Below are 67944 nucleotides of genomic sequence, written 5' to 3'. Positions count from 1 at the left end.
AGATTTCAAAATAGATGTAGTGCCTGGGACAGGAGCTATTTCCAAGGCACCATATAGGATGGCACCCGCAGAGATGAAGGAGTTGAAAGTGCAGTTAGAGGAGTTGCTTGAGAAAGGGTACATTAGACCGAGTGTCTCACCTTGGGGAGCACCTGTTCTGTTTGTGAGAAAGAAGGATGGGAGCATGAGATTGTGCATTGACTATCGAGAGTTAAATAATGTCACAGTAAAGAATAGGTATCCGTTACCTAGGATTGAGGATTTATTTGATCAACTTAAGGGTGCTGGGATCTTTTCGAAAATTGATTTGAGGTCGGGATACCACCAGTTGAGGATAGCAGTAGAAGATATACCTAAGACAGCCTTTCGCACAAGATATGGCCATTATGAGTTCACTGTCATGCCTTTTGGACTCACAAATGCGCCAGCAGCTTTTATGGACCTTATGAATAGAACTTTTCAGCCGTATTTGGATAGGTTTGTTGTGGTGTTTATAGATGATATTTTGGTGTACTCGAGGGATAAGGAAGAGCATGAGGAGCATCTAAGAAGAGTGTTGGAGATACTCCGTGAAAAGCAGTTGTATGCTAAATATTCTAAGTGTGAGTTTTGGCTAGAGAAAGTAGCATTCTTAGGCCATGTGATATCGAAAGAGGGAGTTGCAGTTGACCCATCTAAGATTCGAGCAGTGACTGATTGGCCTCGTCCTACTAGTGTGACAGAAGTAAGGAGTTTCTTAGGCCTTGCTGGTTATTATAGGAGATTTGTGGAAGACTTTGCTAGAGTAGCTCAACCAATGACAAATTTAATGAAAAAGACAACGAGATTTCAGTGGGATGAGAAATGTGAGCAAGCTTTTCAAGAGTTGAAACGAAAACTTACCTCTGCACCAGTTTTGACATTACCCTCGGGAGTTGATGGATTTGAGGTGTATAGTGATGCATCAAAAAACGGTTTAGGGTGTGTACTTATGCAACATGGGAAGGTTGTAGCTTATGCATCAAGGCAACTTAAGCAGTATGAGAAGAATTACCCCACACATGATTTGGAGCTAGGGGCAGTGGTGTTTGCTCTTAAGATTTGGAGACACTACTTGTATGGTGTGAGGTGTAAGGTTTATACAGACCACAAAAGCTTGAAGTACATATTCACTCAAAAGGAGTTGAACATGAGACAAAGAAGATGGCTAGAACTGATAAAAGACTACGAATTGGACATCTTGTATCATGAAGGAAAGGCAAACAAGGTAGCTGACGCATTAAGCAGAAAGACAAGCCACACGATGAACACAATGGTGTTGGCAAAGGAGTTATGTAAGGAGTTTCAAAAGCTGAATCTGGAGGTGATGGAAGCTGGTCAAGTGGATGCTCAGTTGAATGCAATGTCAGTAGAACCTACCATATACGATGAGATTCGAGAGAAGCAAGCAACAGATGAATGGTTGGGAAAGGTGAGAAAAATGAAGGAAGAAGGAGCAGCTATTGACTTTGAAATCGACGATACCGGAGCAGTGAAATATAATGGAAGATGGTGCATTCCAAAAGATGAAGATCTAAAGAGGAAAATCCTAGAGGAGGCTCACAATACTCCATACTCAGTGCATCCGGGCGGAGATAAACTTTATAAAGATCTTAAACAACATTTTTGGTGGTCTAACATGAAGCGTGAGGTAGCGGAGTTTGTAGCAAGATGTTTGACATGTCAGAAGGTAAAGATTCAGCATATGAGACCTGGAGGGAAGTTGCAATCTTTGGAGGTACCGGGATGGAAGTGGGAGTCGATTTCAATGGATTTCGTGATGGCATTACCACTTACCAAGACAGCAAAGAATGCAATTTGGGTCATAGTTGATCGCTTGACAAAGACAGCAAGATTCATTGCCATGAAGGATACTTGGAATGTGAACCAACTAGCAGATGCATACGTTCGTGAAATAGTGAGACTGCATGGAGTTACTAAGGACATCATTTCAGATAGGGACCCGAGATTCTTGTCAAACTTTTGGGGTACTTTTCAGAAAGCATTTGGTACTATACTAAAGTTTAGCACAGCATTTCATCCTGCTACCGATGGGCAGACAGAGAGGACGATTCAGACTCTAGAGGATATGTTAAGGGCTTGTGTAATGGATTTTGGTGGGTCGTGGGATGAGCGATTGCCTATGATTGAGTTCTCATATAATAATAGCTACCATGCAAGCATAGGAATGGCACCTTATGAAGCGTTATATGGGAGGAAATGCAGGAGTCCTTTGTGTTGGAGTGATATTAGTGAGTCGTTGACATTGGGGCCAGAAATGATAGAAGAAACAATAAGGAAAGTTAGGTTGATACAAGAGAATATGAAGGCAGCCCAGGATCGGCAGAAGTCATATGCAGACCAGAATATAAGGGTGGTGGAGTTTGAAGTTGGAGAAAAAGCATTACTTAAGGTGTCACCGACCAAAGGTGTCATGCGATTTGGAAGGAAAGGAAAGTTGAGCCCGAGGTACATTGGCCCGTATGAGGTATTGAAGCGAATTGGAGAGGTGGCATATCAGTTAGCTTTACCAATGGAGTTAGCCAATGTCCACAATGTTTTCCATGTCTCCCAACTCAGAAAATATATCCATGACCCTAACCATGTAATCCAACCAGAGTCTATAGAGTTAGACGAGTCATTAACCTCCAAAGAACGCCCTATTAAGATTCTTGATACCAAAACCAGAAGTACGCGGAACAAGGTCGTTAAGTTAGTTAAAGTGCTATGGTCGAATCAAAATTCCGAAGAGGCAACGTGGGAAGCTGAGGATGATATGAAAAAGCGTTATCCAGAACTATTTGAGCAGGTATGCTAAGTTTCGAGGACGAAACTCTTTTTAGGGGGGGTGAAATAGGATGCTAACAGGTCAGTATCGTTCTTTTAGCACATTGGGTCAACCTTAAGTTCGAGGAAGAACTTTATTTTTAGGGGGAGTAGATGTAATATCCCGAATTTTCGGATATTTTCTAATAAACTATTTTTGTAATTTAAAAAGATTTTACAATTTAAAATAAAGTTTTAAATGAGTTTTAACTACAAGTATATTTTCAAATTTATTTTTTTAAATTTTCTGAAATTATTCTCCTAGTTAAACCCTAATACCCTAAGCTATAAATACCCTGTTATTATCAAAAGTTCTCGTACGTTATTTCTTAACCCTCTCAAAACCCTTCTTCCTCCATCAGTTATTCTCTGCCGTCATTAGTTTCCACCATCATCGCATCATCCTTTGGGTAGGTAATGGATTATATCTCCTCTAACTTTAATTTTTTTTAGCATGATCTCCATAGTAAGACCATATGATTCGGGTGTTGAGTTTTTCTATATTTTTTCCATGATTTAATTGGTCATTACAACGGCATCAATTGTTTACAACAAAGTATTTCAAGGATTTTAAATTGGTTTGACATGATTTCCTATACACTTCTCCCTTCCGCTAGTTTTACAGTATTTCACCCCTTCGTCTTTTATAAAATTTGGGCTAATAATTTAGCAAGGTCGGTCTTTTGTTTAATTCATAGGTACGTGGTAGTGTAGACTAATTTATGTTATTTATTTTGTGTAACCGTAGACGGAGACTACTTAGGAACCACGCAAGGAGACTACTAGTTTGAGTACGTGCGTGTTCAAGGTAACTTTCAATGTCCATCATCTTTAGGTCCCGCTAGCAAAAATATTTTTGTACATATCTATATGTTATTATGAAATAGAAAGATTAAGTGTTTTGTATGTGAACTATGTGATTTGAGTTTATGGGCATGTATGAAGTTAGTAATATTATGTAAATCTTATTTGTACTACTACCATTATTTTATGAACCAACTACTTTTGTTTATATTGAAGTGGAGTATGTATTGGATAGTGTGGAAACTAGTATTGGATTGTTATTATTAAGTGTTAATGACTACGTGAACACAATGCATTAAACTATGAAATTTCGAGCTGCATCAGTGGAGTAACCTGATGTCATATGTGATAATAATGAACTAAGGTTGCGTAATTTGATATTTTGGGGTTTGTATGACTACTGTATGCGCTTCAACCTTATGAAATTACTAATTACGTAAAGTGTAATATTAGAGGGAAAAGCCCGTAAGGGTTAGGAACAGGTTGCCCTTCTAGATGTTGTTATATCGGTGCACTTTAGTGGAGACCCGGTAGGCTTCTAGTAGGTTTTTATTATTCTGTATTAAACTTTCTGCTTAGTCTTCCTCCTAATTCTATTGGTGCGCGGTCGCGGAGACCCATAGTTAATTAGTGAGGGGTGTGCACACTAGGGACATTCTGTACTCATCTTACTTTGGCCATTCTCAAGGGTTACGCGCGACCCTTAGCGTTCTTTTTCCCTCACTTAATTAATATTGATCTTTATGTGATAAGTTTAATAACGGAGTTGTTAAATTGGTACTGGTTGTTTAATTGTCTATTTTATGTACTCAAAATGTTTTCAAACTAAAATTATTTATTTTACGGGATGGAGTTGGAATTACTCAGTTTATCTGATTTTTGGGAGTTCGTCTCTCTTGTCTCTTTTCTATTTATTTTTGCAGGTTGGTAAAGGTACTTGGCTACGAGTGAGGAGACGCTTAGAATAACCACCTAGTCAAGAGACAATTTCTATTTCAGTTTAAGTTTAATTTGGTTTTTGTTATTCATTTTATGGGAATTGGTTGTAGTTTTTATGGGGCACCTTTTAGACCACTTAGTTAATTTTGACTTTAATGATTTTAAATTGTTTTGTTGCTTTGCATTTATTTTCTATGGAGAATAAATGTAGCAGTGACACTCCCAAGGTTTGGACGATTGTTTTATGATATAAAAACAGGGTTTTTGATTATATAAAAGGTCCAAATTTTGGGGGTGTTACATTGCATCATTGGGATCGGGAATAGAGAGCTTGTATTTAGTTTTGATTTGCTAAGTTAACTTGGGTTTGTTAATTGGGACTTTAAACTTGTCGTACTATTTATATTTCCTTATTTTCGTTGGATGATTTTGGGATTAAACCTGTAATCGATTATTTATAAACCTAGAGTTAGTCTTATGTTTTCCGCTGCAAAATTCTGAATAAGCTGTTACGTTTTCACACGGGCGATAATGCCTTGATAATTCTCTACGTTTTATATTAAAATGTTGTTTTAGAAAAGAGAGAATTGTCGGGGTGTTACAGAAATCGTAATCTTTCTTTAATGAAATGATACTCTTTTATAAAGAAATGGTACATGTTTTTATCGAAATTGCGCTGTGATTTGTTTGCTCACACATCACAACATGCAAGCTCGCCGAAATCTCAAAGAGGTCAAAAAACCTTTAATATGTAGTCCGATCATTTTACTATGAGTCTATAACAGCCATATCCAATAACCACTAAGGTTAAAACCGTGAGATCGAATCTCATCCAAATCTAATATATATATATAAAGGGGAGTTTTTTAAAGAGATTTCGGAGCGCCACGTAAGAAAGTCCAGTCATAAAATCGAATATCAATTATTTTTTCAAAAAATAGTAAATAGATAAATATGGTAAAAAGATAAAATTTATTTCATAATATTTTAAGATAAAAAAATCGATAGATAGAGTTTTGAGAGAAGTATAGTACTGGTTTATCACGTATTGCTTAAAAGCAGTGGTGTGTATCAACCTACACCTCCAAAGCTCCAACATAATTTTACAAAAGGCTATTTAACGGGATTGTACTTTGTATCAAATTAACAAGATGATATATAAATGTATAGTTGATTAACAACATCATCTCTTTTGTTTGTTTATATAATTTAATTATGTATGTTGGTTTATATAGTCCTTTGAGACTTCCATCTAATCCTTCATTTCTTTTATATTACTAACTATAATATGTTCACTAACTATACTCGGTCGATTATATATTGTATTGATTTTTGCAGGTTTTATTTGTAGGAATGAGATACGTACTCCAATACTCCATAGCTAGGTGTGTTCTTTAATTTTCTTTTTAACATGATACCAAAACACATAGTTTTAATTGTTTATTTTTTTTCACTTTTGTGTGCATGTATATCCATAAGGTTTAACCAATTACAAAAAGTTCAAATTACGTAAGAGTACAAGTTACAATAGCGAGTATTCTAAAGGTTCAAATTACAATAAAAATAGATACGATTAACATATGGAGTGGATAGAATAGTCAAAGAAGAAAAATAGAATAAACACAGAAAAAAATACAATTATCCCCTTTTGTAAGAGTACAAGTTACAATAGCGAGTATTCTAAAGGTTCAAATTACAATAAAAATAGATACGATTAACATATGGAGTGGATAGAATAGTCAAAGAAGAAAAATAGAATAAACACAAAAAAAAAATACAATTATCCCCTTTTAAAAAATAAGATAGGATTACAAGATTGAGTTTTCTCAAATGCAAAATACCATAAATGGAGTGGATAGAATAATCAAAAAAGATAAATAGATAAATACCATATGGAGTGGATATAATAGTCAAAGAAGAAAATTAGATAGAACAAGGAAAAAGATACAATTATCCCCTTTTAAATAATAAATAAATAAGATAGAATTACAATAGTGAGTTTTCTCAAATGCAAAATATCATAGGGAGTGAATAGAATAATCAATGAAGAAGAATAGATAGAACAACATACGCATATTCGTAATCATTCTATACAATTACATAGATATGCATATTCGTGATAGAATAAACTTAAACCCCAAAACCAAAACCCAAAGACACCAAGCATTGGGCCACGTGGGTGTGGGTTTGTTGACTTTGGGTAGCATTAGGTTTCTCACGTGGGCCAAGTATATAGGCCAAGTCCATAAGTAGTTAAGGACCATAACTTCCCAATTTCTATCTTAGGGCGTAAAGGAATTGAAAAGTGATTACGAGTCTAATTAGTTTACGAATAGGATTTATATAATTAGCTTGAATTTGCAACCACGAAAGAAATTTGTAATAGAATTTTATTTACATTAGAATTCTACTTGCATTAAACAGAATACATGAATAACTAACTCGAGTTTTACCATTATTGAACTAACAATTTCATAACTCGGTTTTCCTATGAATGGCTAAGAGCAACATCAATGGAATGTTATCTTAAGACTTTTCTCATATGCCATGTCAGCTTTCCACTAATATTTAATTAATTAAATTTTGTAAAGACTTCTCCAAACTCATCCAAATTTAGATCTTCACCCCTCAAACTCATTTAAAACATCTAAAATAAACAATATCTTAAGTTTTTAATTATTTAACTCACACATTGAGTCTTAAGTTGAGTCTTAGCTTTTCAAGATTTTAAGTCTTAACTTGGTGCTGATGTTGCTCTACATAAACATTTTAAATATTAAGAACACATTGAAAAACTCGTGCATCGCACGAGCTTCAACACTAGTAATTACCTAATTTACGGTGGGCAGTGTGCTTCATTTGTTAGCAAATTGTCGAAACCCCCATCGTCGTCTTCACTGATGCGCTCCCTTGCTCGGCTTCCCACATCCCCCAACTCCTCTCTCTGTCCTTTTTAATCGAAATTCCTCCCAAAACCCTAACTTATTAATCTCTCTCCATTTGCACTAATTCTGCGAATTAAGGCGAATTCAACACTGCCATCGCCAATTTAGGTGAGTTCATCCTTGTAATTCTTCCGCAAATTTTTAAGGAATTTGTTTTAGTGATTATATTTGCGTAATTTTTCTTTGGAGAAGCAATTATTGTTATTTCATTCTTTCTGCATTTTTGATGACTTGAATCACGTGCTAAACATTGTTTATGATTTTACTCCGTAGGATTTAGTTTGAATTCTCGATTCAAGAATATAACTTTCCGTTGCTACTGAATTTGCAAATTCGTGATTGAAGTTTTTTTTTTCCAGCTTTATTATTGTTAATGGGGTATTCGGAAGTGGTCAACAACTCTTTACCTCCTGGGGCGATTCCTCAGCAGCCCGTGCGTCCTCCAGTGGCGCAGTTCGTTCCTGGAAATGCCGCTTCACAGATGATGCCACCACCAGTGCCAATCCCACAAAGAGAATCATCAGCTGCTACTAACTTTACTTATAGTGCAAATTATCAGTCGGGGTCCAAGCAGGAGGTTTCCACACCCGTACGAAGTTTTTCTACCTTTTGCTTTTTCTATTTTGTTGAATTGGCTGTGAATAGGTTTTCTCTAGTAGTCCTTAGTTTGTTAAGTTGAATTTTAGAGTGGTATCTTAGCTATCTTGATTTAGTGGGAATAAGAAGATATAGGCGTGTGCCTGATTACGAATTACCATATAGCAAGGTGAACTGTATTAGAATAAATGTCCTGCATAAGTTCATGTTTGTCTACATAAGGTACTTATGAACTGAGTAGCTGCCATGAATTTGGTTGGTGAATGATAGATTGTTAGCGTGGAAGGATTTGTGTTTTATTTAGTACTCGATATTCCTTTAAAACATTTTCCCTACTGGCCTTGGAAATCATGCCGGTCTTCCTTAGGCGTATACATCACTTATCTTTTTGGCTTTATTTAATACCTTGGGCTCTGTTATAGTTTTTCCTTGTTTGATGGGGGATGACTGGAGTGTAGTGGCCCATCTGCTGTGTTTGCGTATAATACTTTGATCCCTTCCATACTCATTTTTTCAGATACCAGACTAATCACTATGTTTTTTGAGAAATTCACTTATCCCCTTGACAAGAGAAAAAGGGTGTTGCCTCAGAAAAGCCCTTGGTATATGACCCTTGGTATATTCTAAGAGAGAGTGATTTGATTCATGATGCGATCAAAACCATAGAATTTAAAACAAAAGTTGGATACCTTTGGACATGTCATTTAGAAGAAGAGAAGTGCATGTGACACTTTTTAGAAGCTGGTGAAAGTCAAAGTTCAATATCTTCATCTGATACCAAACACCTTTCGTAGTTCCTCTATGTTTTTCAGAATTAGGAACTGCATTTTGATGTATGTTCTGAAAGGTTCTTGACTTCTTGCTTTATTGATTGCAGACTGCTGCAACTGGTGTCCTAAAAGAAGCAAGTCCAACATCTTCATCTGGTTTGTCACCTGTACAAGCTTCTTCAAGTTCCGAGACACCTGTATCTGCTGCGTCTAATGTCAGTCAAGTGGCAACACCAATTTCTGGTTCCCCGTCATTTACATTGCACTCTGGGTTTCCTGCTGGATCAGTGATTCCTGGCTTGCCAGGGCAAGCAGGTTCAACTGTACTGTCCTCCAGCCCTTCAGTCTCTTCCGCAGTAATGGGTTCTTTTGCACCTGCAGTATTAAGATCGCCAGTGGTTCCGCTTCCATCAAATCCAGCTTTTCAACCACAAGTATATCCTCTGTATGCATCTATGCCTAGTACTGGTGCTTCACCTCAACCAATTTGGTTGCAGCCCCCACAAATGGGTGGACTGAGGCCCCCATTTTTACCATATCCTCCTGCTTTTCCTGGCCCCTTTGGTTTGGCTGCACGTGGTGTGTCTCTTCCTTCTGTTCCCGTCCCAGATGCTCAGCCTCCCGGTATTACACCTGTTAATAATCTTGGTGGTATGCGCCCATCTTCCGTCTCTTCTTCTGTTATTCAGATGGCCCATAGTTCAATGATGCAATCCGAAGTACCATCTCCTGGGACTGGTTTGTCTTTATTATTTTAAGTATTGGTGCACTAACATGTGTAGCTTAACTTTCATTTTTGTAAGAAAATTGCTTTGGCTTGTGCAGTTAACAGTAAGCAGACTTCTGATGCTGGTACAAATGGTAATTATGTTCAGAATGATCACTTGGATGCATGGAGTGCACATAGAACTGAAACCGGGGCTTTATATTATTACAATGCTATAACTGGGGAATCAACGTATGAAAAACCTTCTGCTTTCAAAGGAGAGGTACTTTAACAAATTGTGGACATAGTTCACTGAACAGTTATGTTTTTTCTTTTCTACTGTACTCTGCAGCTGTTTTCTTTTCGTGAACATTGATTAGCATGTAAGGGTCTTTGTAGAGTAGTTTGTACATGGTGATTGTTTCTGTTCAGAAGTTTGTCAAAACTTACTGGATAGGGGAGTTTGGACTCTTTGGAGGGAAAGGGAGGGAAGAGAACGTGAGGTATACCTTTTCCCTTCTTTGGATACGACTTTGGTGAGGGAGGAAAAGCCAGGATGCATCCATTTTCATTTCCCTTTATAATAAACAAATCTCTTATGTTGGAAAGATATGGAAAAGAAAATGCAAGCACACGCCTTCCCTCCTCTCCTTTTCCTAACATGATAGCTATCCAAGCATTTCTTCAATGATTGAGGATGCATTCAAACGTGAAGCAATCCACAGACAATGGAATTTGTTAAAATTGCATCCACAAATGACAGTATGAAATCTATATGTTCAAAAGTGTTCTTGGCTAGAGAGGCACCAAAAGGAAATAATCCTTTGACAGGGCTAGATAGATGTTAGAGACTCTGATGGCGGTGCTATATTTCATGCATAGTCATGTCCTATCCCACCCTTCATTGATTTATTTAAAGTATGGTGTCATATCCATAATACATGTAACTCGTGGTGTTTTGTTGGCATTAGCTTTCCCATAGATGATTGTTTCAGACTTTCAGGGTGTTATTTGATTTTGGTGGCAGTAGATGGCAGGAGAGTGAAGGAAGTGTTATTTTTGATGTTGGCTTTTAGAAGGCATATGATGGAGAAACCTGAAATTTCTTATATTGGATATGTATGGTTAGGCTTTGATTTTAGTATGGAGGAGGTTGGTGTTGGCTTCCTTGGTTTTGTTGAATGTTTGTCCTAGGAGATCGCTGAGAGGTTTGAGGCTAGGTGGGTCTACCCTTTGTGTGTTGAATGGATAGTATGAGTTGTATGCTGTTATGATTTGTGCAACATGATCATTGTGAGATCTTTTTGTGAATGATGAATCCAATGATTTGCCACTCGGAGTTTATTTCTTTTATTTCTTTCACACGTGTAGGAAGTTAGAATATTGAATTGGTGTTGTTTAGCAGGTGTCTGGAAGATGGTTGAGAGTTGTGTGAGGTTACGAGGCCCTACACCTTTTGTGTTGACTGAAATGGTGGATGTTTGAGTAGTCAGATGTTTGGGTTTGAGGAACATAGTCATCGTTAGAGCATGAATAAGTTGTCCCACTGATTTGCTGCTTGGAGTAATTACATTTTGTTTCTTTTGAAGTATTTTAAAAATATGTAGTCAGAATATTTTTAGGTGATTGAGCACGATATGAGCTTTCTTGGGATTGAGGAAAATATGGCGTTGGATAGGACAGAGTGGAGGGAGAGAATATACATTGATGACTTCATTTGACTTACACAACTTCAATGTTTCTGATTCTCTTTATTTGTATTTTTATTTTTATTTTACTTTTATTTTATTTTTAAAATTCTTTCAATTTTTTTAATTTCACATGCTATTTTGAAATGCACTTATTTTACTTATTCATTTATTTTAAATTTTACTTATTTTTATTATCTCTTACAATATTTCTTCTATTATATATATATATATACATTTTCTCTTATCCTACTTTCATTAATTTCACTTTCTCTTCTTTGTTTTTTTTCTTTTTACTTCCTGCTCTTTTCTGGTTTGATTGTTGACAATGACGATCTCCTACGACGATTCATGTTAGCCGACCCCAAATCATTTTGGGACTAAGGCTTTGTTGTTGTTGTTGTAGTCAGAATATTAAATTGTTCTGTGCTCTGAATTTTAAATTAGTTTGGAGCAAGGTTATTGTCAAAGGGGTCAACTTCTACTCTTGTGTTATTGATTGGAGAATCTTTTTGGTTGGGTGTGTTACATAAGCTTCCTCTTTTTAGGGATTTCCTTAGGGGTGTATTCTTGAATGCACACTTTGGGATCCTTTATTTGAGAGTGTGTCTAAAAGATTGGATGAATGAATTGGGCTTATTTTAGGAGGTTGTATAACTTTATTATTGAAGTTTTTAGTTACCCATCCCTTATTAAATATCATTAGAATTGTGTATATATGTCCGAAAGGCTTAAGTAAATCATGAAAAACTTCCTTTGTTTGGTGGGGAGAATAGGAGGTATCACGTCATTAGTTGGGACCTTCTGTGCAACTGAAATAGGAGGGAGGTTTTGTTTTCATTAGGTAGTGTTTTAAAAGATTCTGTTTGTGGATAAATGGCTCTGGCACTTGAGAACTTATTTCCCTTTGGCACAAAGCACTAAGTCACAAGAAACATTGTGATAGTTTTAATACACTACCAGACCTTGCAACTTTTTATTTCCAGTCTGTCTACTTCTCTTGTGTTGGTCACTTTTATTTTTTCAGAATTTTTTGGTTAAGGAAAGAGTTTGTGCTAGTAGATGCAATAAAGTACACAGAGGAGAAGCTGTTCTCAACTAAGAAATAAACCTTCAAGCAATCCATACCTTTGGGTCTCCCCAATCGAATAACTGTTAGCTGCCTTGGCCAATAATGAAGATAAACAAGCTACTCTCTACTTTGTTTGATTCCAGAACAAATCTTCATGATTTACTCTTGAAGAGACACAAGAGTTCCGCTTCAACCACATTCACCTCAAAATTGCCATTATAGCTGATGCGTCAATGCCCTCTTATTCACTCCTCACTTCCTCAGTACCCCACAAAGCGGATCTGCAGCAAATTTAAAATATTAAATCTGCAGAGGTTTGGCAGCGGAGCAACTTTTTCCTATTATTTTTCTTAGTCTACATCCTCTCGTCATGTCTTCCATCAATGACAACATTCCTTCATATATTCCTTGTTATTAGAGATTTGTGATTGGAAATTGGTTATCTACATATTTGTCGGGTACTCTTGTATAGAAAGAAAATCTTGTTGGTATTCTTATGTCATTTTCTTTGTCCAAATTTTCTGGAGACTGGTACTTGTATGCTCGTCTTTAAAAAATCATGGACAAGTCCAAACTCTCACCCTTTCCATAAATCTGCCTCTTATTGGAAGGTACTTTTTTCATATGGTAAATGTGTTGTGTTTGCGGTTCAGTATAGCCAGATTTGTTTGGTATTTTCATTTTAAGGCGTCTTGGAGTGGGTTTTGTTAGCTGATTTTGTTAGGGAACACTTGCAGAGTTGTGTTTTGTATGTGAAATTTGGTAGACTTAAGGGGCTAGGGGAGAAACATCTTCTGACAATCAATGTCTATGGAAATTCTTCAGGTATTATAGTCGGTCGGAGACAAAGAATATCTGTAGCTCTGCTTCTTAGAAATTTCACCGTGATAGACCAATTTTCCGTTCTATGTTTCATCCTGTGCTTGCAGGGCATTCCTGGTGCTGTCAATGTTGTGTATAGGTTCGGAATTTTATGTTTGTAGGCAATTCTTAATTGGACATCTGGTCTGCTTACTTCCTATATCTTCTAATTTCTTTTTCTTGTGAAAAGAAATTCATATAGGAGACGCTATGCTAGGTTAGCTAGAATAGAAGTTGGTCAGAGGACTCGGAGCTTCTTTTGTACTGGTAGAGATTCATGTAGTTGTTGTCACATGTTGAATTTATGGGCAACCTATTGTTTCTTGTCAATCTCAATCCTTCATATACTGGTTTATATTTAGAATTTGTCCACCAAAGTATGGGTTTGTCCCCCATTTTGGAGGCAAACTTACTGTAAAAAGGTCAGGACAGGTCACTAATTTGCTCCAACAAACTCTTTGGCAATCCCAGAATATATTTACCATATAATTTATCTATTGAAAGAAAATGATAAGCATGTTTGAGTACTTAAAAAAAGAAGGTACGTTGGAGTAGGTCTCTTGTGCTGGTAATTCAATCAACTTTGTTCTGTATGAATCTTAATGTTAAACTTCTCAGTTGAGTATGAAGGTTACTGATGATATTTTCTCTCCTGTTCTTTTTGGTTCAATTCTGGATGCAGCCTGCAAAAGCAATTACACAACCTACTCCTGTTGCATGGTGAGTAGTTTTCATTAGGTTGTATCATATCATTTGCTCCAATCTATAGTAGTTGTCTTGTTTCCAGGCCCTCCATGGCTGCCTGATTTGTTTGATGGCTTTGATTCTTTGTCAACATCTTTCCTAGACTCTGAAAGATTATTATTAATGTTAACTTGTCAAACTCACTTTTAGACGAATTCTAAAAAGAAATAGTGGTTATTTATGCCTAAATGAAGGTGTAAAACTAGATCAAGTATCTTTTTGACAATAAATGTTAGTCATGCTTTATCCATTTTGAATTGAGCTAAAGTCAATGTTCTTTGGCTTTGATTTGCATTGAACTTGATGAAAATTGCTCATTAGAATCTACTACTCTATGCTTGTTATTTTGTGAAATATCACTCTTATCATTGTGTTTTGGTTAGTGGCTCAGTCCAAAATTCCCTCAATCATTGTAAAGGTAAAACTGCCTATGTAAACCCTTAGCCTTACTTTGGAATTTGGAGGGAGTTTTCTAATAGCAATAGAGTAATGCTAATGCCGATACAGTTAACTTTTAAAAAACGTGTCTAGGCGTAAGACAAGCTTAAGCACGTCATCACGCCTTAGCATACCTAGGCGGAGACCTACAATTCTACAAGAGGTGCAGTGAAGCGCGTGCCTCGGGTCACTTTGAGCAGGTACATGCGCGTTTTGTGCTGATGTGTGCGGTTTTCCCAGAAAAGAGCGACTTTGTTTTTAAGAAGGGGTCATGTGATTTCTTCAGTTCTCCCTCCCCCCCTGCCCCATGTAGGAGAGTGAACAGTGACACATTTTAACCTTTTTTCTTTCTTTTGTCAGCAAGCTAAGTGAACAGGTGTCAGGCACCAGTGAGACATTACATATGATGTCTTTTATGTGACACAACTCTGTGTACTGTAGCTGATAATCTGATATAGACTTCACGTTCTTTTGTTCCCTTTTTTTAAAAATATTTTAACTCTTAGTGCTTTTATTTCTAGTACTTCTTACTCTTAGTGTTTTTTTTTATTCACTTTTCATTACTTTATGCATCCCTTACAGTAAATACAATAGCAAAATATGTTATTTTGTTGCATTTATGGATTAATAGTGATCAAATACCACTACTTCCGTTTCGAAATGATCTTTACACTTTATGTTTTAGTCCGTTTCATAATGTTCTTTACTTTGTGCTTTATACTATATTTGAACATGAAAATTTACCATTTTACCCTTCATCCCCACAAAATTTACATCTTTCCACTTGCTCTTTCTTACTTTATTCATTTTTCTTATACCCACCCACCTTTTTACATACTTTCTCTTACTTTATTCATTTTTTCTTACACTCACTCACCTTTTTACCACTTTATCTCATGTGTCTTAATATTTGTGCAAATAGTAACCGTAAAGAACATTATGAACCGGAGGTAGTATTAGACATTTGGTGCACTTATTAATTTATTTTATAGCAACAATATTTTTTAACAGTGGGCATAATTTTTATTTCCTTCCAAAAAAAACAAGTCAAGGGTGGATTGGTTAAGGAATGAGGGGATTAGGAAGGAAGTAGGGGTTACACCGATAGGGAACAAGATGAGGGAGTATCGACTAAGGTGGTTTGGCCGGCCATGTAAGATGGAGACCAAATAATGCGTCGGTTAGAAGGTTTGAAGAGTGGCAACTTATAGAATTGTGAGGGGTAGGGGAAGACCAAAGCAAACTTGGAATAGGTTATTGAGAGTGATATGAGTTTATTGGGGATTGAGGAAAATATGGCGTTAGATAGGGTGTATTGGAGGGAGATAATATTTGCCGACCACTCAACATGACTCCCCCCCCCCCCCCCCCTCCTTCTGTTTTGAGTAGTTTCCTTTTTTGAATTTATATATTTTTTTAAAAACCGACCTTGTTTTCTTGTTCCCTGTTTTTCGTGCCTCATTACCTTCACTTGCTCAATTTTGTGTGTTTTTCACTTCTTCAACATAACCTTGTACTTTTCTTGCTTCACGTTCCTTATGATGGTTTATGTTATCCGACCCCCGAATAATTTTGTGCACTTAGGCTCTGATGCCTTCGAATTGCTTCTAGGCTCTAGGACCCTTCGCGCCTCGGTACAACTCGTGCCTTTTAAAAATAAGTTCTATTTGTGGTAGAGATCTCTTTGTCTATTTGGTGATATACGTGGTGGGAGAAGAAGGGCAGCTTTGTTATGCCAATCATATAAGTTCTATTATGGAGGTTCTTGTATAATTGGGGCAAGCTCTTAAGCATAAGCATCTGTTTTCCTTCCTTAATTAGGTAGATAAGGCCATTCTTAATTCTGTAATTTGAGGGCGTGAGTCTATGAATAAGTATTTTGGTTTTAGATACTTGTATGTGATTTAGGACATGATATTTTTTGATCCTAGCTGTCCTTATTTACAAGCACTCCCGTGGTGCCCATATATACTTATCCCCCCTCCCTTAAAGAACCCACAAACTCCGGGGTACTTTTTCTTTTGCCCATCCTTTACTTTGTTTCTCATTCCTGTTATAAATAGTTTGCTTGAATCCCTGTGATTAGGTTTCATTATCACTTTGATTGATTTCATTATTATCTTCTGTGCAGGGAGAAGGTGAATGGCACTGATTGGGCACTGGTCTCCACCAATGATGGAAAAAAGTACTATTATAACACCAAAAATGAGGTACTATTACTTCGAAATGAGGTGCATTCAGTCACAAGTTACTGTGTTGTGATGCAGAAGATTTAGATCCCAAGATGGATATCTTATCTTGCATGGTTACCCTTTTGCTAAAATACTCCTTTGGTCGGGTCGGGGGGGGGGGGGGGGGGGGGGGAGAATACCCGTACATTTTTTAATTGAACTTTCCTTGTATGAATAATATCTTGAAGGTTATCCCATATGCTTTTCCAAAACATTGTTTGATTTACATGTTGTTCCATTTGTCTGCCCCTTTTTCATAGCTTTTAATAGTTTTTGAATTGCTGTTGTCTTGAACTATAATATGTTGTGTCATGTTAGTTATTCGATGTATATTCTCACCACTCTAATGTTTTCCTTTATCAGACTAGCAGCTGGCAAGTACCACCAGAGGTAACTGAGTTGAGAAAAAAGCAGGAAAATGACAATGCAAAAGAAAATTCAATGTCAGTACCAAATTCCAACGAATTACATGAAAAAGGATCTGGTCCTACTAGTATAAGTGCCCCTGCTCTCAATACAGGTGGTCGTGATGCTATAGCCCTTAGAGCCTCTGGTGCTCCAGGATCATCTTCTGCCCTTGATTTGATTAAAAAAAAGCTTCATGAATCGGGAGCTCAGGTTACCTCTTTCTCAACTATTTCGTCAGGATCAGCATTGTTAGAAGTTAATGGGTCTAAAACAGTTGACCCTACAGCTAAGGGCTTACAGAGTGAAGGAAGCAAGGATAAGCCAAGAGATGGTGAAGGAGATGGCAATATATCTGACTTGTCATCAGATTCGGAGGATGAAGATAGTGGACCAACCAAGGAGGAGCGCATAGCTCAGTTCAAGGTGTCGTTCTATTTCTTTTTAATTTTGGTTTATTTGTGTTAATACTTTGTTGTAGTATTCCTGTGATGTAGCACGGGGTACACAGTCGTTGGACTCGTTGCAAGTGTGACATTGTGCATATAGTTGTTACTTGTGAGTATTGTGGGCCTTGTGGCTCAAGACTGAATCCCACGTCTGGACATTTTGCCATGCTAGTGAGTATTCAGTGAATCATTTGCTGTTGTATTGTCACATGACTATGTTTCTTTGGCGTATGTTATTTGGTGGTGTTAGGATTCATTGGATTTTAATCTTAAGGGTCATAAAAAATATACTAGGGGTTAGGAAAGAGAAAGGGGCAAAAGATTTTGTCTGGAATGCTTCATGCTCTGTTTGCCAAATTGTGGGTGCTTTGGATGGAGAGAATGATTATAAAATCTATCTAAAACTGATCATATGAGTAAAAAGAACCCTTGGGTATGCCCAAGTATACCTGGGAACAAGACGGGGGGGCTCATGAATAATTTATGTTGCCGGGAGTCTTCTTTGGTACTTTATAGGTGAGAGTTAAGTAATCTCTTTGGGCTCTCACTCATGGGGTTTTCCCTAACGTGTACCATTTCTGATGTATGCGAGATTGGTGTTCTTTTATGTTTTGCCTTGAGTTTTGGTGGATTTTCCTGTCCGCCACTTCTTGCCTTTTCTTTTTCTTTGCAGTAAAGTTTTTTTTTTCCCTTAAATTTAATCGTACGACCTTAATTAAGTTAACTGTTAGTCTGTTACCCAGAGTCCCTAACTAAAATTTACTTTCAGGGCTTGCCCTGATTGGGAACCCATTTTAAGGGGGAACCTACGAGGGAGTTGATGAGACGAGTAAATTGTTTATGGGGTAGTCGTTTCTTTCTAAAGGTTTGGCACTTGAGTAATCTATACCTTCCCCAAACGAACTTCAAAATTTCTCCGGCGATTCTCTTTCTTCATCTACAGTCATTGCTACGAAGCACCACCATCTATGGTGGTACAACAGCTGGTGGCAACCACCACCAAAACCGGTGGCTACGGATGTTGGTGACATCATCATACATGGAATTTGAAAAAACTAAGATAATAGGAGCAAGTTTTCCCTATCTCCTCTCAAAATTTTGTATATCTGCAGAAGAAGAGAGAGAGAGAGAGAGAGGATACATGTCGACAAATTGCGGGGATGAGAAAGTGTTTCCCGTGATGGCAAGTCAGCAAAACAAAAAAGAGTGGTGAGTGAAAATTCCTTTTGAATTGGGGAGCTAGACGAAGGAAGTTTTGCTGGAATCTTGCCGGAGAATTGCCAGCAAAGATGATGGTAGTGGAACATCAAGCAAGGTATAGGAAAATGGTTGAGATGAGAAAGAGGTAGAAATGTTACACTGGAGATTGTTACCCTACAGGGGGCTAGGGGAATGGTTTACCCCAGGGAATAGATTACTCCCAGAGTCCCAGATTTTTCTCCCACAACCCCACCCTCCAAATATTACAAGCTTGTTACTCCCTTATTCATCCCCACCCCCCCAACACCCACACACGTATGGAGCTCCAAAGTGTAGATTGTAGTTTATTTTCATTGTGGTGGAGGGGGAAATTTATCTGATGCATTTTCTTGCATATCTTATTATACTTGCAAGCTATGAAGCTAGTTAAAGCTTCCCCTTTCTTTCATTAAGGACAGGCTATGTATTTGGATCCAAATAAATCTTTTTCTGCATATAAGTTGCACTTACTTTTGCATTTTGAACTTGATTGTTGAAGAGGAGATTATTCTGGTTTTATTTTTGATGATGTATCTGTAAAGGATGCACTTGATCTGGCAGTCTGCACGTATGGATATTTTTTTTTAAATTTTTTTTTCCAGTGGGAAGCTATGTTATTAGATTAGGGTTTAATATTAAGAATAGTCAAGCTTACTGGCTCTTGCCGCCTGGTCTCTTCGGGTTTCTATTATATCTGTTTGGTTCTTTAGGTAGAACCTCACTGCTGTGAATGCCACTTTCTAATTTAGTACGGAGTAATTTATTTTAGAATGAGAGTTATGATATACGTGTAGACATTCATACTTTAACCCTTACACAGTTTACCCATTTTGAAAGATCATATATTTCTTTTAAATGCCCCATTTAGATAAGATGGGTAATTATTGTTTTGGTTATTAACTGATGGTATTCTGTGCTTTTCTGAATTATAGGCCACATTTGCTTTGGGGGTCTTTATTAAGGAATATAGCTCAGTAGCTAAATACTTATAGCCTAAAAGTATCATTACTTTTCTTCATTATCTAAATTTTATCTTCAATCTTCAACTTATCTATGTAATTTTTCTTTTGAATTCTTATAGGGGCTTAGGGTATCGTTAAGTTCAATTGCGGAAATTCAAATAAAATTTACTAAATTTAGAAAGTGGCTTATTATTTGCAACGATTTAAAACAGCTATATGGTCTATTATTTTGGATAGGAACAATAGTTGTATTTTAAAGTTTTAAACTGACAAGCAACAGTGAGCTTACCTTCTTTTTCGGAACTGAGACTCCTTGTCCTCTTCAAGTTGTTTTATTCCTTTAAAATCAATCACTTGGATTAGATTTTTCTTTATCTGAATGTGCAACTAGTATGCCGTATGAGTGTATGACTGATGTTCACTGGTTCTCTTAGGCTCATAGCTCCAAAATTATTTTTGGACTATTTGTTAAATTTCTTGTTCTTTTCTTTGGATGGGATATTTGATTTTAGTCCTTGCGACAGAAACACCTCTACTTAAAGCTGGGTTAATCACATCATTTGAAACTTTTTGCTAGGAGGGAGTCCTATAAATTTTATTTTATTGTTTTTCATTAATAGTGGTGAAGAGTTTCTTGACATCTTTATATTAGTTGTGGCTTAGTTAGACCTTTTCAGAAGAGAAGCTCAATGTTTTCTTCAAGCAGAAGTCTGCAGAACCGGCTTTATGTAATTCGGATTGATTCCAAAGTCTCTTTTAGTTGCCTGTGTACCTATTTATTGCAGTTTGGTGTAAGTAAACATTTGGTATTGACTTGCTTTATTTGTTTTGGAGTAAAACTTGGTATCTTTCGCTTGCTTTAATATTATTTATTGCTCTGGAATTTCAGGATATGCTTAAAGAACGTGGAGTGGCACCTTTCTCAAAGTGGGATAAAGAGTTACCGAAGATCGTGTTTGATCCACGCTTCAAGGTTCGTTCAATTCAAGATTTGGAATGTTCTATATTGAGGATCCAGTGCTCTGGAAAGGGTCTTCCTTAACCAGGTCTAATCAGATAAATCTGTCTGCTGAATAGCGTTTCCCATGTTTGTTTCCTATTTTGCTGCAGCCTGCTGACTTTTCTTATGGTGTTTTATTATATATCTTCAAAATGTAATTATGAAGATAAATTATATTCATATTGTATGAAATCATGTTATTTTTCTATTCTTTTTGCTATTTTCCCTTTTTATATGTGGGCTACTTTCTCCTTTGGTGGCGTGTCTAACGCCAATCAATTTTTTTTAAGAGGACAAGGGAAATGAATATTAAGCACTTAACGAGGAGATAACTATGGCCTGTTACTTGGACTTGTTGAAGGAAGAAAAATTGGAGTTAGTTTGAGAATTGAAGTCAAGGTTTTACTATGTGCTTATTTGAGATTTTTTTTAAAATATAAGTCCTAGGTTCTTTGAGTCTTTAGTTGCTTTCTTTTCTTTTACTTTTTTTTTAACTCTTGAGGAGAGCTTGTATTATTCGTACTCTCTTTTCTTTTGAAAATCTCTTTTTTCTCATGTCAACGAAGGAAAAGTGAAAAACCTGTCAACCGATAAGAAATTGGATTAGCAGCAGAGAAGGTTCTTTGAACTTCCAGTAAAAGTACTGCTGGATATCATGACTCATGAGCCAGCAAATAAGAATTCTAGATCCATCCAATTTTGTTTTGCTGATTTATTTCTTCTTTTTGGAGGAGTTCCGGACCACAAAAATGAAAAGAAAAAATCCCATTTAAGCCACTCCTTTAATTCACTGTAAATGTTATCCTAAGATTGTCCATGTCTACGTTTGCTGCTGATGTCCTTGTTGCAGAGATTCTTAGCCTGAGTGATATTTATAATTGGAGTTATGAGTTATCTGTAAATGCTTCTGCCGGTTGTCCCTGCTTTTAAAATCCATAAATTCCCATTCTGTATCTTCTTTTTGTCTGCCTTGCCGTAAAACCTGTTTTATCCTCCATATGCAGGAAATTCCTACTTATGCCGAGCGTAGATCGTTATTCGAACATTATGTTCGAACACGAGCTGAAGCGGAACGTAAAGAAAAGAGAGCTGCTCAAAAGGCTGCAGTTGAGGGTTTCAAGCAATTGTTAGAAGAAGCAAAGGAGGTGGTTTGGCTTGACTTGTGCTGTAATTACCGCCGAGAACCACTCCCCCTTTTATTTATAAAGGAGGGAATCGAGGGATTCTTTGGTTGTTGATTTGATCTTCCTGCATGAAGTTTGCTTACTTGGAGTTTTTAATTTTAATATTTTTTTCTATTTTTTTGCAGGATATTGATCATACTACTACTTATCATACATTTAGGAAGAGATGGGGCCATGATCAGCGATTTGAGGCCTTAGAGCGCAAGGATCGAGAAGTTTTTCTCAATGAGAGGTACGAGCACATTATTATTCGTAAATATATTTACCCCGTTTCTCATGTATGTATTTTGGATGGTCATCTTAATTCTTTATATAGAACAATGAATAAAGGAGATAATAGATATCGACAACCAGATTCAAGAAATCATTCCTCAATGCTTATAGTTTAATGGAAGTGCTTTGCTGCTTATCGCGATGTTGATCTCAACCGTGACAAAAGCATGATAAATTGATAGATTTTAACCAAGTTTCCGTTTTCTTTTTAACTTTTAAGCTTGGGTTGGAGGGGGCAACAGAGTCATTGGGTAAGTTAGGTACGGGTGATAGGCTTAGTTGAGATGTTCCCTTCACCCCGTAGTCCCATAGCTCAACAACACCCCCCCCCCCCCCCCCTCCCCACACACACACACACAACAACAACAAAAAACACGAGAAAAAGGTTTGCAAGGTCCAAGGTTTTTATGGAGGATTCCCCTAAGAGAAGCAAGGGATTTTCTGCTTCATGACTAAGCTGTTTTTTTTTTGTTTTTTTTTTGAATTGGTTAACTGTTGTGTCTGCAACTCTGTATAAGTAAATAACTTATAATCCCTAAAACTATGTTCCAAATGAAAACAGTATGAATTAACTAAAATCAACCACAGACTTGTAGAAAATAAAACTATGTTCATGGAGGAACCCTGGGTGGTGATGTGCCATGTTCATTTTCATTTGTTACTTGAACATTATGTTCGTTGGTTGCAGGGTCCTTTCACTAAAGAGGGTCGCAGAGGAAAAAATCCGAGCTGAACGTACAGTTGTCGTTTCTAATTTCAAATCCATGCTTCGAGAAAGAGGAGACGTAACTGCAAGTTCTCGTTGGTCAAGGGTGAGTGTTTTACCGTGTGGCTTTTGGCATGGTGTTTATTATTGTTGCTTCGGTGAGTACTAGTGTACTACTAATGTCAGAAATGATGGAGATGTAGATGTTGATAAAGGGGGAATCATATGGTATAGCCTCGTATTAGCTATTACTCTTTATGTTCCAGAATAGTTAGAACAATTTTCTTTTCCATCTGTCTCGAATTAGTCTAAAACACTTTCTTTTTGGCATGGTCTCTCTGACTTTGTATTTTTTTATAATTTATTACTTGTCTCTTTGGATCCACTATTTCCTTTCACATGTACCTTCCAATAAAAATAACAAACATTACCATATTATCTCGGAGTCCGGATCCTCTGTCCGAAATCTGTGTCCCATCTAATGTCCCAACTCAACAAAATTTGATTAGTTCCAATTAATACAAATAAATTATTCATGCTTTGATTCATGCGCACCCTCTACCACCATAAGAAATGTCATTTATAGTGCAATGATTTTATTTTATTTTTTTGAAAAATGAGGTTTGTTTACCTATTGAGTATTTGGGAATGATTTTTTCATAAATATCAATTAAAAAGTTTGTCCTCATCCTAACCAGCAAGTCACCAATTTCATCACAACAAATGAAATGAATCCAATTTTGTTTTGAGTTGGGAACGTTTATTTTATTTATTTTTCTTGAGGGGGTTGGAACAATTGATGGGACATGAATTTGGGACAGATTATCTCCAAAAGTCTGGGTACCGATAAGTGTTCGAACTTTTCTTGGACGGCGGAAGTATTTTAAAAAGAATATTTCTATTCCTGAGAATATTTTTTTAAGTGTTGTGTTTTCATTTCTTTTTTGTGACTTTGATGGAAAACACTGAAATTCAAACCTTAGGCGTGCTTGGTATTTTGATTAGTTTTAGTTTTACAAAAAGCAACTAAAATCAAAGCTATGGAAATTAGAAATAATCGCTTTCCAGTTAAGTTGTCAAGGTACTCAATAATAACTCATAACTGGATCTGTATAGGTAGAACTAATCTTCAGATGCTTATCCAAACTCTTATTGATAATATTTAAAATATCTACTGGAAACTGGATAACAAATAGCACCGTAGTCCCTTAATTTCCAAGGCTGAACGTACCATTCCTATAGATCTTCCTGTGCTGATCTTGAGAGTCTCATTTCCTGTTGATGTTTGAAAATGTATATTAATGGTATCTTCAGAGGGCTTTGAAGGAAACTATCAGGGAACTTCTTCTGGTAACCAAGTAGTAGTCCCAAGGCTGAACGTACCATTCGTTTAGATCTTTCTGTGCTGCTCTTGAGAGTCTCATTTCTTGTTGATGTTTGAAAATGCATATTAATAGTATCTTTAGGGCTTTGAAGGAAACCATCAGGGAACTTCTTCTTTCTGGTAACCAAGTAGTAGTCATTGACAAAAAATTTGCTATCAAAAACTTGTTAGAGGTTGAGTATCTAAATTTTAATGATGCAAGGCTATGAAAAAGATTAATGATTTCAGTTCAAAAGGTTTTGTTATATGATTTAATAGAAACTTGCCTGCAGCTTTATTAATAAGAAGTAATGTTGCAGGTGAAGGATGGCCTTCGGGATGACAGTAGATACAAAGCTGTCAAGCATGAAGAGCGAGAGGCTTTATTCAATGCATACATATCGGAGTTAAAGGCTGCAGATGATGAGGTGGAGAGGGAAGCAAAGGCAAAAAGGGAGGAACAGGTACTGGATTTTTGTAGGAATGGCCACGGATCGGATTCGACCAGTCAGAGACCTTAAAGGATCCGAATCCGACCCGAAAACCCGAATAATAAAAAGACCTAAAATTTGCCTCCGAGTCCGAGTCTAACTCCGAATGTACCACATCCAAATCCGATCCGTTCGCACTGTCGGACCTCCGGATCGTGGTCCGAGTCCGCAAAATTTGTTCTTTTTTTCCGAACTTTCTAGAAGTATTAATCAACGAACAATTAACAAAATTTATCAATTAAGAACAAAACATGTAACTGAATTAATTAAAAAAGTCGATACCAATTACATCACAATCTCAACGAATTTACTGAAATTCAGATCTGAAATGTAAAAATGACGTTGTAAGTATGGAAGACATGAGTACAGATCTGCAGAATATATGGACAAAGAGATGTTTCTTTGAATTCTCATCAGCTACACCATGGGAGCACCATTAGTAATTCCGACGCAAGAGAATATCATGTGTAGAAATTGTTAACAAATAGGGTTTTATTTTCTTCGTATATGTAAAAGCTGAATGAACTCATTATAGTCGGACTCACGTTGATCTCTTCCAGACCCTGAACAGGATCCGAGTCTGACCCGCCTCCTATTTGGAGTCCGAGTTTTTTTGTTAGAATCGGATTCAGACTTTTCTTTAGCGGATTTTGACCTGATTTTTTCTTCGGATCGGGTCGGTCTCGAGTCGGAATAGGATTGAATTGTTATCCCTAAGTTATAATATCTGTCAGTGTTCCATCTCCCCTAAGGATGTTTCAGAGTAGAAAACTATCTCAAAGCTTTCCGTCCTTCCTTGGTCTTGTGCTTAGTTTGAGACCCTTAAATTACCTCACAAGATATGCACCTCGGGAGTTAATAGGGACTTTTGTGTTTACTGTTGATGTTAATGGAAGAAGCCTATTACTTTCTTCTGCTGAAACTCAATTTGCATTTTTACATGGTTTACGATCTTCCTTTTGAAAATTTGAAAGTGAATCTGGATTCTAGAATTGTTTTACTTCCTCTGCTCCATAATATCGCTCCATCTTGTTTTTTACACTATTCACACAGACCTTTGTTTATTTTTGTGATTCCTACCTAAGAAAAATTGTAGTCATGTGAGATCTTGTTAGATTCGTATCGATATATATATTTTCTAAATATAATTTTTTTTATAATTTTTACTTATACATAATTCGAGATATTAAAAGTCAAAGTGTGCGTTGGGAAGCGTAAAGTCAACCATGATGTAATTTTATGGAACGGAGGAAGTATTATGATTTATTACTTCTATTCAAAGTTCAACAAAGATGAATTGTGAAATTCTGGAGTTGTCTACCTCCCTTTGAACAAAGAATCCCTTAAAATGAAAAAAGAAGTAACTTGAACCGCCTAATTAACTGCAACTCAGAGTTTTTTTTACTTAAGGTATGTGTTATTGAATTGGAGGACAGTAAACCTCCTGGCTAGTTAGAGTGCTATGGTTGGATTTGATGGTGTGATTTTCCTGTTTGTTACATATGTAAAAACTTTGATATCCTTTTGACAACAATTGCAGGAGAAGTTGAAAGAGAGAGAAAGAGAACTTCGAAAGAGAAAAGAACGAGAGGAGCAACAGATGGAAAGAGTACGGTCGAAGGTTCGTAGGAAGGAAGCGGTTGCATCATATCTAGCATTACTAGTTGAAACAATAAAAAGTCATCAGGTAAATTCTTGATTAGTGGATCGCTGTTGTTTAATCTTTGTGTGCGTATGTTGTGTGTGAAGGTGCACGGTGGGCCCTGCTGGGGTCTTATACTCTCATGTCAGGAGTGCCAGCAAAGTTACTGCCTATAGGGGTGGAGGGGTATGACTGTACGAAAATCAAACAATGACCAGGACTACAGGAAGTAGAAGAGCTTACCACTCTTTCAACCACTCATCCTAAATCGTCGTTGTTTTTTAGTCTCCTTGTTCTTGTCATTGATGTTCCTTCTTTTCCCCTTTTTACCAAAGCAATAATCTAGCCACCAATTTGAATCTATAGTAAGCTTACTGTGCACTGAGTTTGAATGTAAAGGTCATTCTGTGATAATGTTTTCAAGATTATTACCCTGAAGTACCTGTTTGTTGAATTAATGTAGGTGCTTTACCTTACGTGAGTTACCAATGCCATTTTGACTGCTGAACTTTGTTTATTGACTTTTGATGGTGGATTTGCTTTACAGTTGTTTCTATTTAGTTTCTAGCACTCTTATTGGATCAATAACGTGTTCATTTTTGCTTTTCTCTGCTACTCCTATTGCTAGGCGTCTTGGACAGAGTCAAAACCTAAACTTGTTAAAGATCCACAAGGACGTGCATCAAATCCTGATTTGGATGAATCTGACTTGGAGAGGCTATTTCGAGAACATGTGAAGATGCTTTATGAGGTATGCAGCAGGAGAGTTATGACCGTCTATCTTTTAATTGTTCATGGCCTTTGCTTTGCTTTATGGTCATGCAAGTTACCTCTACTGATGTGATATTCTTAGGTGTAAAAAATGCTGAAATTTAGTTCACGTATTTGTTTTTGGGATTTCCAACTTGCTGTTTCCAGTGTTATTATGTTTTTTCTTTCTTTGAAGTTGTAGTTTTGTAGGTATTTGCATTTCCTTCTCTCTCTCTGGGAACGTCTGTTCTGAAGTGTAGTTTTGCATCTGTTTTATTTTCTCTATAACTTATTTAGCTTTAAGTGAAATAATTGATAGAGTATAAAACTAATCTTGGGGCTCCAGCCATCAGCTTAAGTTTTTTGGTTGAGTTGGTCCTCTGGCATGGTATCAAAGCCAGCGTGACGCAAAGGTCATGGGTTCAAATCTCATCCGCCCCTCCTTTCAAAGTGGAATATTTCGCGCTGGGTATGAGCAGGCCTATGCTACATCCACACTTCAAGCCCAAAGGGCTTTCATGTGAGGGGGCGTGATAGAGTATAAAACTAATCTTGGGGCTCAAACCATCCACTTAAGCTTTTGGTTGAGTTGGTCCTCTGACAATAATATTTCCCATAATACATATAGCAATTTCATGTTCTTTTTCGGGATCTGGGAGAAGTTCAACTACGTTTCTAATATATTAACAAACTAGTTTTATGCATGTGCGATGCACGGGCTGTGTAGTTATATACATTACCATTAAAATAATCTAGTAAAATATAAGCAGAGGCTGGAATTACATGTGTCAAACTGCCAATTGGAGTTTTCCTTCTGTGCGATTGCACAACATTGTGATTGAAGTTTATCTTTCTTTAATACCACATAAGGTGTTCAAAAATATAATTTCCAGCTCGATCATACTCCCCCTCCCCCCTCCCCACCCCCTCTTGCACCGGCCTGTTTAACATGTTGCCTATGGTGTGCAGAGGTGTGCATGTGACTTCAGAGCTCTTTTGGTGGAGAAAATAACTCCTGAAGCAGCAACAAGGGAAACAGAAGATGGGAAAACAGTTCTTAATTCTTGGTCTACTGCAAAAAAGTTTCTGAAATCTGACCCTAGGTATACAAAAATGCCGAGAAAAGACAGAGAAGCGCTTTGGAAAAGGCATGCTGAGGAATTGCAGCGTAAGCAAAAAGGTGCTGTTGAACAGAAGGGAGACCAGTACAATGAATCTAAAAATAGAAATGCAAATGATTCTGGGAGGCCTTTGTCAGTATCCAGAAGTGGGCAGGATTGGAGATAATGCTGTTTACAAGGTAATGAGCTCAGTTCTTTTTTTATTTTTTTGAAAGAAACTCTATTTTCACACTGTAGAAATTAAATGGTATTGGGATCGCAAATAATACTTGACTGAATGGTTTGTTGAAACTTTGAAGCACTGGTACATCCGTTCATGAGTTCAGCAATGAAATTTTGCAACATGGTGCACGAGTTACAAGCAATTAATTGTGCAATAGGCTTTTTAATGCTTGTGCTGCTTCATTCTCTAGGCTAAAAAAAATCTGGATTGGATCTGATGATGCTTATGGTTGATAATTAGGATTTGTCATGAATGAGAAGAAATCCCCATTCACAAGTAAGGCGACTTTCTCTTTGGGCATCAAGAGGATTGGGGAATTTTGGTTTAATGAAATGTTTGGTGACTTGCTGAATTGCAAATGCTGGAGGCAAACAAAGAACAAAAATGAGCTCTATGTGAGATGACTGCACTTCACAGAGATAAAGATGACTCAGAACTTGCAAGACACTATCACTGGAGTGACAAACGTGAGTTTCAGATCTGTAGACATTACATGGGGTTGGATGTATTAGGAAGTATATGAAGCTTAGAAAAATTGTAGCAGTAGGCTTACAAAATTGAATCAAGTTCAGAATTTCTTTGTATATAATTGACCATTTTTTTGGGTACTTCAAGCTACTGTTGGCTTTTATGATATTTGACTCAATTCTCTTCTGGCTTGTCCAATTATGGTAAAACCGGATATGCATGTGTACCTCAGTGCATCACAACACATTTTTGCTCCTTTTTTCGATGTTTTTGAAAGCATGTGTGTTTTTGTTAGTCTCGCCCCCGCCCAACTAATCTCATTTTGAACTGTGTTACGCAGCTTCTTGGGGAATTTGGTCAGTGTAATGCCATTTCTTCCCATCGCGAGTTGTCATTGTCATTTGGACATGAAAGTTGTGTAGACCGTAAAAGATAAAGTCACTGGGATTTGGAAGACTACTTGAAGTGAACTAAGCTTTTCTAATGAAATTTCACATCAGTAAGTTTATACTTCGTATTAGATTTAAATTTACTTGCCTTCCTGAAAATAGAAACCATTGCTGCACCGCGTAGTGCGTACAGCTTTTAAGAAACCCTTAGAAAATAAATACTATGGTGGGTTTTTTTTTTTCAAGTTTAGGTTAGTGATAGTGGAGTGTCAAAAAATTGGTTCGTTGATAAAGAATTATGCGGAATAGAATCAAATAAAGTAGATAGAAATCATCATTCATTAGCTCGTCTCAGAAAAAGCTGTAAATTCCATCAAAACAACGACCCTCTGAACAAAACAGATTATGAACATGTGACTGATATATATGAGTAAGAGTATAGTTTAGACAAAAATGTAGTCTCAAGTGTACTACAAAGGTAAAAAAAAAGATGGATCTCCGTACTATGTATGCCCCCTAAAATACATCAACCTATAGTGCAGTTTGTAGGATTATTGACCAAGATAAACTGTACAACAGCCTCCAGCACTGAAATTTCAGTTTCATTATATTAGTTTATTATCATCCATAGCTTTCAAACCTGGAGAAAAATAAATAATACAATGTTCAATGCCTTGGGAGCTTTACTCATCTGGAAAGATGAATTCTAAATCTTCGTTATCTCTATATACTTGTACGAGTGCAGCAGCTTTGTATGCAAACAATCCCAGCATCGCAGGAACAATCTAACAATGAATCAGAAGGCTAGTTAAGACTTAAAGACCAGATACTTGGATTTGCTAAATTTTGAAATAAATGGTTCATGTAAATTGTAATACTAATACCTGGAAATCAAAGAGATCAGTAGCAAAAGTCTGGTGAAGGAGGACCCATATCCCATATATTGCTGCAGGGATTACAAGTCTTGGAGACGAAAGTGCAATCCCACAACCTCTGACTGTTTTTTCTAGTGAATCTTTCAAATCCTCACTTCGTATCCCAATTCTGACCAGTATAAATCCAGTGGAAAAGAAAGGGAGAAAGCACAACATCAGTCTTCTTAATAACTAAGATGATACAAGTAATTTTTTACTTTAAAAATCTTTCCTTAAATAGTCCTTTCAATTAAGTAGTCTGCCCAAATCAGTCACCAACCCATCTCTGGATCCACCAGCCACCCGGAACTCCCTGCACATCCAGCCCTTTTTCAAGATTTTCTCTCTTCACCCTTCTCACTTATCCTATATCCAACAGAAGTTATATACTTATATACTGTGGTGAAGGTTCAGCTTTTTTGGCAGAGAGAAAGGAGGGTGAAGATTAAACGAAGTTATTTGACAGTTTTTTTTTTTTTTTTGGGTGCAAATGAGCTACAAGGCACTATGATTTACAAATCGAGGAGTGCTGATTCAAACCTGAGACCTACTTTGTGAGGCTCTGTTCTGTTCGACTTATTTTGACTTATTTCAGACAAAATAAGTTCAGATAAGTTTAGTTAAATTCAGATAAGTTTTAAGTTCAGCAAAAATAAGTTCAGATAAAATAAGTCGAATATAACGGAGCCTGACAGTAACGTGACACAAGATCACCTGCAATAGCAAGTCATTTTATGCCAAGCACCACTTTCATAACTACCCCATAATGTTAGTCCTAACTACTAAGTCTCCAAACCAATACTAGTTAATTGAAAGTTGGAACTGTTTAAAAGAAGGATAACAATAGTTCGGACTACTATTGATTTGTATTATTATTAACAATATTTCCCATTTTTTGGTTTGAAAAAGTTCAATGCACGAGAAAAATAAGACAAAATTAGGATGACTAAATAAGTTTGAGGAAGTACTTCTTTATTTTCTTTTCTCGGAATATATGTGGTACTGAATCCTGGGATATGTTATCCGCATGCTGATACAATAGTTGCAGATATAAGCAACTGCGACAGATATTAATAGAGAACATTAGCTGAGCAGCTAAAGAGAACGTCAACCTTCACAATTTTCAAACCGAAAAGTTCCTTGACACTAAAAGGAAAATGAAAAGCTGCAATTTGATATCCATTGAATAATAAGGAGATATTCACACTAATATAGAGCTAACAATAATCATAACTAACCTGAATCCGACTCCAGAGGCATAGCTCACTGCTGCCTAAGAAACATGCAAAAAAATAAAAATAAGAGGTAGAATCACATTCCAGGTTCAAGAAATTTATCACCTGCTATAACTAAGGGGGAGATAATTCAACAAGAAGGATAACAACAGAAATTTGGGTTATAGTTTCAGGGCTTTATAGATTCAAGATTTTTAACTAAGGCTGATAGCACTTTTCCATGTGACTAAAATTCACCTCTTTGAAAAATAGCACCTGTTACCTTGAGCAGATATAACAAATCTCAGATGGGACCAATTGACTGCATTAAAGAGCACAACGTATTGTTCTTAGGAGCATTCACTAGATTTTATTGGATAAGTGAGATATACAGTTTGCAGAAAACCCAGACTGATGCAGTTACTCAGTTAGGTATATAATTCTCTAGATTTTATAGTTAGAAGCTTATTATCTGCATGAATGAGATACTGGCTTTACATTTTTACTGATCATACCTGGATTGAGAAAATAAATAAGCAATATCCAGTACAGGCGGCTCCTACCCCCAGAGTCATGAACTGCAGTTCCCTCTTAAGCTGGAAAACCAATCACAACAGTATTATCAATATATCAATACAAAAGTAAAAGCTGTAGATGAAATCATGAGAAAGTAAAAAACAAAGTTAAAATAATTAACTACTTCGTATAACGGAGTAGGTATTGTGTGAGTGGAGTAGGACAATAGGAATAGACATTCCCCAAAAGAATTGTATCTTTTTTTTTATATGATTCAGGCAACTTATTGAAATCCAAGGCCTTACAGCTTCATATCTAAGGAACTCGAGCCTCCTTCTTCTTTCCCTGTTGTCCTGTAATTCCTGATATCAGACGTCGAATCAGTAAGTCGTCCATTTGTCCTCAAGAAGTGTAACTGTATAAAAGCCTACAGGTAAAGAAGGTTGAGGAAAACAGGAGACATTGAAGGAAGTATGAGAGATGAGTTAAACCAGACCTTATTGGTTGGCTTCCTATTGATTGGTGCAGAAGTTTCACCCATCAACCACTCTTGAGTTGACGTCAATTTCAGAAAGCCTGCATCAGGCTCATCAGCCAAAGCCTGACAATACTTAGAACATAAGAAAATTGCAATGGTAAAATAAAGACAGGCAGATATCACTGAAAGGAGTAGAAAGTAAGTTGATGCTGTCGTCATGTAGACAAAACTTGAATGGAATTATCATTTTATAGTAAATAAATCATATCATTCAGATGAAATTGAACTTGAATAATTTTTTTTTTCATTACGAAGTATCTAGAAGGCACAATGGAGAACTAGGAAGTGCTTGATACCTCCTCCGCTGATTCGGAACTATATTCTACATTGGCGGTTTCATCATCAATGAGTCCCATTACACCCTTCTGGAATAAAATATCTGAATACTTTGTTATAAGATCTCCCTTCAACTGTCTATCCCGGAAAAATTCTTGCGAAACATCTTCCTCAGCACGTTCAGTTGCTGGAGATCAAGATGTTAGAAACTAAGCATACCAAAGGAAAATGTTTTTCCTTTGAAAATGAACAATCAACTTGAGGTAAGGAAATGTAGGAGGACATGTTCAGTTCTATCTGAAGGATAGAGAATTTTAACGTGGAAGTAGCACTGGAAAAAAACTTAACAAATACAATATCAAGCAAGAAGGATGAAACAAATCAAGTCGTTGCAATTGCAAATTTTGATCCACAATATGACAAAGTCCTTCCTTACAAACACGTCGAAAATTAAGTTTGTATCCACGGTAGAAATTTCAAGCATACAAAGCAATGTAGAACTCCCGAGTTCATTTTAGTAAATGGTCTTTTGGTGTCCCCTGTAAAATAGACTATAATGCTCATGAATAATTAAAAAAACTGAATTGTAATAAGTCAAAAAAACTAAGGGAAATTCTACATGGTGACCTTGTATTATAGTCTTTTCTACTTGGCGGAAATAAAATAATTTGACTTTCTACAGTGGCCTTGTAGTTTTAAAATATCATTAGAGTGCACTAATTACGTATTTAAGAGCTAACCCTTGCTTAAATAAGTGATTTGACTAACCTACCCCTTAATTTAATCTTGAATAACTCCCCCACTATTTTATTAACCCCCTCTAAATTAACTCCTAAACGGCTACCCATTAAAAAAAAAAGCTCCTAAACTCCTAACCCCTAACCCCGTATTTGTCCTCCATTCGCCCTTTCCAAATTCATCTTTGTGCATCCCTTATTCTCTTTCAAATTCAAACTCAATGTTCTCTGGTTTAATTCTCTTTGATATTTCATTGTTCTAGTATGATTTTTGCAAATTGTCGCAACTACAAACAAAATAAGCGAAGTACAGTATGATTGAAATTTAGGATTTTTATTGCGGGTACGTAGTTTCGATCGAAGATTTTGGGTTTTGAATTGAAGGCAATTGGAAAGCAACTACTGTAACTTTAAACAGAAAATCAAGGTTAGTTATACATATTAATCCCTCAAATTATAAGCACAAATTTAAGTAGGTTAAATTATACTCTGTTTTGTTATACTTGATGAATTAATATAATTTTTGAATTGTTGGTTGAGATTGATGATTCTTCCGTTGAAATTGATCGTGATAAGTATATATTTTAGTCGCTTTTTTAATTGTGGATTTGTTTGTGGTCGATGTTTGTTGTGTTATTGCAGAATGGATCAATTAGTGTTAAGATTTCACTATGTGGGTCAAGAAAGTGATTTGATAATTGATGATGTTGATAAGGTTATGTGGATTGATTTGACAATAGAGTATGAGGAAGGATTTAGGAAAAAGGGGTATCAAATGCCAAAATTTCCTAGTTTTCACTACTGCTATAATATGAAGGATCTAATGCTTAAAACTGACAGTGACTTAATGTCAATGCTAGACAGGTTAAGTACAAAGAAGGTGATATATGTGTATGTAGGGTCAGTTGATAAGCCCACTGATTGTGTGACTGCTGCTAGGAAACTTAGTGAAACACTAAAATATAAGGATAAGATGCACATTGGGAGTAGTCCACCTAGTAACATAAACATACCGGTTAACAATGAGAGTGTTATCAATGAGAGTATCAGACAAGATTTTGATGATGAAGCGATTAACCATGCTATTGAAGAGCATTGGCATGAAATTGAGATAAGTAATGAGATAGAAAATCTAATTGAACCTCTTGTGGAAGGTAAAGGACCAAAATCTAAGGCACCACAAAAATCACAAGCAAAGAAACTGCCTATAAGGAGAAACCCCCCTAACAATGAACCAGATCAATCACAATCAATTTATGTCCCTCTCCCTACATACTCAAATGCACCACCCATTAACCAAGAGATCGCTACTCCATCTAGTTCAAACCTTTCACTTAACGCATCCCTTGTTTTGCATAAAATACCTAAGAGTACTGCTGCTAGGAGAAGACTACTAGGATCCACCCAACCAATAGCTCAGGTTATTAGAAGAGAGCAATTTCATGAACGGTTTGAGCAAGTCCAATCTACTGATGTTGGTGGGGGAAGTGTGCAAGTGCAATCTAATGATGTTGACGAGGGAAGTGGCCAAGGAAGTGATCAAGTGCAGCCTACTATGGTTGTACAACAACATGATTTTGTAGATAATGATGATTATGTTCATTATGATGAGCAGGATAATGGTGATGATCAGGAGAATGATGATGAATATATTGACATGGTGCATGATAATTATGATCCTTATGAGGATGACTTATGGCAAAGAGATATGAATACTGATGACAGCTATTTTAGTAGAATTTACAAAAATGGAGAATTTGTAGGGGATGTACAATTTGGGAGTATTGTGTTGAAGCCTTGGATGATATTTAGTGACAAAGATCATTTCTGGTCGGTATTGAGAGATTACTGTATACAATGTGGTTTTGGTCTTATTGTTGATAAGTCTATCCCTAGTAGGTTAACGGCTTCTTGTATGGATTTGCACTGTAATTGGAGAATTCATTCAAGTAGGCTTCCCGATGGGCAGACATGGGCTATTAAGAGCATCATGAACTCTGAACATACTTGTAGAGGGTTAGATGTAATGAATCCATTAGTTAATGTAAAGTGGGCTGCAGAGAAGTTAATGGATAATATTAGGGCAAACAATGACATTCCTGGTAAGTCCCTCAAATGGCCATCAGCACATTGTACAAAATGAAGGGTGTTGCACTTAAAGAGATAAATGGAGGTTATGATGAGTCATATGGATATCTTCCTAAGTACTGTGAGATGGTCAAGATTACTAATCCAGGGTCAGCAGCCTTTTGTGCATGGACAGTAGAAGAACATCCACAAAGAACGCTCACTTTTTCCAGCATATTCATTTCGTTTAAGGGAGCAGTAGATGGTATTAATGTAGGATGCAGGAGTCTTGTTGGAGTTGATGGAGCTCATTTGAAGGGAAACTTTGGAGGGGTGATTTTATCCGCAGTTGCCTTAGATGGAAACAATGAGCTCTTTCCATTTGCATGGGCTATTATGCCGGGAGAAGATGGAGATAGCTGGAAATTCTTCATGTGGCACTTGAAGGAGGTTCTAAAAACCTGTAACAGGGGTAATGATTGGTGCATAATATCTGACAGACAGAAAGTAAGTCGTAGTTTCTTTTTATTTTTGTTACTATTTTCTTTATATGCTTGAATTTATACTTATATGCTTGTGTTATCATTTCTTAAGGGAATAGATGTTGCACTAAATGAATTATGGCCAGAGGCAGGGAGGAGATATTGTTGTTTGCACCTGCTTAAGAATTGGAAAACTCCTTTCCCTGGACCGTTAATGTATTCCCTCTTTTGGTTAGCTTGCACTGCAACATCTCCATTTAGTTTCAAAAAAGCTATGGAAAAGATACAAAAAACAAACCATTTGGCGTTAGTTTGGTTGTCTAAGTTGGGAGATCAATCCAGGTGGTCGAGGCACAAGTTTGACCCAAAGATATGCACTGATGAAAATAAGACCAATTTTGTGGAAAGTTTCAATGCAACACTTGGTGTGGATAGATGCAGGCCTATATTGACATTATTAGAAGGTAAAGTTGGTTTTTTCATCACACTTTATATTACGAATGCCACAATTTCAATCCCAATATTTTCTTAGCACTTTATACGTTGAACTTGCTAGGAATTAGAAGAATGTGTATGGTGAGGATGTCCACTAGGAGGCAGCAATGTCAAGAATGGAATGAAAACGAGCCGTGTCCAAATATTGTCAAAAGAATCCAGAAATTAATTTTTGACTCAAGGACTTGCAAGGCATTTCAGAGCAAAGAAGGTGAATATGAGATTAAAGAAGGGAAGGCTATGCTTACTGTTTCACTAAATAACAAGACTTGCCTTTGTGGTGCTTGGCAAATCAGTGGTCTGCCGTGCAGACATGCACTGAGGGCTATCCTTGCTGCTGGCCATAACCCATTCAAGTATTGCAGTACCTGGTATTCTGTTCAAGTGTACAAGCAAGCATACGGAGCATCGATTAACTCCGTTCCAGATTATGAGCACTGGCCAGAGATACTTCAACCAACTATATTGCCACCACATATCAAGAGGGGAATAGGAAGGCCGTCAAGAAATAGAAGAAGAGAAGTTGGTGAGCCAGAAAAGGGAAAGAGATCCACCACAGTTCAATGTAAGAGATGCAAGTCATTTGGTCATAATTCAAGGACTTGCAAGGGCGGCATGACTGAAAAAGAAAAGAGGGCAGAAAAGATGATTGTGATTGAGCAGCATAAAAGGCAAACCAGAAGCATACCTGCATCCCAACCCGAACCATTTATTCAGTCAACTCAACCCTCTCAACAAGCTACCACTTGTAGAGCCAAAAGAAAGAGGACAATACAAGCTTCCTCATCCCAACCTTCTACTGACATACAACTAAGTGCAACTTCACAAAAGGTTGGGAAAAGGGAAAATAAAGCAACTGCTTGATTGTGTTGCATTTTTTTTTAATTATTGATTCAATAACATGTTTTGAAGGTTTTTGGAACTTTTAGAAGTTACACTTTTAAATGATTGGATTTTGTCTGTGTGACAAAATTGGGTACTTGTTATTTACATAATTCTATATTTGCATCTTGCTGCAGTCATGTTTGTTATACTGTGCTAAAGATGATCTGTTATTAAGCTTTCTTATTAAGCTTTCTTATAGCTACTGTTCTTATTTTGGTTTAGCAAGTGGTGTTCTTGCCTTTTTGGTTTGATTTAACTAGTTAGTGCTTCCATCAAGCTGCTATTCTACAATTTTTGTTACCATTAATCACCAACATGAATGACATGTTGCTGCATATTCATGATTACTTGTCAAGCACAAGTCAGCATATCAGTTGCTCATTTTCCTTATTTTTTGTCTCTATAACAGAATGTCTTCATATTTGATTCATGTGTCTTGGAACGGCTGTCTATTAGTGGCGTTATAGTTGTTCTAAGCATGTAAGTTGCAGATATATTGAGCTTTGATTTTTCTACTGTCCTACATTTTGATGTTAACATTCAATGGATTATATATTTAGGATATGTTCAGTCGAAAATTTGACACTACAAACAGAATTTGAACTCGAAAATAAAATTACTGGTAAAATTACTGATAACTCAAGTAACTCTAACTTCTTTACTAGCTAAAGCTGCATAACATAAAATGATAATTACTGACTCTAGTCTCTACTACTATATAGCTCCAACTACTACGAACTCGAACATTAATCACACTACGATTACTTCCAGGGACAAAGCTAGAAGTCGCCGCTTTCTGGCTTTGTAAAGTTTGAAGTTGGTACCGGCAGATTTGGAGATTGTGGCATGTGATTGGGAATGATTGTGAGCTCCAAATCTTGATACCATTGTTATCTGCAGACTGCAGTGATGTAATGCAAGGAATGATGGCATAATAAAGGATAGAAGGTAATAGGTTCAGGGAATTGATTATAGGTTGTGGCCTCATAAAATTCCACAGTAACAAGGAATGTTGTACAATATGATACCAACAGCCATACAAAAAGCATGCTTGGCAGATCTGCAATGATCAGAAGCTAAATAAGGGGACAGAAAACATAAAAACAATTCAGTATTCTGTGATGCAGTGATGCTAATGTCAGATCATTCAGTATTCCCCCAAGGTTAGTAACGCTAGGAAAAGTTGTCCAAGTATATCAATTTCCTTCTGTTATTTACACAGACCTGAGTTTCCTTAATGTAAGCGAGCCCAGAAGTTGTCCAACGACCTCTAATACGAATGTATTCCAATATTTTGTTATATTGTTAAACTGCATGATTTTTCACTGTAGTATTTATTAAGTTGCTACTTGTTTGCTTTGTGCTTACTTGTATAGAGCAAAGTAGAAAACAATGTGTCGTACAATGTTTTATTTAAGAAAAAGGAACTGATCATTGCTTGTTTAAATTTCCTTCTTAATCATTCTGTTTGGTCTTGTTATAGGCGCTTCTAAAGGAGCACCATGCATAACCGTGGAGATTAAGGTGGTATCGTCATTGTATGACATGCTTTTTTTTAAGAAACTTAATGACTAGTGCTCCATTGGCATAAACTGGAAACTATTCTCAAATAATAGACCCATATTAGTAGAACTCTGATTCTGTTGGTCTTATTATTTATTCCATTTCTCCCACGAGCAGCCCAAGTGTGGATTCAGAACCATTAGTTCTTCAGAAAACAGAATTCAGAACCCAACCAGACTACTTTTATTTCCTTTTCATTCTTCCACTATTTTCGTAGTCCATTTTTGGTGATGCTAGTTCTGATAATGGTAATGAGGTGTAGGGTTGTTAATAATAGTGATATGTTTTATCTTTCTGGGTATACATTTATACGAAGTATTTGAGGAGCAAATGCAAGTGAAAAGCAGGCGAGCTTACTTAGGTTTTTGAGGGAATTGATTAACTCATGGGTAGGTTAGTAATTTTTGTTTAACTGGTTATAAAATTAGTCATATATCCATGGGTTAGCTCTTAAACACGTAATTAGTGCACTCTAATGATATTTTTAAAACTACAAGCCCACTCTAGAAAGTCAAATTATTTTATTTCCGCCAAGTAGAAAATACTATAGTACAAGGTCACCATGTAGAATTTCCCAAAAACTAATTATTTAATGCCATATTGCAAATAAGGAAATAAAATCTTTCATATTTTAATACATGAAAGACATTTGCAATTTGACAGCCAAAAGTCAACAACAAATTTAAAATAATGTTCAACCATCTCTCCCTTTTCTCTCTTCTTCTTTCAAAACCCTAATTTTTTAGGGGCTACCACCAACCATTAGGTTGATGGTAAGCCCCTTTTTTCTTGCTTTTCCTAGCTTTTGATTTCATGTTCGGAATAAAAACTCCATTCCCTCCTTATTGGAGAGCTTTTTTACCCATTTATTGGGTTATCTGTACCCATTTATTGGGCTTTATCTCTCTCCTTGTGAGAGTTTGGGGCCACGTTTTTAATTTCGCAGAAAAAGTTGATTTATTGATGAAGATTTGTGCGGGGTTACAACTCTCTCTCTCCTTGTGAGAGTTTGGGGCCACGTTTTTAATTTCGCAGAAAAAGTTGATTTATTGATGAAGATTTGTGCGAGGTTACAATGGATGTCATTCTTACGTCTACAATCAATTGAATCGAATTTAATTCAATACCAAAGCTACAACAGATTGAAATACCCCCTCGTTGATGGATGTATCAAACAGCCATGTGAAAGAGGGTATTCATCATTGTCAGATCTCTACAACGATCGTGGTTTTGCCGGATTAGAATTTTGTTTGATCCAAATGATTTTGTATTTGTTAGTTTTGATTTTTATTGTAGACGTCGTATGACTAGTTTATCAATAGCAAGTTAATGGCTAATTTGCTGATTTCAAGCTTATGGCTAAACAACAACAGAAGGCGATTGTGAAATCTAGTTGCACAAAAAAAAAAAAAAAATCATAATTCAGAATCAAACAAACCTGCAATTTCTATGTATAAAAGTAAATCTTCCCCCAAAACTGAAGGGCAATATCCAACCCATAATTGCAGAGTGCAGATAAAATAGAAAACAAATAGTATAATTCTAGTCCATTATAAGAGAAATAAATGGCTCATTAACATACCCCAATTCAAAATTGATAAGAACACACTATAATCCACATAACCCAGACCACCATTTCCATAAAATTTCACAAAGATCACAAAAAATAGATAATTATAAGAAGCCGTAATTCTTAAACAAATTTATCAAAATGTTAGAAGTAAGGCATTGATAGAAATAACCTGAAGAAGGGGATTTGAGGACTGAAACAGTGGGACTTCTGAGTGAAGAGGATTTGGGAAACAATATAGTGCAACTACTTTGATTTGAATTTGGATTTCTGGCAAATAGGAAGCTGTTCATAAAAAGTGGGCAGCTTCCTCTTGAAAGAGTCTCCATTCTCTAGATCTGCTCTTTCACTCTCCAACTATGTTGTTGTAAATGGTGAATTGGTGACAAAATATTTGGGTGGCTGGTTTCGTTGTGTTCAACTTCCCATTTTCTGGATAGATGTTTATCGGGATTCGGGTACGCAGGTGGCAGTGAGCTCGTCACTACTCACTAGTGAGTTGAGCCGGTGACTGACAAGTATGACTACTACGGTACTACCTCAAATTCTTCTAAAAGATGGTCTATCGAGTTTTATTTCCAAAGATAAGATATTACTCGTTGTTAAACTAGGCTTGTTCAATGGGCCGGGTTAGGAATTGGACTTAAAGGGTTGAGTTGGATCGGGCTGAGCTAGAGTTTCTTGTTAGACGGGCTTAAGCCCTTCCGGACCGGTTTAGCCCACTCCAATTTTAATATAGGATTTTTTTGTTAGAAAATAAAACAAGGTTAAATCCTTGGTGAGTGACAACCTAACTTATCATTCGGATGATAAGGGAAAAGAGAGGGGTCAAAAGACAAAAATCAGAACGATAAAGAAATACAAGAGCGCCGCCAAATAGTCCGACTGTTGATTGGCCTCCCGAAAACAGTGATTGATTGAAACTGAAACAAATTATGATAAGTCCATCATTGCATCCTCGATTTAGCATTTGATCTCCCACGGAGCCTGCCAAACTTGTTGAGACTATCTAACGTGACAAAATTGCTCTCTTATTTTTATTTTTAGGAAAAATTGATTCCAAAAGTACAATCTTTGAGCAGTATACTTAAAAATGGTTGAGTATTCGTTTAACTAAGAATAACACATCCTTTTGGACTTATGTTCTTTTAACGGGCTCCCCTCAACAATGACTTGCTACCATAGGTAATACAAAAACCCTCATGACAAATTAAAACACCTTTTCTTTATACAATTAACAAAAACATTAAAAGGTATTCTAGCTTATTACTAATAGTAGCAAATCATTGTAGAGACGATCTCTTTAAAAGAAAATAGATCCAAAAGGTTGTATTATTCTTAGTTAAATGAAAAGTAAGTCCTTTTTAGGAAGATCGCTTAATGATTTTATTTTTAGAATTAATTTTTTCTTATTTTTATGGCGATGTACGCTGAATCGATACTGAAACATGTTGTGCAGGTTTCAATTCTGGTTAACAAATTTGGGAACATGTTGCAACAAGTTTCGGTTCCAGTTCTCATTTTTTCGGAATGGATACCTTGTACAAATAATTCTAACAAGGAGTATCCAAAATAAGGAACCAGACCATTTAAAAATATTTTATATGCCCAAAATATAAAACAATTTAAGCTATTTTTTAGAAAATATAGATATAGAATTACAACTTATTCCCAAACCATAAAGTAAATTTTTTTTTCCAATAAATTAGCAATAATTTATTTAAATTTTTAAAACAATATGGTACCCTCCGGGACCTGTTAGAAACCTATGGTTCTGTAACCGGAACCTGCCGGTTTCGGACTTTCGGGTAACAAAATCGAGAACCTGTTACAACAGGTTCGGGTTCTCAATATTTCGGTAGGGGTACTTGGATACCCTATACACACTAATTCTAACATATAGAGTACCCAAAATCAGGAAACGGGGCGAAATAAAAATGCTTCTAAATGCCCATTATATAAACAATTCACGCTACTTTTGGTAAATATATAATTACAATTAGAGCCAAACTATAAAACAATCAAAGCCAAAACCATAAATTAGATTAATTTTTTAACAAATTAGTTCATGTAAATTTTTAAAATGACAGGGTACCCTGAACCGGAACCTATTACAACAGGTTAATCCGCTTCCAGTTTCCATTTTCATAAACCTGTTGCTACAGGTTCCGATACTACAATTTTGATATGGTACCCTGTTATGCTCATCCCTACTTGTGAGGGTCGCGCAGTTGAGGGGAATTGTTGTGACTATAGAAAGTTAGAAGTTAATAGTTTTCTTCATCCAAACTTGCTGCTTGTATAGTTTGTAGATTCTTAATCAAGGAACAATACCCAGAATCCTAACAAAAAACATACAAGTATAACATATTGGGCCTTCGTTAGACTTTGATCAAATGATCTCACATCTCAGCTGAAGTTCGAAACAAAAGGCACCTGACAACCAAACAGCCAGAAGCTAAACACTAATTGTAGAATTACATGTTAACATCATACTCTCAGAGAAGTATACAACCAAAATACAAGTATTTCACCTCTCAGAACTGATTGTATAAATTTCTTGTACAAAAGTGCAGCTGGTGAATGATTGACACTAGAATATATACATTTTTTTATTTCTGATGCAAAAAGAATATTTTCCCAAGTAAAAAACAATCTGGGAAAAGAATTTGAACAGAAAATATGTAACCAACTGCTGTAACGCAAACAAAAGAGAACAGAACATACTCCTTTCTCAATGGAATGAGTATATAGCAGCAGAAAAGACTAACCCCGGTTACAAAGAAAAAAGAGCTTCCAAATAATCATCAATGTAGGCTAAACAAGGCCAGTGATCTGTTCTAATTCGGACCAATGTTGAAATATCAGAAACTTCCATCCGAAAGAGAAGATGATACCTGGGTGGTAGGAATATCAACACAAGAAAGCAACCCATGTTTGTCTTACCAATGTTGATCTTACCATCTTCATTTTCAAAGTATGTCAAATATAGTGGACCACCATCAAAATTCGCAACCGAGTTATTCTCATTAGCAGAACCTGAAAACATATCTATCCATGCCACATCCTGGATTAAGCCACCGTCCTTCACAACCTCCACCAGAGGTCTACCAATCACACCAACAACAAAGGGGGCTAAATATCTTTCAACAACACGAATTGCTAAGGTTGAAGGAACTTCGAGAAGCTTAACTGATTGTGTTCCATGGATTGCTGCAAACCCCTTACCTCCTTTTAGTGAAAATGTTTCCCGACCTGCACTGGAAGAGGCACCACATACCTCCCACAAAGCATCAAAAAGGGCGGAGTAATATCCTGGAACTGTGTCTTCTAGAATCTCAGCTGGGGCAGCAGCCTTGAGAAACATGTCCTCGATGCCAACTGAGACCCCCTGAAGCTTCCCATTAACAACCTGACCATTTTCTGCATTCGCGTTAATGGAAACATCCACAAGACCTGGCACAGGTTCTCGGGGTTCCAATTCAATGGTAACAAGTGAACTAGAAACTGACTTTTCATTGGACTGAATTCCAGCTGAGACAATGTCCAATGACTCTTTCTTGTGGGGGATCTCAAAAGCCGATTCGCCAAGAAGAAATGGGATATGATATGATGGTATAGAACCATATGGAGCTGAGGATGAGAACTTGAGAACTATTCCATACATTGCAGGAACTGTATCTAATTCAACAGCACTATCCCCTGTTGAATCTGATCCCCATATACGGTTGAAATGTTCAGAACTAAACCTCAAAGAACAGGGTATTCTAATCTTGATCCCTGACATGTGCCTGAAATCAGGAATACACGAAAAGTGCTTCCTCAATATATCCACAATCCCTGAAATTTTGGAATCCATTACTCGTAGGGGTTCTTGAGGCTGATCTATTCTTTTATTGTCACCGACAAACTGGGTAGTTTTATTGCCACTGGAACCTTGAACATTCAACTGTGGTTCACTGTTATTTATGCCATCAACAAAGCCGTTCTTGTCAACCTCATAATCAATAGTTGGTAAACACAATGACCAAGATTGCTTCACAAGCAGTGGTATCACCCGCTCTAGATGGATGTAAGATGAAATACTTCTGGATTTCTTAAGATCTTCAGAAAACCGAGGAGAGTGGACATTATAGACTGAATTTGCATGAGGTGATGGTGAAATGCCAATCACTTGATCCCCAAGGGTCAGCATATGCTTGAGTTTTTTTCCGGGTATGCATATCAACATTCGTAGGTAAATCCTACAAAAAAAAAAACACGGAAGTAAATATTCGGAGGTGAAAGAGTGAACGAGGAAGATTTTAAAACTGTAACCTAAAATTATGAGCACGTTCTTTTTTTCTTTTTTTTTGCAGAACACATAACAAAATGCACATAAAAGCCCCAAAAACAAGGCTGTAAAATATTTCCCAGAAAACGTTCATAAAAATAATCCCAAAAAGGGGAGATGCTATATCTCTCACGCCTTACTCCACTCATCTCCAGAATTGACAAATCATAGCATATGCGAGCAGAAGGCTAAGAAACTAGATGGTAATTAGAATGGAGTAATCCAGATGGTGTGGGGGTGGGGAGACAATATAAAGACGCGGTCATTACAGTACCTTGCATTGTCACGAACCTCCAGATCAGGAAAATAAAGAGATGTAAATGCAAGAAGTCGAGAGAGTCCAATGAACAAGCGGGAACTATGATGGTGCAAAAGCATTGTTCGACAAATGCCAAGAACTTTGCTTCCGTGAGACCAGGACTTTAACCCAGTATCTGGACTGTGCTTCTCAACATGAAAAATTGTGAACTTCATAAGCAAATCCAGCAATCTTTGAGGAGGTACAGAATCATTCTTTCCAATTCTATCAAAAATCAGAAAATAAGAAGACATTCTATAGTTTATGATAACTTTAGAAAGTAGATGCTCATCAACGGTCTGAAGCAGCTTCTCCCCCATGCAGCAGTGCTTTTGACAGTTCAATAATCGATCTATTAAAGCAACAACAACAGGTACCAACTTCTGAAAGTCCAACAGCAAGTTCACCAATATTGTCTGCAATACACACGTGAAACATTATCGTGGTTAAAAGTAGAAACTAAAAGTTAATTTACGAAGTTGCAATCTTCATAGTCCATAAAAGGTGGAAACAGCAACTGAACACAGTGAAAAGTATGGCAGATTTTGTGAGAGGAACCCTAAACCTTTGTTCTCCCCACAGTAAATCTCAATATAGGGATGAAGGGAAGGTGGAAAAATAAAACAAAAGCACGATAAATATAAAAGATGGGATATGATGGACAGAACCCACTTCTCATTGAAACAAAAAAAAAAAAGTTCTCCTTGGTTTTATATTTCTAAATGCTTTCTCCAATGGATTATACAGATATAAGCCTGCATAGAAGCTTTCCCTAAACTCAAGCTTTCCACAAAGCACACTCTGGGTATCAAAAATAAATGCCTTCACCTATTGATTAATTTTCTTGTTATTGGTAAGGGTCAGGAACATGAAAGGAGTTCAATTACTCAAGCCAGACCCTTTCTTCAAGGTTCTAGGTGATATCAGCTTTGAAGAGGACGGATCACAATGAAAAATTGCAATCTCTAGAATTTTGAATATAAAAAAAATAAGACGAGCACATAGTGACAACAATAGGCAAATACACCATTGATAATATGGAGGTCCTGTAGGTGCATCCTGGATCATAAAAAAAAAATCTGAGCAGTAGGAGCTATGTGACTCAATGTGGAGGTCGGAGTGCTGTTAGTAAGGGTGGAGCATTTTCTATTGGTATGATGTATAAATTGCTCAGAGGCTGTTTTCAGAAGGTTCAGTGGAAGAGAACCATTTGTAATGATAAAGCTAGTCCAAGTAGCTTGTTTATCACTTCGCTAGCTTTGTTAGATAGACTAGCTACAGTGGACAGGTTGATTAAATGGCAAAATGTGTGTGATCCCATCTGTGTGCTGTGCAAGAGTGTTCCAGAATCAGCCCAAGATCTCTTCTTTACTTGCAGCTACTCTGCCTATGTATGGCAAGAAGTTCTTGACCTGCTGCACATTAACAGAAGTCCTGGGACTTGGCAACAGAAGTTGAAGCAATTAGGAGAGCTGCTAGGAAGACAACAGACCAGCAGCAACTGGTAACAATGTGTTTTGCAGAGGCAATCTATCAGATCTGACTTGCTCGAAATTCTGTAATCTGTAGACAACAAGCTACGGGTAAAGTTTATGTTTTCAAATGTATAATGTTTAGAGTTTCTGTTAGATGCTTTAGTGCATTAAGAGAAATTACTGATGTAATATGTCTTTGCTTGGCTCTTAGTGTCAAACCTTCCTAGAAGGTGGGATGCTAATTGCTAAGTACTCACTCCGTTCCTAAATATTCTTCCCGTTTCTATTTTTGTCGTTCTTAAATGTTTTTCCCAGTTGGAATCTAAACTATTTTTGGCCATATTTTTTTCCCAAGATACCCTCATTCTACAATTTAATTTCCTACCATATGCTACCTTTATTCCATCCACCTACCCAATTCCCATTGATTTCACCACCCACATTATTCAAATCATTCGCAACCCCCAATTCATTCACCCACCTTATTTTATGATTATTTTAATAAAATATCTCTCTTTCTTTTCTTTCTTTACTATTTTCTCTCTTTCATTTATTCCAAAAAGTAGAATCTCTTACACCCAATCATTACTCTTACACTCAATCATACCAAGATTCCATTTTTCTTAATCCCCTCCCCGATTCCAACCGGAAGAACATTTAGGAACGAAGGGAGTATTTAAATTTGGTTTGTCTGTTTATGTTGGCTTGGGGCCTTGGGGGTTGAACAGCTTTGTCCTGTGGATTATCTGCTCTTTGGTAATAATAATTACCCCTTTTCGATAGGTCTTGCACGCACCTGGGTTACAATAAACTTATTGTACATCGGCACAAAAAAAAAAACCACCTTTGTCCTAAGATTTCTGTTGAGAGTTGTGTCACTCCCCTTATTTTAATCAACCCATTTAATACTTTTGACCCCCATTCATTGATTTTTCCTTTACTTTCACTCTTCCACTGAGGAAGTATTTTTGCATATCTGATATGTGCTTGCTAATGCATATCATAGCAAAAGACAAAAGTATGAAACAAAAAAGGTAATTTTTTAAACAAAAATGGTACCTTTTTTTTTTTTTAACAGAATGGTACTTTTTTAACATAAATGGTACTTCCTTTTTTGTCTTTTAGCATCCATTTGTACTTTTCTTAAAGTTCCCTAATATTCTAAACAGAAAGAACAAAAAGAGACGGAGAGGGTACTTTATTTGCTAAAAATAAATAATTTCTATAACAAACAGCATAATACTTAATTAGTCTCTAAACACTAAAAACGCAGTTTGTATTTGTGGTGGGGTGCCTGCTTGCACATCTATTAAGAATCTCATTCACCAAACTTTGCAGCCCAAGAATTCAACATTATACTTCTTCGTGATACATCATAACTCCAAGATACTTACAAGCTTTCCATACCACCCAAAACAATCCATAAATAATTCACAAATCCCCAATTTATAAAGAAAACGTGCATCATCACCAGTCTACAACGTCAAGGAAGCATAATAATGTTAATGCTGAAGCACTCGACTCCAACAGTCAAACTATACATGATACCCAAAAAAAATACAGATTACTTCAAAATGCTTGGAGTAGGAATTTCCTCATTTCCCCTCAAACATGCAAATTCCTCTCCTTCCATTTACAGCAAAAAGTCAACTGAACTAGCTTCCCTAATTCTGCAATCCACTTATCCTTCAACCTCCTCTTTCACTTTGCACCAAGCATGGGTTATCATACATTTTGCAATCTTCAAGTGAGCCCCTTAAGCCCCTAATCGGAAAACCATTGAAAGTCTGATGAAGCCAGATCCGCATTCCACTCCCTTCACCGCTCAACGACTAAAGGATTACACTATGCAACTGAATAGAACTGTTTCACATATGAATTTTAGCTACCTGTTAATCACTCTACTATTCTAACACCAACTCTCAGCTGACAAACAACTGCCACACATACATCTTTACTCATTAGTTTGCATCTAAACATTCTCAATCCAACACCTAAACCAGGGTTACCTGATTTGTGGTTCGCTTTGGTACGGGGTACGAGTTCGGGTTCGCGATTCGTGGGTTGGCTGGTTTTAGGCTCGCACTAGGGGTTTGAAACTCTTTTTTTCCCGGATTTTAAAAATAAAATTGTTCAAGATTTTACTTTAATACTCATACAGTAATACTCAGATAACATGTCATTTCCTGCCCAAATAAAAGGCCCTAAGCCCCTAACATATTTTTTTTCTCTTTTCTTCCCTGACCTTCAAGTCTTCAACAGCTAAAACTAGGGTTTCGGATTCGGCATGACAATAGCAGAGATTTGGTTCGCGAACCACACAATTCGCTGGAGAACCCAATTCGGTACGGGCGAACAAATTCGAGATTCGCGGACAACGTAACGCTGACCTGAACACTGATCTTGCTAGCTGCTGCAATGGGTTTCTCCTAGCTCCCTCAAGCTAGTACAGCCTTGAATATTTTTTCGTCTTCAATTCCCTATATAAAAAAGCCTTTAACTAACATGATTCCGATACTCAATTTTCTCCCCACAGGGCCACAACCTCATAAATTTTCTTCTATATATGTGTTCCCTAGACATGACCAACCATAATTCGATCATTACTTGTTCACTTCTTTAAGAAACTGTACTGATTTTCGAAAATCCGCCAAGAGAAGGCATAGAGGATAAAAACTAATAAAAGCCTGTATAATGTTCAGTGCAAAGAGGCTATAAAAGTAGATGTTGGAGAACCTAGCATAGTGGACTATTATGATCACTTAAGCAGTGAAGACGTAATATATCGCTAAGATTTCTTAGTGTTACCGCAGACCCCTTGATCATAGCCAATAAAGAAATCATTCTACAAAAAGGGTTTCGAAATACACTTCGGTTAGATAGGAAGCCATCCCTATCATCTCAAACCATAATAAACCATCAAAGGTAAACTGTCTAGATAATTAGTCATACAGTGGACTGTTTGAAAGGTAAAGGGCAGTTTCCAGACAATAGATGACATACAAGATCAATATAACAGAATCGACTGTCAAGCATCTGGGCACTGCCGCACTGGGAACTGTTAAAGTATTCCCATCCTAGCCATTACAATCATGCCATGCATTGTGCACAAATTATTACTGTTCGGAATGAAGGTCCTCTCTAATTATTGTAATACAAGCACCACCATAGCTTTATCAACAGTTCTCTAATTAAAATATTATGATTACTTCAACGAAATGAAAAGATTGATATTCAGCTAACAGAAACAAGGAACATAAAATGACATTCAAATAGGCATGTACCTGTATACCACGGAAGATGGTAGACTCCATAACAGCTTTGCTGGCAGATGGATCGGCATTGGAATGAGTTGATGCACCTATCAAGAATTTATGCAAGGTCCTGAAAGCGACTGCTGTCTCCGTACTCCAAGGTGGCAGCCACTTAAATCCTGCAACACAGACAAGACCGTCCTCAAAGTACTTCATCACAGATTTCCCTGAAAACCCATACTGGCTCACTTCCGAATCAATGACGATAGAACAAAATGCAATCAAATCTAGCTTCATTGATTTCAATGCAAGTGCATCATATACATTCGGGTAGAAATGTGAGCTCATCCCGACAATTAACCTCCTTTTCACAACATCCTTTTCAGAAACCAATTCAACAAAACCTAACAACCAATGAAGAACCAGCAACCGAAACACCAGAGGCTGCTGTCCTTCCTTGGAGATCAGCACCAAGCGCTTAAAAATCTCACCCTCCTGCCCATCAAATGAATCCAAAAACTGCCTACAAAGCATCAAAACAACATGCCAAAGCAAAGGATTATAACTATAAAGCAACCCAGAGAACTGAACTTTCAACAAAGAGCTTTGAAGCTCCAAACCAACAGCCAAAGGTATCACCATAGACATAAACTCCACCATCCCACATGGAGTAAGAACCTGTGAACAATCCAGCAAAAACGACATCACGCGCTTCAACTCCTTTGCATTTGAGCTCGACAACTCGACCCCAAAATGCATACCCTCCTCCACATTACCCTCCCCACCATCAGCCGTCACCCATTGCGGAACATTAAAAGGTACTAAAGGAACAGCAGTCTTAAAAACAGAAGCAACATTCAACTTACAAACAACAATGTCATGAATTACCTCTAGAAGCAATAGAATATAGCTCTGAGAAGCATGAGTTCGCTCATTCTGACAAAGCCCCCACAAGTGCCCCACAATCTCGGCCAAAAAACACGGATATTCTCTCTCCAACTCCCTTAAACACTCACACGCCACCGCCCTTGTCTGCCGGTCAATACTGTGGTTCGGCCGATTAACAATCGTCAATAAAATCGCAACCAGCCCCTCAAGCTGTGACTGACAAACCCTAACCCTAAGCTCACAAATTGTCATCGTAATCGAAGTAACAGAAACAAGAATCTGCTCCTTAAGCGAGTAAGTAATCGAAAATCCATCAATTGGGGATTGAATTACAACTTTAAGGGTTTCAATCAATCTGGTAAGAACCTCTTCTTCGTCATAATCATCATCAGATACAAAAATTTGATCGGCGAATTCGTCGAGGAAGATGAGAAGGTGGAGTTTGAGGGAGAGAGGGAAATCCTTCTTGAGGAGGGAGGAGAGAGAAAAGTCGAGGAGAGAGAGTGGAGTGATTGAAGACCACCATCGATGAGAACCGCCATTGTGAAAGTCGTCGATGAGAGACTCCCATTCTGGAAGTGTAAGGTGGGTTTTCTTGGAAGGGAGCTTCTCCATTGATGGAATGGCGGAGGTGTTATGGTTTGTTAAGGAGTTAAATCCGCCATGAAAGTCGTGCTTTTTGAGCTACGCAGGTAGGATGGACGAGTTGGCTAGTTATTACAATGTTGGGGGAGGAGGACAAGGATTATATAGCTGGTGTTATTCTCCCTCCAAAAAGATTTTGTCAAAACACTCAAACATGATCTTAACTAGTATAAACTGTATAATGCATTGAGGGTAATAAAAGTCAAATTATAGAAAATAAGGTAATTAAAGATGATGACGAGGGGATGAAGACATGACGTAGTGATAAAGAGAATAAGCTAGTGTTAGCGAGAAAAAAATAAAAAAAAAAAGGGAGAACAAATACTCTCATTATTGGGGAGAAAGTTACCCCATATCCCACTAGGGTGATTATTATCCTCATTTTGGGTAATAATTTCCTCCTTCCTCCCTTCTCCTCACAACACTCCTTTTATTATTAAGGTTATTTGACTTTTATTACACCCAATCCAAGCATGCAGATGACATTTGATTATGGCCCGTCAGCGGGCAAGAATTGGTTGTATCCGAGAACTCCACTTGAACCAACATGTATTCGTAAGGACCGTAAACTGACCGAAATCAGAAATGTTGCTAAAACAGGAAATCTGTAACTCGGTCGTATACGAACAGTTAAAATCGACAACCAATTTCGACTCGTTAATGCATGACCTGAACCCTACACCCGATCAGAGTATAACCGATTACAGAACTAACCCGACTGGACAAGGACCCAAACTCGATTAAATCACTCGACCGATGACAACCCGAAACCGATTATAACCCGATTAAACTTGTTATTGACCAGACCCGTGACAAGCAATTACCTAATTTTACCCGACAAGTTGACAACCCGACTTATCATTGACCTAACCAAATAGTAACTTAAATGAAGTTAATATTACTTTTTTTATAATTACCTAATCGTAACACGTGAAATGTGTTAAACCAAATTTATAATCTAAGTTTAATATTATTATTTAAAACTAAACGATAGCTAAGCATAACTTGTTTTGTTCCTTCAATGTTGTTGAATTATTGTTTTATAATTTGTTGTAATATTCAATTCTTGTTTTGATCCTATAATTTTTAGTATGTAAAATCGTACATGATATATTTCACCTATGTTTAAGTAAGTAAAAGTATAGTATACATTTTACGTTTTAAAATAAAAAATCGATTATTGACTTGTAATTCAATACTCCGTATTAACTTTATGTATATGTGTATTGACTACAAAGTATTGCAAATCAATTGCCTACTAGCTACTGCATTCACGTCTACTAAGAAAGTGACAAATCACATACTTCACCAACTCAGAGTTCACCTACATGTATCGAAATTCCTACTGATAATAAGCCTATTGAAAATGAGTCTCCTAGAAAGGCAAAAAGGCTCGAAGAAATACCAAATGAAATCAATATTTGACAAATCCATTGTAATTGAAATGATATCGGATGATAATGATGTTGAACCAAAAACAATGGATAACTGTCTGAGTGAGCGATTTTCATAAACAAAGCAATTGCTTGTGCTTATACCTCTTATGATAAGAGTTGCAAAAGATGAAAGATGATCAACTAACTCAGAAAAATATGCAACATTATTAGCTGAAGGCAGTACTTGGCCTTCATTTAAACAAATTAAACCCAAGATTTTGACATAGTAATACAACAAAATTCAAAATCACATTATTGAACGGAAAATTCCCAGATGTCTGATGATGTTACATCCACAATAAGGTGTCGAAGCAAATCTGTTCACCATTCAGCAAATCTTTTCAGCATTCAGCTTAACCTGCCTGAAACCAAACAATAAGAGGAGCAGGTGAGACTAGACCTGGTTATCGGGCGGGGCGGGTCGGTGCGGGTCAAAAGAGGGTCCGGTATTGAAAGGGTCAATTTTAGCGGGTCGGTAATGGGCGGGTCAAAGGCGGGTCGCGGGTCATTAGCGGGTCATTAGTGGGCGGGTCAATAAACGAGCAATGAAAAATGAAAAACAAAAGAGCCATGTGCAAGTACAAGTAAATACGAAGCTATACACGTAATTTTTTGTATCATTACTATTTTAATTTTCAAAATAATTGTAGTATAAGTTTGACCCTATAATGACCCTGTCCAATAGAGGCCCTGTCCAATAAGAGCCCTGCCCAATAAAAGCCCTATTAACTTGACCCTAACCCTATATCCATTGGACTACCCTGTCCAATAACCAGGTCTAGGTGAGACTCATTCCCACTGAGAAGGATAAAAATTAACCAGGGCACAACTATTCTGAAACAAGAAATCGTAAACAGCAAAGTTTCTAATTACTGTAATGTATCAGGCAAATGCTACAACTCCATCGGTAAAGTTAATCAGTCACTGAGAAGGGAAAATATTCCATTACTGCAAAAACCTATAGCAGGCGAAGCATTCAAACCAGTTAAACAAGACGAGCAAAGAAAGCTGGTTACGCGCTCTCTCACTCCGGAAAACATTGCCACATAACTATTCTAGGATGTCAAAAAGAAATTTTCACAAAGGAGAATTTCCTCACAATGTACTGGCTTGTATTTGGGTTTTCCAAATTACTCCTAGTGTGATCGAGTAATGGGGGGTGTAGAAATAGTACAAGTATTATTACACCATTTGTAAAAGTGCGTCATACACTCAATTATGAAGTGTGGGACAATGTGATAATGACTTGTTGATGGAGGCAGTGCATATATGAATCTTCGTCTTGGCACAGTGTTAAGACTGTTAACCATCTAGGACTCGTAACCCGTAACCAAATCGCCTCTTATAAAAAGATAACCATTTGATTCTGTCTCCAATTACTCCTTACTTTTGTGCCTGTGGATCCTTAGAATAATTACTAATAATTTTTAGTATCTCAATTTCTTCATTCTATGACTCATAGACATTCGGACATCATATTCACCCCCAATAAACCAGCAGTAATAGCATACAAATTTATTTTCTTAATCAGCTAAAAGCAGAGTTTAAACGAGTACAAACATTACAGTTCTTGACCTGAAAAAGGAGGAGCCACATGTTGTGAATATAATGCCATATGTTTGTTGTGGGTGACTGGGTGAGGAGGAGGATGGGCTGACAATCCAGTTTCGATAGGAAAAAACTAAATAAAACAGCGGTCAGCACTCAGCAATGAGGCTAAGTTGAAGAAGAAGAAGATGGGTTCTAACACCTGCCATTTCACCCTTTTACGAGTTAACTTTCTATCATGGTGATTGATAGACTACATCAAACAGAGGATAGGAAGTGTACTTCATAAACCATTTTCATCAATTCCAAAATAACTAGTACTCTGAAGGTGTGTTCTCTACTTACTTAGACAAATTAGTTGAGATAAGCTAAATTCAAAAACTACAATAAGTCTGAGTTTGAGGGGAGGTGGAGAACACATTAGTTAGATGAACAACCCTAAGATAAAATATTAGTTGCAATTACTAAATCCCAACCGATATTAGGTTTGATCGTATAATCCAGTGACACTTTCAAATTCTAGAATTAAATCATGCATGTTAAACATATCAATCACCAAATCAAATCATAAGGTTTGAAAAAATACCAGAAACCCATCTAATGTCCATCTCCATGTCCATGATCATCATGCCCATCCCAGGGATGTCTCCAACCCTAAAGCAAGTGCACAAGCCATCAGTCTAATAGTAAATGTAAGAAAGGTTTCAAAAGCACCTTAAAGGGGGGATATTTCAGCTCCACAATCAAAGCAGGTTGATATGGAGCTCACCAATACAACTGGACCATCTTGCTTCGCTCGGTAAAGAACCCAAAACCTGAAAATTTAAATATCATAGCTTATTAAAGAAACTTCACTCATCTTGGAATATGTAATGGACCAAGGCCAGACATTTTAGGTGCATTTGTGCCTGATTTGATGAAGAACATCTTTCAGCCAAATATTCAAAGAATTCAAACATTACCAAACAAAAATGCAAGGTGCAATATCCACCAGAAATATATTCAAACTTAACCAATTGAGTGTGTAGCCAAGTCAAACAGAGAAAATGACAACCAGCACCATCGTTACAGTACTGCAAGAGTAAGAATCGGTATAAATCACTCTATAGACTGCCAAAAATAACTTCATTGATGACAATTATGAAAGACTCGACAGGTTTGCAGGGTTACTTGGTATACTTTTTTTTTTTTAAAGTAATTTCGGAAGAGTTAAGAGTAGCAGCCTATGAGATTACTTGTAAGAGATATACTTCGTATATATTTTTGTTAGTAATATAAAGAACTCTTCTAGATTGACACCAAGGGGGTGTCACCCATATACAAAGGTGATTGTTGTTTGGTACAAAAGTATTTTAAGTCAAAGGTCACAACACAAGTCACAATTGTCCTCAACGTCTATTTTGTTTCGAGGCAGCAATTAGCTACAAATTTTTCACTTACTAGTTTTACGAAACCAACTTTTCTACTATCACAACATGTATTTCATGAAGCTTGATTCACAAAAACTCACCACCATCTGAAGCCAACTAGCCAAGTATCACATGATAACATATCACTGCAAAACTTCAAGCCTATAAGATATTCAGTACACATCCTTTTCACGGAAGTAGATTACTAGTAGAGTAGTAGTCGATTCCAACCAATTCCTCAATCAACAAGAGACAGGTATTGATCCTTGATAATTAGTAACTTTGTAACCCACTAACACCGCTTGACCTCATCAGTATGACAACAGGAGCTGACGGGTAACTGATGTATCATTGAATCATTGATAACATCAAAATCTTAAGAGATGGAAACACATGAATGCAACACCAGCATTTCCTTTTGCATTTGGCAGGCTCTCTTTCTTTATTCTTCTTCTTCTTGAGGGTAGGGGAGGGGTTGGGAGAACGAGCTTGATGGGAAGCACCTGAAAGGGTGTGGTCTTCTACGTACATTCCAATATTTCACACGTAGTATAAGTCTAATAGAGCAACACATAGTTGCATTTTCCCAAAATATTCCTATTTCAGCATCCTTCATGGCTTGATCAGAGTATTTATGTCATAAAAAAATTCCATGCAGCTTGCCGGTGGTATAAAGAAAGATTGACATGAGATTCGGGATAAGTTCTATCAACTTTATGGTTCCAAAGATCATGAATATTTAACTGGAAAAATACTACCAAAAATGTTATTCGAAGAAAGCTAAGATGCAAATATTTTTCTTAACTCTAACAGTACTGTGTTGTCCATGATTTTCGAAAGGTGGATAGATAGAAATGTATGACTATAACAACAAGCACTCAAGCGAGGACATCAAATCCTAACTGTTGGTCCTACTCAGAAGTTAGAATACACGAGTGTTACCGGGCAGGAGGTCAATGCAGAAAATATTGAAGAGAGCCTTTGACCCAATTTTAACCGGAATGGAGCTTCTTAATTCTTATGTGTCTCAGTCTCAACAACCATTAATCATGCATATCAGAAAAGCAGCGACCACGATTGCACAATAATCACTATCGTTGTCCAACTCCGTTCTTGAGACTCAAATAAGCAATCAAGTAATCCAAGTTACTCAAATTAAGATCAACATTCAAATCATATTATCTAGTTATCCAAATTCAAGCGTAAATCTGAACGATTAGTTTCCAGTGTCATCAAATAAATATCTTAATCATAAAAGCCTCAAATTTCCCAAATAGAAACCCTAAAATGAATTCAAGATCGAAATCAACACTAGTTAAAAAAAGATGCCGGAAATTGAAAAATTGATGAGTAAAATTCAGCATTTAGCAACTGAAGAATGATCACTACCAAACAAAAACAAAAAATGAATAGATTCTTTACATGGGTTAGGGTTTTGAATGATTAAGATAAAATTGGATCAAGAGAAGAGAAAATGGAGGAGAGAGAAAGAAGGGGTTACCACATAAGAGCGCACATGCCCTTTCCGGTGACGGAATGCCATCGCTTGGGCGCGTGAAGAGTCATACCCTTGAAGGTTGTTCCATGACCACCGTGTCCACCTCCCATTTTTCTCTCTCTTCGCTTTGCTCTCTTTCTCTCTTTCTCTCTTTAGCTCCGAGCAATTGCAGAATCGCAGAAATTATCCAAGTTGTCAAATATGGGTTTAATTAGGCCCATTTTGGGGGTTGGGTAAGGGTATTTTGGGTCTCTGAATCGGGTTGAATCGGATTATCGGATACGAGTATTGTTTTCATACGGACCAAAACAATTATTAACTTTAGGGGTTTTTATTCGACGATAATGTTCGCTAAAAACGTCAGCGTAATTATGGTGAAAGGAAAGGTCGTTTATGCCCCCCTTTCCCACTTTACCCCTCCCACCCAATCTTCATCTCAGCCTCTCTAATTTTTCGGCGAAGCTCTGAGCACCACCCACGAATCACTGGCAAAAAACTCGTCCCCCTTGATCAGAAAAAAGCTGTCAAGGATGAGCACATTTAGGGATGTCAATGGGGCGGGGCGGGGCGGATGCGGATGTAGGTCCCTCCATCCCCATCCCCACATAAAATTTTCATCCCCATCCCCGCCCCATCACCCATGGCGGGTACAAAATTCATCCCCATCCCCGCCCCAACGGCTGCACATTTACTCTTTTTTTTTCTTTTCGCAGGAGCACATGTCAGGCAAGAGCCAACTACTGAGAGTTTTATTGTCATTATGGTGGAGGATTATTTTTCTCTTGCAAATTCTTTATCTTTGTTTTTATTGCTGAAAGGTTCAATGTCTTCATGTTCTCGAACACAAGATTCCTCCACTGGAACTGAGAAGTAATGATAAGAATGGGCAGCAAGAATACCAGCAACATCGGCAGAGACGGACCGTCCCCCTATATAAATACTTACAAGGTGATGGTCTCGTACACTGTTTCTATGGCAGCTGGATATAACGCCACCTTCTACGTCGAACCTGCCTCCACCGCCAGTTCAATTCCCCCTCCCAATTTATTTATGTTTATTCTGCTCACACAGGGGTGGCGCCCAAATATGGCGGCCCATGCCATGGTCTAGCCGCTCATAAATAGCGGCAACGACCATGGCCCAAGCGCTCATAAATAGCGGCAGCGACCATGGCCCAACCACTTGCACGACTGAGCCATGGTCTCCGCCGCTATTTCAGAGCGGGTGTACCATAGTCTGGGCCGCCATGTTACGATGACACCCCTGTTGTTTCTAAAAAAAAAGTTGTTTGATTTAAATAAATATTAATCGCCATTTAACCACATATATATATGTTTATTTTTTAAATTTCAATTACTATTTAAATTGTTATTATTATTATTAATATTATTATTATTATTATTATTATACTAATATTATTATGGGATAGAATTTTATAAGGGAAAAACCATCTTTTCGTATAAAAAACGCGGGCGGCTTTAGATCTAAGGTCACTTCGGTGTTGGCGAATTGCCCCTCGGTTAACTTTCTATATTGATTTAGTTTTATACTCACTATTCAACTCAAAGTCATGCAGAGTAACTATTCAACTCATAAGGGCAACAACTTGTATGATACTCTAAGGCCCTATTTAGTTTACCTTATTTCTCCTGACGTGATCTGATCTGATCTGATCTGGTCTGATCTGAACTTATTTTCTGATCTGATCTGAACTTATTTTTTGATCTGATCTGATCTGATCTGATCTAGTCTGGTCTGATCTTATCTGATCTGATCTTATCTGATCTGATCTGATTCTTCAGAATTAAGTTTAAACAAAAATCTACATTTATTAATATTAAATGACTTACGTGAAAAATAAATATTACACAATTTATAATATTGTTATTATTTAAGAAAAATTTGTCAGAAAGGACATTTTAAAACCAAAAAATTGTCAAAAAAGACCTTTTAAAAAAAAGTTGTGAAAGAAGGCCCAATTAGAATTTTTTGTTGTCAACAAGGACCAGGAGTGATTTTCCGGTGGTCAACTCTTGGATTTCGGCGTTGACCAACACGTGTCACACACGTGTATTAAAAAATAATTTTTTTAAAAAATAAAATAAATTTCCCTCCATTTTACCCCCACCCCCAACTAAAAAAGAAAAAAAACTTTCTCTCTCCTGGCTATGCTTCCCCTCACCATTGTTATCTTCTGCAACTTTTTTACCAAAAAAAAAAAAAAAATTTAAAGAAAATCAAAGCAAAAGAATTGGCCTTGATTTCCGCCATTAAAACTTCAAACGAAAACTTCCGGTTTTTCCCCAGTAGAGTGAAGAAAGAGAAGGAAAGAGTGAGATAAGGACTTCTTGAAAGAGAGTGAATTCGGGGATGCTTCAACTTCCACCGGGTACGGCGGCGTTTATGTTCATAATCGTCGTCGTGGTGTTTCCGGTGACGGTGGTTTGCAGCAGTTTTTCGGCTGGTGTATTACAGCTTGAGAGGGTATTCTCGTTGAGTGAGAGAATTGAGTTGGAAGTTATTAGGGCTTTCTCTCTCCTGACTCTACTTCCCCACAAAAATTAGGGCTTTTAGTGTTACCTCTTACGAAAAGCACCGACAAGTAATTTGGTTGCGCGAATTTGGTTGAATTCACCTGAGGAGAAGAATTTCGTGGTTGGAAGGAAGATAACAATGGCTGAGGGGAAGCATAGGCAGGAGAGAGAAAGTCAAAAAAAAAAATTACATGTTATTAAGTTAGTTGGGGGTGGGGGTAAAATGGAGGGGAATTTTTTTTTAAAAATAAATTATTTTTTAATACACGTGTTGGTCAACGCCGGAATCCAAGAGTTGACCACCGGAAAATCACTCCTGGTCCTTATCGACAACAAAAAATTCCAATTGGGCCTTCTTTCACAACTTTTTTTTTAAAAGGTCCTTTTTGACAATTTTTTGGTTTTAAAAGGTCCTTTATGACAAATTTTTCTATTATTTATTTAACTTTGCTCATGATTTAGATAGACCTATACATGATCTAGATAGATCGGTTATGATCTAGACATATAAGTTCTGATTTGTATACGATCTGTACAGATCGGTTCTGATCGATCTGGACATGATCTGTACATATCAGTTCTGGTCTGGACATGATCTGTACAGACCAGTTCTGATATGGACATGATCTGTACAGATCATTTCTGGTGTGGACATGATCTGTACAAATCAGTTCTGATCTGGACATGATATGTACAGATCAGTTCTGATCTGGACATGATCTGTACAGAACAGTTCTAATCTGAACTGATCTGGTCATGATCTGTACAAACCAGTAGTGATCTGGTCATAATCTGTACAAATCAATTACAATATTTACATGACCTTTGCAGGTCAATTCTGATATGAACATAATCTGTACATAGTCGATATTTAGACCAGTTATAATTTGGACGTATCGATTCTGATCTGGACATGATCTGTTCAAATCGGTTTTGATCTGAACATATTGGTTCTGTAAGGATCGGTTCTGATATATTCAAGATCTTTGCAGATTTGAACGTTTTCTGGACATGATCTGGATATTATCTGATCATATCAGTTATGATCTGGATACATAATTGTTCTGATCTATAAATATCAGTTCTAATATGGACATGACCTGTTTATATCGTTTCTGATCTAGACTTAATGGTTTTAATTTGTCATGATGAATTTGAATGTTTTGTTAATGTTTTTTTTATGCCTTAAATAATAGATTTTAATTGCACCGACAACAACATTATTTTTTATTAAAGCAATAATAGTAATAAAATATTAAATATAATAACAATGATATAAACATATACCAATAATAATAATAACAACAACAACAACAACAACAACAACAACAACAACAACAACAACAACAACAACAACAATAATAATAATAATAATAGTAATATGGTCTGATTTGATCTGGTCTGGTCTGATCTGATCTGATCTGATCTGAACTTATTTTTTCTGATCTGATCTGGTCTGGTCTCATCTGATCTGATTAAATCTGAAATAAGTAATAAGGTCCTGAAATAAGGTAAACTAAACAGGGCCTAAGTCTCTAAAACTAATTTGTATAAAAACTTAATTATTCTGCTTATAAGTACGTGTAACTGTTGTAACTAATTCATATAACAGCTTAACTATTTGGTTAATAAGTGCAAGTAACCATAATTAAAAGTATAAAAATCATAACTAATTGAATAACAAAATAGTTATGATATAAAAATAAATAGTTACACTTATGAGTCACATATTTATGATTTAAAAACAAATTTGGTCCTAACTAAAACTCAAAAAATCTTAACTAAAATTCAGAAGTACATAACTAAACTAAAAAAAATCTTAACTAAAACTCATAAAATCATAACTAAACTTCAAAATTTTAATCTTCACTAAAACAAATTTATATTTAACCAAAACAAAAAAATTTCGAACTAAAACAAATATATTCATAACTAAAATGAAAATTATCTTAACTAAAACAAAATTAACCAAAACTTTTACATGGTCTAGTACAACATAACAAAATCAATTCATATAAATATAAAAATAGTAATGAGTAAATGAAAAGCACAAAAAATGCATCGCAAATATATATATATATATATATATATATATATATATATATATATATATATATATATATATATATATATATATATATATATATATATATATATATATATATATATATATATATATATATATATATATATATAAGGGAGGGATCCGGTGAGAACACCTCCTTATGTAAGAACACTTCTTATGGTGAGAACACTTTTACACTCTCTATGTTCTATATTTGTTCAACAATGTTCTAAATTTTCAAACTCATGTTCTAAATTTATTCAACCATGTTCTAAACTTATTTAACCATATTCTAAATTGGTTCAGCCATGTTCTAAATTTATTCAAGCATGTTTTAATTTTATTCAACAATGTTCTAAATTTTTAACCTCATGTTCTAGATTAATTCAAGCATGTTCTAAAATTATTCAACCATGTTCTAAATTTTTAACCTCATGTTCTAAATTTATTCAAGCATGTTCTAAATTTATTCAGGCATGTTCTAAATTTATTAAACGATGTTCTAAATTTTCAAACTAATGTTCTAAATTTATTCAACCATGTTCTAAACTTATTTAACCATATTCTAAATTGGTTCAGCCATGTTCTAAATTTATTCAAGCATATTTTAATTTTATTCAACCATGTTATAAATTTTTAACCTCGTGTTCTAGATTAATTCAAGCATGTTCTAAAATTATTCAACCATGTTCTAAATTTTTAACCCCGTGTTCTAGATTAATTCAAGCATGTTCTAAAATTATTCAACCATGTTCTAAATTTTTAACCCCGTGTTCTAGATTAATTCAAGCATGTTCTAAAATTATTCAACCATGTTCTAAATTTGTAAGCTCATGTTCTAAATTTATTCAAGCATGTTCTAAATTTATTCAAGCATGTTCTAAATTTATTCAAGCATGTTCTAAATTTATTCAAGCATGTTCTAAATTTATTCAATGATGTTCTAAATTTGTTCAACCATGTTCTAAATTTATTCAAAGATGTTCTAAATTTATTCAAACATGTTCTAACTCCATCCAACAGTTTTCTAAATATATTCAATCATGTTTTAAAATTATTCAACCATGTTCTAAAACTTATTCAAACATGTTCTAAATTTATTGCAAAATATTCAACAAAAAAGGCGAGTGAATAAATTTCGATAATTATGTCTAATTTTTAATCTGGAAATCGTAAAAACAAAAAAAAAAAATTGGTCAAAATTCAGTGAGAGAACAAGCAGCATGTTTCTATCACTTTCTCTTTCTACTCATTTTCAATCCTTTAATCAGAGAAGCCATCCAATTGAAAATCCGATTTCTTATCTCTGATTGAAATTGATTTTGAATTGAAAGTGCTGATTGAGAAATGGAGGAGGAAGTAGGAGGATACGAGGTCGCCAGATTTCTGCGAGTGGTGAACTGAGAGCGGCGACCTATGAGCGGCACCGACAAGCTACGAGCGGCGCCGACTTGCTGCAAGTGGTGACCGGCGAGATTGAAATCGATTTTGGCGAGATTGAATTGAGAAATCAATGAAATTGAATTTCAGCGAGATCGATTTCGATTCGATTTCAAAGAATTTGAGCGAGATTGAATTAAAAAATCGATTGAATTCTTTTTACCTGATTTGCGAACCACAACTCTCTCCACCACCATTTTGGTTCGATTTCGGGTCGGCGACCGGCGATGTAATTGCTGAGGGCGGCGGCGACGAGCGATAACGAGCGACGACGGCGAGTGGCGGCCTGAGCAGCGACAGAAGTGATCGAAAAGAGAGAGAGGGGGATTGAAGAGAGAGAAAGTGCACCGGAGAAATGAAAAAAATACCGTGAATGAATAATTAATTTGGGATATTTATTCATAATAATTACGAAAATGCCATTATTAAAAAGTGTTCTCACCGTAAGGAAGTGTTCTCACGAGAGCCTTCCTCTATATATATATATATATATATATATATATATATATATATATATATATATATATATATATATATATATATATATATATATATATATATATATATATATATATATATATATATATATATATATATATATATATATATTTGCGATGCATTTTTTGTACTTTTATATTTATATGAATTGATTTATATATACATATATATATATATATATATATATATATATATAAAGGGGAGTTTTTTCAAAAGTATTGAGAGCGTCCACGTAAGATTATACAGTCATCATTTTTAAAATATATAAAAAATAATAATTAATATCAAAATAACCATAAAAATTTACGAGATAAACAATGAACAATTTAGTTCATAAATTTCTAGATAGCATACAAATTTTAAAGTTACTATATATACAACCATAAATTAAATTAGATAAATGATAAACGTACATTTAGATGATAAGCTTATAAAAGTTAGATGATAAATTTATGAGATAACGATAAACATTTAGATGATAAATTTTTAGATATCATAACAATTTAAAAGTTACTATACAACCATATACGAAGTATAAAATTAGACAAACGATAAAATATTTAGCTGATAAACTGATAAGTTTACTTGAATTACTTACGAAGTACACGTATACTATAAATATTGAATACATAAATATAGATGAATACCAAATTCATATATGGATGATGAGTTTGTTGTTAGCAATATAAATATTTTGAGGTAACGATGTTAGATGTTTTTTAGATAAATTTTACAAATTCATGGACGATGAGTTTGTTGTTAGCAATATAAATCTTTTGAGGTATCTCGGCGATTTTAGATGTTTTTTAGGTGTGGCCATAATATATTCATTCTTTTATTTTTGCGATTTTTTTCATGTTTAATTAAGCATTGTTTTCTTTATAAATTTTGTTGTCAGTTGTTTTAGGAGGTACATATAGTAAATGTGATTTGTAAAAGATACTAATTATGTCGAGCACCGGTGAAAGAAAGAAACGTGTTTTTAGTTTTGTGATTTGGTTACTTGAGAATTAGTCAGTTTTTATATTGTGTATTTTATATATAGATTTTGGTTTTTGAAGGAGACGCATATTGGGGTTTTAGGAGACGGTAAAATGTATGTTTGTCAGGTATACGATGATGCATATGGGCGTTATGCCTACCTAGAACGAAAACCATATGTAGTGGGGATGCGGGTGTTGAATGATAATAAAGGGAAATGGGATAATATAGAAGACGCTCATGGAATTATAAAAATTACTGGTAATGGTTTAGTGATAGTCTTTCAAAGACGGTGCAAGCATACGACAATGGAGAATTTGCTAATTTTTGATGGACGTAAAGGTAAAGGCAAGTATGTTGAAGTTCATTATATTAAACCGTATGATAACCTTGTTTATGTTGAGGTTGTAGTGAATTATGTTCAAAGTCTCATTTCTCCGAATTCGATATAATTTTGTACTTTTTAGCTTCATAACTTAAGCTTATCATTTTCTTTCTATTGAAAGAAAGGAAGTGTTGGAATTTTTATGTACTCCCTTTTTTGTTAATATAAATTTAATAGTTAAGTGTGGGCATTAGAAAATGATTAAACTTGATGGCTGTTTTGTTCATGGTTGCATGTTACGATTGTGTAATCCTTATCGAATTATTCATGATTTAGAATAATTAATTTTTTTTGGCATAATCAAGAATATTTTTTTTTTACATAATCAAGAATAACATGTTGCAACCCATTCAACCAACATGCTAAGCATTTCATATTACGTTATCAAAATAACTATAGTGTCAAAATTTTAAATTGCAAAATCATTATAGAACGAAGGGATTATACGCCGTATTAAAATTAGTTTAAATATAGTTTCATTTAATAATATAATTTTAAAGGTAAAATTAAAAGTAGGATAAAAATAGATTAATTTAATCTTAAACCGAAAATAAAAGAGGAAGTGTTTAATAAATGTATCTAAAATCAAATACAAGTAACGAGTAGTCTATATTAATTCTAAATTCTATGGGATATAGATTTTGGTAGAGCCATAAAATGAAAACTTATGATTAAAAACTTTGTGCATAGTATGATGAAAGATAAATTTTAAATGTAAAGTCATATAGTGACAATAGCTAGATAGTATGATGAAAGATAAATTTTAAATGTAAAGTCATATAGTGACAATAGCAAGATTATTACCCATTTTTAATTTGATATTTTATAAATATAAAAACTAAAGCCAATAAAATTCATTGAATGACGAGTTTAAAAATCAATTAATCCAACAAAAAAATATTTAATATAACATAAAATTAACTAACTGCATAGCACGCGCTTGAAATCTAGTCAATTTCTATGTACAAATTTACAATTCAGCAATACTGAATACTCCGTACTCATTTATCAATTCATATAAAAGTAGTACGGATGTTTTCTGCAACTTCATCGTGTCCGCCTAACCCTACCCCTACCCCTACCTCGGCACCGCCGTTCTAACTGTCGTACCGTTGAATTATTTGATGAATAGTACTCCCTCCGAATCTAAATGTTATTCCCGTTTCCTTTTTTAGTGTCCCAAAATAATCTTCCCATTTCTTTTATTTCCTTTTTTTTATCTCCTTTTTAGTTCCTGTTATACCCTCATAAAATATTTTAAATACCTTAATTGTCCTTAATTTGTCAAAATATCTGTACAAAGTATTCCTTGAAATCAGAAATTTTCATTTTATATTCAACATTTTGCGTTGAATTCAAGCCACATTTATGAGTACTCCTTATTTTACTCATAAATACCATAATATGCCCTTTGTTTTTTAAAAGTGATTTATGCTTAATCTGTGTGATTTAAACAATGTAATCTTATTGGTTTATCAATATAAAACTATGCAATCTCATTGGCTAGTTTAATTATTAATGGATCGAGTTGGCATTTTGATTTCTTAAAAATCAGAAAAACAACAATTCCCCATAAAGCCCAAATTTTTGGCTGCATACATATGCATGCAGAGCTGTGTGCATATGAGGTTTTTTAAACATCGTGAAACAGTTAAAATTGAACACGGTGATAAAAAAATTGAACATGAAAAAATATCCTTCTTCATACTTGTCTTTTAATAATTTAGACTAATTAAGTACTATTAATTAATATATCAGGAAATCTAGTACGTCCGCACAAGTTTAATCACTATGCTACATTTCGGTAGAAAATTATCATTCGGAAAATAAACAAATAAAAAATATGAACATTGATGAATCTTTTTTTTCTTCCATGTTCCTCTTTCCTCTATGTTTCTTTCTCTCTTATCTGCAACTTTTCTCCATCTTAATAGTTCTTATTTGCCTTCCTCGTCGATAACTTTTCTACCACCAATTGCAAACAGATTGAGTTCACCAACTTCTCCTCCACTTCTTCTTTGACTCTATCTTTTTTCCGGCCTCCTTGTTAAATTCTAAAAATTGAACATAGAACCTTTTTAATTAAAAATGAACTTCACATGATATCAAACATAGTATGAACATTCTAAAACTGAACATTGAGTTTTAAAAATTGAACATAACTAAGAATAATTAAGTGATTTTTTTTAGAAACTAAAAATAATAATCTATTACTGATTTAAACACATTTACTCCAGAATTGAGTATTAGATATTTTAACAGTAATTCAAATTTACAAACCCAGAAATCGAACATATATATATCCTTATTTATTAACATGAGACTTAAGAAACTGAACATCACACAAAATTATTGAACATATAGTAATTTTATAAGTTGAATTTAGTTGAACATGATTCTGTATAAGTTGAACATAAGACTTGAGAAACTGAACATCACACAAAAATGTTCTTATTTATGAACATATCATAGTTTAGTAAGTTGGATTTAGTTAAACATGATTCTTTATAAGTTGAACATGAGACTTTAGAAACTAAACATCACACAAAAGTGTTCTTATTTATGAACATCATATTTTAGAAGTTGAACATTATGAACTATAAACTGAACATAACAATTAATATTTAGACATCGCTACTTTTGATTTTTCAGTAAAGTGAACATGAATGTGTACATAATTCTTTATAAATTGAATA

At 35.9% G+C, this 67944-nt stretch overlaps 4 protein-coding genes across 6 annotated transcripts; 1 reads left to right on the top strand and 3 right to left on the bottom strand.

Annotated features, from left to right (window-relative positions):
• The first annotated feature begins 7412 nt into the window (after positions 1 to 7412).
• Positions 7413 to 29101, top strand: LOC110787925 (pre-mRNA-processing protein 40C). Of its 2 annotated transcripts, none has more exons than XM_056837434.1 (16): positions 7413 to 7640; positions 7892 to 8121; positions 9007 to 9637; positions 9725 to 9888; positions 13909 to 13946; positions 16540 to 16618; positions 17003 to 17470; positions 20584 to 20667; positions 21699 to 21839; positions 22004 to 22110; positions 22840 to 22963; positions 24541 to 24684; positions 26252 to 26398; positions 26982 to 27104; positions 28073 to 28403; positions 28688 to 29101. In XM_056837434.1, the coding sequence occupies exons 2-15, from the start codon at positions 7906 to 7908 to the stop codon at positions 28388 to 28390; spliced, it is 2784 nt and encodes a 927-aa protein (XP_056693412.1). In that variant the 5' UTR covers positions 7413 to 7640; positions 7892 to 7905; the 3' UTR covers positions 28391 to 28403; positions 28688 to 29101. The 2 variants fall into 2 exon arrangements, with proteins under 2 accessions (XP_056693412.1, XP_021848249.1); XM_021992557.2 differs by having other exon boundaries at positions 7413 to 7654.
• Positions 29102 to 29705: 604 nt separating this feature from the next.
• On the bottom strand, positions 29706 to 41120 carry LOC110787927 (uncharacterized). Of its 2 annotated transcripts, XM_021992559.2 has the most exons (9): positions 40734 to 41120; positions 32783 to 32949; positions 32445 to 32549; positions 32254 to 32310; positions 31948 to 32028; positions 31457 to 31491; positions 31187 to 31276; positions 30189 to 30348; positions 29706 to 30089 (listed from the first exon to the last, which is right to left on the bottom strand). In XM_021992559.2, exons 1-9 carry the CDS (start codon positions 40888 to 40890, stop codon positions 29988 to 29990), a joined length of 954 nt encoding a protein of 317 aa, XP_021848251.1. In that variant the 5' UTR covers positions 40891 to 41120; the 3' UTR covers positions 29706 to 29987. The 2 variants fall into 2 exon arrangements, with proteins under 2 accessions (XP_021848251.1, XP_021848252.1); XM_021992560.2 differs by lacking the exon at positions 31187 to 31276 and having other exon boundaries at positions 40734 to 41115.
• A 1910-nt stretch (positions 41121 to 43030) lies between these two features.
• On the bottom strand, positions 43031 to 51587 carry LOC110787929 (uncharacterized). The gene is made up of 3 exons (XM_021992561.2): positions 49952 to 51587; positions 45169 to 45608; positions 43031 to 44805 (listed from the first exon to the last, which is right to left on the bottom strand). The coding sequence occupies exons 1-3, from the start codon at positions 51422 to 51424 to the stop codon at positions 43338 to 43340; spliced, it is 3381 nt and encodes a 1126-aa protein (XP_021848253.2). The 5' UTR covers positions 51425 to 51587; the 3' UTR covers positions 43031 to 43337.
• Positions 51588 to 52939: 1352 nt separating this feature from the next.
• LOC110787931 (NADH dehydrogenase [ubiquinone] 1 beta subcomplex subunit 2) lies at positions 52940 to 57530 on the bottom strand. Its single transcript, XM_021992562.2, has 4 exons — positions 57349 to 57530; positions 55208 to 55253; positions 55025 to 55092; positions 52940 to 53252 (listed from the first exon to the last, which is right to left on the bottom strand). Exons 1-3 carry the CDS (start codon positions 57453 to 57455, stop codon positions 55036 to 55038), a joined length of 210 nt encoding a protein of 69 aa, XP_021848254.1. The 5' UTR covers positions 57456 to 57530; the 3' UTR covers positions 52940 to 53252; positions 55025 to 55035.
• Positions 57531 to 67944: the final 10414 nt, after the last annotated feature.

Source organism: Spinacia oleracea, chromosome 2 (genome assembly GCF_020520425.1).
Source record: "Spinacia oleracea cultivar Varoflay chromosome 2, BTI_SOV_V1, whole genome shotgun sequence".
Classification (NCBI taxonomy): Eukaryota; Viridiplantae; Streptophyta; class Magnoliopsida; order Caryophyllales; family Amaranthaceae; genus Spinacia; species Spinacia oleracea.
Note: the sequence above shows the minus strand (reverse complement) of the source record. Positions and strands in the feature narration are given on the sequence as shown.

Bases quoted from the DNA above. Each gene is read 5' to 3' on its own strand.
- LOC110787931 (XM_021992562.2), bottom strand. From the start codon at position 57,455: ATGGGAGGTGGACACGGTGGTCATGGAACAACCTTCAAGGGTATGACT. The intron at 55,254-57,348 runs GTAACCCCTTCT...TTAAATTTTCAG, and splicing joins GGCATGTGCGCTCTTATGTG to GTTTTGGGTTCTTTACCGAG. The intron at 55,093-55,207 runs GTGAGCTCCATA...CACTTGCTTTAG, and splicing joins AAGATGGTCCAGTTGTATTG to GGTTGGAGACATCCCTGGGA.
- LOC110787927 (XM_021992559.2), bottom strand. From the start codon at position 40,890: ATGGAGACTCTTTCAAGAGGAAGCTGCCCACTTTTTATGAACAGCTTC. The intron at 32,550-32,782 runs GTATCAAGCACT...AAGTATTGTCAG, and splicing joins GTTCCGAATCAGCGGAGGAG to GCTTTGGCTGATGAGCCTGA. The intron at 32,029-32,253 runs GTAAGGCCTTGG...TTGGTTTTCCAG, and splicing joins AGTTCCTTAGATATGAAGCT to CTTAAGAGGGAACTGCAGTT.
- LOC110787929 (XM_021992561.2), bottom strand. From the start codon at position 51,424: ATGGAGAAGCTCCCTTCCAAGAAAACCCACCTTACACTTCCAGAATGG. The intron at 45,609-49,951 runs GTACATGCCTAT...TGTGTATTGCAG, and splicing joins CCATCTTCCGTGGTATACAG to ACAATATTGGTGAACTTGCT. The intron at 44,806-45,168 runs GTACTGTAATGA...TTTTTTTTGTAG, and splicing joins GAGGTTCGTGACAATGCAAG to GATTTACCTACGAATGTTGA.
- LOC110787925 (XM_056837434.1), top strand. From the start codon at position 7,906: ATGGGGTATTCGGAAGTGGTCAACAACTCTTTACCTCCTGGGGCGATT. The intron at 24,685-26,251 runs GTACTGGATTTT...CAACAATTGCAG, and splicing joins AGGCAAAAAGGGAGGAACAG to GAGAAGTTGAAAGAGAGAGA. The intron at 26,399-26,981 runs GTAAATTCTTGA...TCCTATTGCTAG, and splicing joins AAACAATAAAAAGTCATCAG to GCGTCTTGGACAGAGTCAAA.